The 72089-nt window shown below is 40.8% G+C and overlaps 1 protein-coding gene across 1 annotated transcript; it reads left to right on the top strand.

Annotated features, from left to right (window-relative positions):
* The first annotated feature begins 29160 nt into the window (after nt 1–29160).
* On the top strand, nt 29161–66914 carry rbm7 (RNA binding motif protein 7). The gene is given in 6 exon segments (XM_034168026.1): nt 29161–29275; nt 29278–29339; nt 52179–52341; nt 56414–56489; nt 63994–64093; nt 65997–66914. Coding segments are annotated over 6 exon segments (750 nt in total). The 5' UTR covers nt 29161–29247; the 3' UTR covers nt 66318–66914.
* The last annotated feature ends 5175 nt before the right edge of the window (nt 66915–72089 follow it).

Raw genomic sequence — 72089 nt, 5'->3', positions numbered from 1 at the left:
ATTAGCTAGCAGCTCGTGTAGCCGCGGCACTCTGATCGCTTCCTCCATCTTTTATGATGAAATAATGTGAATTCATGTGGAAATGATTGTTGTACAAAAGCTTCAGATAGCTGTCACTGAGACAGATGATGACTGGAGTGCAGTTTTAAGCAGAAATGAGGATTTAATCAGTGAACCGTGGTTAATGACGCATGCGCAGTGAAGGCAGGGCGAACTGAGATTTAGGGGCAACCGGTCGGTCGGCAACACCGGCGTCCTCTAGCTCAGTCTGAGAAACACACCCAACACAGGTAAGACACACCCTTACACAGGTAAGACCTTATATTTACACAGTGTAAATATAAGGTCTTACCTGTGTGTTTTAGTGAAGAAAAGTCGCTCTGCGGCACTTTGCGCCGTCAGATCAGTTAGCGGAGCAGACCCTTCTCCCCCACTGGTTCTCTGTCTTGGCGAAAAAGTCACACTGAGGGACTTCTTAAAAAAAAAAAAAAAAAAAAACCCTTAACAAGTAACTTCCATCATAAGGAATTAAAGCATTTCCAGACATCCTCTTCCAAAACAAGGGTGTCATGTGGTGATGAGTTTTCAGCTGTGATGATGAATCCAGGCAACAGGTCAGATTAAAAGACTGTGTAATGTACCGCCTTATAAACTGTTAGCTTCCGTTGCTATACTGATTAGCTGTATGTCTTCTTCTCCATTTTTTGTAGAAGCATTACAACGCTATATACAGACCTGGCATATGTACTACAGTATTTTCACACAGTTTCACTGAATCTGTGAGAATGGAGATATTTCTTGAATGGAGCACTTTTTGGAAAATGACAAAGAAAAAGATTGTATAGGGGAAGTTCAGTTTCAGTGTGGACAAGACTTAAAAACATGGGATGAAATTAAATTAAAATAATAAATGAGGAATTATTTTGTTGGGGGTTCTATGACTAATCCAGGGGGAGCTGTAGTGCCCCCTAGTGCCCCCCTCGCGTCGCCCATGAGGAATTGTAAAGACAGTAAGGAAAACAGAATAACAAATAGAGGTTGTCGTCGTGATTCATTCACATTTTTCAACAGTTTGAAAATTCTGATGAGGAGCCAGCTGCAGGAATGAAGTTGGACGACGGTTAAACAATGCCTTGAACAGTTATCATTAGGGGTGTAACGATACACAAAAATCACAGTTCCTCGGTTTTGAGGTTACGGTTCAGTTCATTTTCAGTTCAGTATGGGAACAAAATGCAAAACCTAAGTTTGCTTGTTGTTTAAACCAACAATTTATTGTAACATTATACAAACAGGGCAGCACGGTGGATTAGTGGTTAGCACTGTTGCCTCACAGCGAGAAGGTCATGGGTTCAATTCCCGCCTGTGGCCTTTCTGTGTGGAGTTTGCATGTTCTCCCCGTGTTTGCATGGGTTTCCTCCGAGTGCTCCGGTTTCCTCCCACATCCAAAGACATGCCGGTTAGGTGGATTGGAATCTTTAAATTATCCATAGGTGTGCGAGTGGGTGTGAATGTGTTTGTTTGTCTGTTTGTGGCCCTGCGACAGACTAGTGTCCTGTACCCTGCCTCTCGCTCTATGAATGCTGAGATAGGCTCCAAGCCCCACGACCCTTGATTGCACGAAGCTGTTGAAGATGAATGTGTGTGTATACAAACAGGAAAATAAAATAATTGCAAAGCGCTGCCTGGTAATAAGTTAAATAAAATGTTCTCAAATAAACAACAAATATGTCAACTGATGATGTAAGTTGATTTCCTAAAAGCTGCGCTCCTCATGCAGTGTGAATTCACACACACACACACACACACACACACACAGTGTAAATATAAGCTCTTACCTGTGTGTTTTAGTGAAGAAAAGTCACTCTGCGGCACTTTGCGCCATCAGATCAGTTAGCGGAGCAGAGCCTTCTCCCCCACCGGTTCTCAGTTTTGGAGCAACAAGTCGAAAAAGTCACAGCGCCTCAATAACGTCTCATTTACCAAAAGCTCCATGTGATCCTGGCTGCACATGCGATGAAATCTCAAGAAAAGTTCTAAAATTACTCAGTTCTCCATGTGGAGCAGGGACACCGTGCGCGCGCACTGGATGACGTGTGCATCAATATTTACGTGTAACACTTCAGGGAAAAAAAGCATTTCCGGTACGTATTTAGGTGAAAGTTAAAAAATCTTTCTAACATATTTCTGTTTAAATATCTCATATTACAACGTGGAGACCCGCGGCTTATAGACAAGTACAGCTTATTTATGTACAATTTCTTTTTTCTTTTTAAAATTGGTGGGTGCAGTAATATTCAGGTGCGTTCTATAGTCCAGAAATGACGGTAAACACGTGAACTCACCCATGCACAGCCCTGTACCGAACTGAACATCCCCTACCAAAACAGTCCAATCCAGGGTTTTCATGTATCCCATAATCCCCTGCACGCCAGAGAGTCACTGCAGTCAAAACAACATAGAGAATCCACATGATGACAATTGTAAATGAATATTATACTACAAAAATGTAATTTTTTTTATGCTTTTTGTCACATTAATAAGAGACTGCTGCATGATACCCTGAAAACTTGCTAAAACAATTATAACGAATAATCCATGTCTGCTACGTTTAATCTGCGTGGAATTTAATAAGCGCAAACCGAATTTCAGACATATTATATATATTAGTCTGGAACAAAGAAGACAAACTGTGTTGTAAAGAACAATAATCAAGACATTAAAGAGCAAACTTCACTTTCCCCCAAAATGACATGATCAGGAAGCAATTGTAGCTCACAGTAGCTCCCATTGAAAATAACAGAGAGACAGCCTGTGATTCTCATGTTTACATAAAATACACGCAATAATAATAATATATTCATGAGAGTTTTAGGCACAATATAAAAATAGTTTCATGTTGCGATGTTAATGGTGTTGTCCATGTGCAGCGGTTAAAGTGCAGCCCGATCAGAACGTCTCAATGCAGTTCTCAATGTTACTGAGATCTCGCAGCGCGGCGACCTCTCCGAGGTTTTGTGGGATTTGAAATCTGAAAAGGGTGGATACAAATACTTGTATCGTTACACCCTTAGTCAACGTAAGTCCAGATTTCTTGTTTCATTTTGGCTTTGGTGTCCTTCATTAGTGCCGTGTGACCAGAGCTTTAGATCCAGGCTTTTAATGACTTCCTGGTCTCAGCCAACAGAAGTGTACGTATGTGTATGTGGTGAAAGTGTTGAACTTGTACAGACATTGGCTTGTTTTGTCAGTGACATTCATGCCTCTGGATCCTCTGCCTTTGAGATTGAGACATGACTGGGAAGAGCTTATGGAGTCATGAGGTCACTGGACAGAGATATTTGGTGATGCTGATAGCCTTACTGGAGAACAAAAGTCCAAGAGAGGACTCATACAACCCCAATTCCAATGAAGTTGGGACATTGTGTAAAATGTAAATAAAAACAGAATACAATGATTTGCAATCCTCTTCCCCTTTATTCAATGAATACACCACAAGACAAGATATATTTAATGTTCAAACTCATAAACTTTATTGTTTTGTGCAAATATTTGCTCATTTTGAAATGGATGCCTGCAACACATTTCAAAAAAGTTGGGAAGGGGCAACAAAACACTGGGAAAATTGATGAATGTTCAAAGAACACCTGTTTGGAAATAGGTAAGTGTCATGATTGGGTATAAAAGGAGCATTCCCAAAAGGCTCAGCTGTTCACAAGCAAAGATGGGTTGAGGATCACCACTTTGTGAACAACTGCGTGAAAAAATAGTACAACAGTTTAAGATCAATGTTTCTCAACGTTCAATTGCAAGGAATTTAGGGATTCCATCATCTACAGTCCATAATCAGAAGATTCAGAAAATCTGGAGAACTTTCTACACGTAAGCGGCAAGGCTGAAAACCAACATTGAATGCCCATGACCTTCGATCCCTCAGGCGGCACTGCATTAAAAACCGACATCATTGTGTAAATGATCTTATTGCGTGGGCTGAGGAACACTTCAGAAAACCATTGTCAGTTAACACAGTTCGTCGCTACATCTACAAGTGCAATTAAAACTCTACCATGCAAAGCAAAAGCCATACATCAAGAATATCCAGAAATACCGCCACTTTCTCTGGGCTCGAGTTCATTTGAAATGGACAGACGGACCTCACCACTATCTGATTTGAAAACACCACTCAGGCAGAGGGGAAGACTCTCCAAAAGATCATAAAGACTGCACAGAGGATCACTGGAGTTGACCACACATCCACGGACACTCTCGACACACAGTTCTGCAAGAATAAAGCACGGCACGCTTTCAGGGGTGCTCAGCACCCAGTTGCCTTCTTGCTCAAGTACAAACACTCAACACACAGCCTGAACTACAGCAGACCAGACCGCACCATCACACATAAGGCACGCTTTCAGAGCAGCCTTCATCCAGTCATGGGCAGACTGACGGTAAAAGGTATAAAAGGAAAAAAACACATCTATCTAACCTGAAATGCACAATATTCTCAAAATGAAAGCTATTTTGTTAAACAGAGTTTGTATTTCACTGCAGTGCTCATATATCTCACTTTCACTTTGTTTATTCAATGTCTCCAAAGGAGCAATGAGCTGTACAGCAATGGGTATACAGAAAAAGTACAAAATGAAAAGAAAAGGAAAAACACACCAGATGTCTCAGATGTCATGTCAGAATCAGAATCGCATTTCATTTCAAATGTGCAAAATGGAAATGTACAATATCCTGAAAGGAGGACAACTCTGGTTTCGCAGTGTTCGTACCTCATCTCATTGTATTTTTATGAAGGAATTTTAAAAGCACATTACAGAGCTCTGTCCCATTAGTTTGTTGTTTCTTTACTATTTTATTCTGAGTCCTTCTCTAGTACTACTGACAGCTCTGTGCAAAAATTCACATGCACTTGTACTGCCTGTGCATGTGCAAATGGCAAATAAAATGTCTTAATCATAAAAAGAAAATAGTAAATTCAGTCCATTAATAAGACATGTAAATAAGATGGTGTAATTCTTGGACTGTTCACCTGATTTGTATGTAAACACCTTTTAATTCACATCATAGTCATAATGTGTGTTCACCTCCAACATGCTCCAGCAGGTATGAAAAGAGAACAAATTTTTCAAACTGTACAAACACATCCATTTTGCATTAGAACCCAAAAATGACAAATGGCGTTCACTATACTACAAGTGGTTGTGCTTGTCTATTCAATTCAGATCCAGGCTTTCAGGTCACTGGAACCAACTCACTGGAACCAACTAACTGCTCAATATAATTGCCATCAATCCGTCCTATCCAATAGCAGGTGGAAAGTCAAAGTGGGTGGGGGGGTGTCTGAGTGGCACTTAGAAAGCTACAGCCTATTAAACGTGCACTGGACATACCGAATGAGGAGCTGCTCAGTGACATCACACAGCCAAAAAAAGGATTGCTTAATTGAAGTTCAGACTCATTTTCATGTGTGGGTAATGATCCAGAATCACTTCATTCCATAAGATTTATGAAAATGCCCCTGAAACTGCCCGTTTCTGTGGAATGAGCTCCCTGCATCAATAAAACAGAGACTTTCAAGTCCAGACTTAAGATGCACTAATTTTCCCTTTTGTATGGCTAACATACTGACATAGTATGTTACTATGCTTTTTACTGTTTTAAATTCATTTATTACTAAACGGACCGTGCCGTGGCCTCACCTTTATCTAAGGGTCTGGATCTTTTAGTGCAGCTTAGGGTAGTGGCCGGCAGTCACCTTAGTATTTCTTCTGTTTTTCTTGTTGTTTAATGCTGACAAATTATACTGTATTTGTTGTCTTTCTGATGCCTGATTCTGTTTTTTTCTCTCTATTTGAGGTTCGACTCCATCCAGAGATGGGTGTGTTGTCTTCTTCTGCAACCCTCTCGTCCTGTGCACCAGCTACATTCCCTGTATATTCATTTTGTGAATTGTTTTGTAAATTGTGTCAGTAGCATGGCCCTAGCAGAGGGTCACCCCTTTGAGTCTGGTCTGCTTGAGGTTTGTTCCTCAAATCATCAAAGGGAGTTTTTTTCTTACCACTGTCACCTGTGTGCTTGCTCTGGGGGTTGGTAAGGTTAGACCTTACTTGTGTGAAGCACCTTGAGGCAACTTTGTTGTGATTTGGCGCTATATAAATGAATAAATTAAATTTAATTAAATTTAAATTAAAATCAATGATTGTTGAGGGGTGGTGGAGACTGTTTGCTGACGTTTGGAGCCGAAGTTGAGATTTTTTGAGAAAGTTGTTTCCACAGCAACCAGTGAGATGCCTCACAGGTCATGTGACTGCTGTGTGTGTATGTGTGTGTGTGTGGCCTTGTTATGGAAGCACTAATCAAAGAAAGAATTCATCGGTGTCTGACCAGAGAAGGACAGACGGTGGCCGGTGGCCTGTTTCTGAAGACCTGAATGGTCACTGCCTAGTGCCTACCATTATGTCCTTGAGCGTTGCTCTCATTTTGTCATGTTGTTGTCACTTTTCTTGCTTGATTAATGCAAACAGTGTCACCACGTCATAGAGACACTTACATCTCAGCCCTTAAAACAGGAAATGATAATCTCAGGATACAATATCATTTTTTTTTCAGGTTGTTTCAACCACCGTTTTATCTTTTGCCATGAATGTAGTGTGTGTGTGTGTGTTCTTTTGGCTTCTCCCTTTTGCTCAAGGTCACCACAGTAAATATGATATGGATCAGCATGTTAATTTGATAATCAATCAATCAATCAATCAAATTTTTTATATAGCGCCAAATCACAACAAACAGTTGTCCCAAGGCACTTTATATTGTAAGGCAAGGCCATACAATAATTATGTAAAACCCCAACGGTCAAAATGACCCCCTGTGAGCAAGCACTTGGCTACAGTGGGAAGGAAAAACTCCCTTTTAACAGGAAGAAACCTCCAGCAGAACCAGGGTCAGGGAGGGGCAGTCTTCTGCTGGGACTGGTTGGGGCTGAGGGAGAGAACCAGGAAAAAGACATGCTGTGGAGGGGAGCAGAGATCAATCACTAATGATTAAATGCAGAGTGGTGCATACAGAGCAAAAAGAGAAAGAAACAGTGCATCATGGGAACCCCCCAGCAGTTTACGTCTATAGCAGCATAACTAAGGGATGGTTCAGGGTCACCTGATCCAGCCCTAACTATAAGCTTTAGCAAAAGGAAAGTTTTAAGCCTAATCTTAAAGTAGAGAGGGTGTCTGTCTCCCTGATCTGAATTGGGAGCTGGTTCCACAGGAGAGGAGCCTGAAAGCTGAAGGCTCTGCCTCCCATTCTACTCTTACAAAACCCTAGGAACTACAAGTAAGCCTGCAGTCTGAGAGCGAAGCGCTCTATTGGGGTGATATGGTACTACGAGGTCCTAAGATAAGATGGGACCTGATTATTCAAAACCTTATAAGTAAGAAGAAGAATTTTAAATTCTATTCTAGAATTAACAGGAAGCCAATGAAGAGAGGCCAATATGGGTGAGATATGCTCTCTCCTTCTAGTCCCCCGTCAGATTTTAGAGATATTGCGTAAATGCAAAAAAGCAGTCCTACATATTTGTTTAATATGCGCTTTGAATGACATATCCTGATCAAAAATGACTCCAAGATTTCTCACAGTATTACTAGAGGTCAGGGTAATGCCATCCAGAGTAAGGATCTGGTTAGACACCATGTTTCTAAGATTTGTGGGGCCAAGTACAATAACTTCAGTTTTATCTGAGTTTAAAAGCAGGAAATTAGAGGTCATCCATGTCTTTATGTCTGTAAGACAATCCTGCAGTTTAGCTAATTGGTGTGTATCCTCTGGCTTCATGGATAGATAAAGCTGGGTATCATCTGCGTAACAATGAAAATTTAAGCAATACCGTCTAATAATACTGCCTAAGGGAAGCATGTATAAAGTGAATAAAATTGGTCCTAGCACAGAACCTTGTGGAACTCCATAATTAACTTTAGTCTGTGAAGACGATTCCCCATTTACATGAACAAATTGTAATCTATTAGACAAATATGATTCAAACCACCGCAGCGCAGTGCCTTTAATACCTATGGCATGCTCTAATCTCTGTAATAAAATTTTATGGTCAACAGTATCAAAAGCAGCACTGAGGTCCAACAGAACAAGGACAGAGACGAGTCCACTGTCCGAGGCCATAAGAAGATCATTTGTAACCTTCACTAATGCTGTTTCTGTACTATGATGAATTCTAAAACCTGACTGAAACTCTTCAAATAGACCATTCCTCTGCAGATGATCAGTTAGCTGTTTTACAACTACCCTTTCAAGAATTTTTGAGAGAAAAGGAAGGTTGGAGATTGGCCTATAATTAGCTAAGATAGCTGGGGTCAAGTGATGGCTTTTTAAGTAATGGGTTTAATTACTGCCACCTCTAAAAGCCTGTGGTACATAGCCAACTAACAAAGATAGATTGATCATATTTAAGATCGAAGCATAATAATGGTAGGGCTTCCTTGAGCAGCCTGGTAGGAATGGGGTCTACTAAACATGTTGATGGTTTGGATGAAGTAACTAATGAAAATAACTCAGACAGAACAATCGGAGAGAAAGAGTCTAACCAAATACCGGCATCACTGAAAGCAGCCAAAGATAACGATACGTCTTTGGGATGGTTATGAGTAATTTTTTCTCTAATAGTTAAAATTTTGTTAGCAAAGAAAGTCATGAGTCATTACTAGTTAAAGTTAATGGAATACTCAGCTCAAATAGCGCTCTGACTCTTTTTTCAGCCTGGCTACCAGTGCGGAAAAGAAACCTGGGGTTGTTCTTATTTTCTTCAATTAGTGATGAGTAGAAAGATGTCCTAGCTTTACGGAGGGCTTTTTATAGAGCAACAGACTCTTTTTCCAGGCTTAAGTGAAGATCTTCTAAATTAGTGAGACGCCATTTCCTCTCCAACTTACGGGTTATCTGCTTTAAGCTGCGAGTTTGTGAGTTATACCACGGAGTCAGGCACTTCTGATTTAAAGCTCTCTTTATCAGAGGAGCTACAGCATCCAAAGTTGTCTTCAATGAGGATGTAAAACTATGACGAGATACTCTATCTCCCTTACAGAGTTTAGGTAGCTACTCTGCCCTGTGTTGGTATATGGCATTAGAGAACATAAAGAAGGAATCATATCCTTAAAACCTAGTTACCAGCGCTCTTCTGAAAGACTTCTAGTGTAATGAACTTATTCCCACTGCTGGGTAGTCCATCAGAGTAAATGTAAATGTTATTAAGAAATGATCAGACAGAAGGGAGTTTTCAGGGAATACTGTTAAGTCTCTATTTCCATACCATAAGTCAGAACAAGATCTAAGATATGATTAAAGTGGTGGGTGGACTCATTTACTTTTTGAGCAAAGCCAATAGAGTCTAATAATAGATTAAATGCAGTGTTGAGGCTGTCATTCTCAGCATCTGTGTGGATGTTAAAATCGCCCACTATAATTATCTTATCTGAGCTAAGCACTAAGTCAGACAAAAGGTCTGAAAATTCACAGAGAAACTCACAGTAACGACCAGGTGGACGATAGATAATAACAAATGTAATGTAACTGATAATGTAACTATTACACCAAATGCTGTTCCTGATGGAAGCTTACATGACATGAAGAACAGGCACAGTTGGTCTTGAACTGGGAATCACTTTTCAAAGCAAGCGCACTAGCACAATTTAAGGTGATTTCCTGGAGGCAGCACAGTGGATTAGTGGTTAGCCCTGTTTCCTCACAGCAAGAAAGTCCCAGGTATGAATCTGGCTTGGTCCTTTCTGTGTGCAATTTGCATTTTCTCCCCTTGTTTGTGTGGTTTCCTTCCGGGAGCTCCAGCTTCATCACTTTTCCAAAGATATGCAGGTTAGGTGAATTGGAGACTCTGACTTGACCGCAGGTGTGAGTGGGTTTGTCTGTCTGTGTGTGTCAGCCCTGCGATAGACTGGCAGCTGTCCATGGTGTACCCTGCATTTCACCCACTGACTGCTGGGACAGGCTCTCATTCCCTGTGACATTTAACTGGAGTAAGTGGGTTTAGAAGTTGGGTGGATGATTTCCTGTATAGCAATTTGTACCAGACAGATTAAAATGCTAAAGTCTAAAGTTATTTGATAAATTAAATTGCAGTTATGCTCCAGTCAGGTTATGTTTGTGTTGATATTTAGTTATTTGCTGTTAGTTTTTTGGTCTTTCTGTTGTTTCCAAGATATCTCAAAAGGACATGAGCAGATTTCAGTGAAATGCAGTGGACAGATACACTGTAAACCCATAAAGTTAGCAGAACTCAAAAATACTGAGGTAATTAATTACCTCAGTATTTTTGAGTTCCTAAACTCAAAGATAGTTGTTCCCAGAACTTAAAAGTTTTGATTATATGCTACTTGTACCTCATGATTACAATTAAAGTATTCATTATGTAAAGGTATGTCCCTTCAGCTGCTCCCTTGCTTTTCACTCAGGGTCACCACAGTAGATCCAAGGTGGATCTGCATGTTGAGCTGACACACATTTTACATCGGATGCCCTTCCTGACTCAACTCCACATTACATAGAGAAATGCGGTAGGGGTGGGAACGAGGTACCATCTGCACCAAAACTAAGTGCACTAACCACTTGGCCACCACCCCTGCTAAAGTGTTTGCAGTCAGATCAATATTTCCATATATAATTACCTAAATCTTTTAAGTTGTGCATAAGTTATACTTTGAAGTTTTGCTTACTTAATATAGAATTAGTTTAAGTCAATCAAAAATTCTGAGTTTAATTTACTCAAAAAGCAAGACCATGTTACACAAACTTGAAATATTTAAGTAAGTCAAATGTTTTCTTAAACCTTTGCGTTTACACTGCTTAATCTTTTAAAATTAATTAGAACATTCGGATTTAGAGAGTAGGACATGGGCCAAAAAAGAGTTAATTAAATTTTGTCAGTGCTCTAGATCAAAGGCTAGAGCTTTTGATCTTTAAACTATAATCTTTGATCCTAATTCTTTTTATCAGGACCTGCCATTGACCTTTTTAATTGTGAATCCTTTTATGTTGACCACTGCGGTTTAATCCCCACAATGAAGCTCTCATTCTGATTGACCTTTGATCCTGATAACTCATCCTTATCCTTTTCTTTGATTCTGATCTTCATGATCACCAGATCAGAGCCTTCATTAACTATCCATCCATCCATTTTCTTCCGCTTTATCCGGAGTCGGGTCGCGGGGGCAGCAGCTCAAGCAAAGCCACCCAGACTTCCCGATCCACACACACCTCCCCCAGTTCCTCCGAGAGCGTGACCTGGGTCTTCCCCGGGGCCTCCTCCCAATGGGACGTGCCCGGAACACCTCTCCAGCGAGGCGTCCAGGGGGCATTCGGAAAAGATGCCCGAGCCACCTCAACTGACTCCTTTCAACGTGGAGGAGCAGCGGCTCGACTCCGAGCTCCTCCCGAGTGACCGAGCTCCTCACCCTATCTCTAAGGGAGCGCCCAGCCACCCTGCGGAGGAAACTCAAGTCACTTTACATATATTACACTACATATTACATATATATAGTACTTATATTTTAACCTGTCCATATTGTAAATATCAGAGTAACTTATCGTACATTTCACGCTGAAGTCATTTTATCTGATCACTCTCACATCCCGACAGTGTATATCATCCCGGCAGTGCAGCATTGAACTGAACAATGGTAGCCTTAGCTTTACCCGGCATTCAGTGCTTTTTTAGTTCTTGTTTTTAAGAGATGCTTGTTCGTTTTATTGCATGCCCTTCTGTCTACTCCTACTGTTCTATGCTGCGATGTGACACTGAAATTTCCCGATTGAGGGATGAATAAAGGCTTTTCTAATCTTATCTTATCTTATCTGATCTTAAACTCATCTCGGCCACTTGTACTCACGATCTTGTTCTTTCGGTCATGAGCCAAATCTCATGACCATAGGTGAGGATCGGAACATAGATCAATTGGTAAATCGAGAGCTTTGCCCCCCTACTCCGCTCTCTCTTCACCACGACGGTCCGATACAGTGACCGCATCACTGCAGATGCTGCACCGATCCATCTATCGATCTCACGCTCCATCCGTCCTTCACTCGTGAACATGACCCCAAGATACTTAAACTCCTCCACTTGAGGCAAGGACACTCCACCGACCTGAAGAGGGCAAAGCACCTTTTTCCGGTCGAGAACCATGGCCTCGGATTTGGAGGTGCTGATTTTAATCCCGGACGCTTCACTCTCGGCTGTGAACCGCCCCAGTGCACGCTGAAGGTCCTGATTTGATGAAGCCAACAGAACCACATCGTCCGCAAACAGCAGAGACGAGATTCTGTGGTTTCCAAACCAGACCCCCTCTACACCCTGGCTGCACCTAGAAATTCTGTCCATAAAAATAATGAACAGAACCGGTGACAAAGGGCAGCCCTGGCGGAGGCCAACGTGCACTGGAAACAGGTTTGACTTACTACCAGCAATGCGAACCAAGCTCCTGCTGCTGTCGTACAGGGACCGGATAGCCCTTAGCAAAGGACCCCGGACCCCGTACTCCTGGAGCACCCCCCACAGGGTGCCCCGAGGGACACGGTTGAACACCTTCTCCAGATCCACAAAACACATGTGGACTGGTTGGGTGAATGCCCATGAACCCTCGAACACCCGATGGAGCATGTAGAGCTGGTCCAGTGTGCCGTGACCAGGACGAAAACCACACTGCCCCTCCTGAATCCGAGGTTTGACCATCGGTCGCATTCTCCTCTCCAGTACTCTGGAACAGACCTTACCGGGGAGGCTGAGGAGTGTGATCCCCCTATAGTTGGAACACACCCTCCGGTCCCTCTTCTTAAACAGAGGGACCACCACCCCGGTCTGCCAATCCAGAGGTACTGTCCCCGATCGCCACGTGATGTTGCAGAGGTGTGTCAGCCAAGACATTCCCACAACATCCAGAGACTTAAGGTACTCAGGACGGATTTCATCCATCCCAAGAGCCTTGCCACCAAGGAGCTTTCTAACCACCTCGGTGACTTCGGCCTGGGTAATGGATGAGTCCGCCTCTGAGTCCCCAGTCTCTGCTTCCTCTTCGGAAGACGTGACGATGGGATTGAGGAGATTATTACTTAGAGATTATGACATATTACTTTCATTAACTAATGAAAGTAATAAGCCATCAGGCTCAGTATTCAGTAATTTGGATGAAATCTCAGAATCAAATATCAACTATCAAGATTAAAAAAAAAAACAACTAGTAAACAAGATTAATGCTAGCCAGTGAGGATGAAAGGTTAGGAATCAGGATCAAAGGTGGGTGAGCAGCCACTTCATACAGATACAGACCTTAATATGGAGTTGGTGTGGAAAAGGTATTTTTGAACTGTGTGCCAGTAAGTGGACAAAAGATTGGAATTTGGTTTATGGCTTAACTGAAGAGAAGAGATATGTGTTGTCTGAGGGCCCTTCTATGCAGATGAATGATGTACATCTTTGTGAATGGTTTAGTCTGTTGTATTCAATTTCAGAATGAAACAATATTGTTAGACTATATCAATTGCAATGAACAGTCATGGATACCTAATGGCGGTATCCAAGCAAAATGTTTTCTATTTCTCATCTAAATTGGTGACTTTAGGTTCAGGCATTGATTTCAGTTTAAGCTTTGAAAAATAGCACTTCATTTGAAAAGAAAAGCATCAGAGGACTAATGCAAACCCTGCATCAATGTTATCTGCCTCCTGGGATATGTTTGACTGTTCATGTTACCAATCAATCACAAATATTTTGCTGATCAATACAAAGACTAGATTATCTCTGTAGCCCTGTTGGTTGCAAAGATGTAGCAGGAAATGTGTTTTTTTGCACCAAGTTTTTGTTTACCTTGATCTTTGTCAAATTCAATGCTCAGATTAATCATCTTGACATAATCTGCCGAGATAATATTCCCACCAATGTTGGTGAAATTTCCGTCCACCTGTTTTATCATAATTTTGTTCACAAACAGACATAAACACACACAGGACCGATTGCAAAATACTGCTTTGAACCCTGCTCTAAAGCAGGCTTGAAATAGCATTGCAAGCTTCAAAGTATGCGTGAAAGTAGCCTAAAACATCATCTTCATTTTATTTATGTGAAAAAAAATAAAAAACAGAAGAAATATCCTTAAACTCAACAATTTCTTTCCCATCCTTCCATTTCCTCCAACAGCTGCCTGTCTCATAGATGATCTGAAAAACCAACATCATTGAATCAATGCTGCCATCTACTGCATGTTTTGTACTCTTTATGAGTGTACCCTTTCTTTTTTATCACAAGCACCTCGATTCAAAATGTCACAAAAAGTAAACTAGGCAACTTTAGAAATATTACACCTAATCAGATGAATCATTCAATCAATGTTTTTTTCCTCAATCAGTTCAGTCAACAGTTTCAGAAAATATTATGGCATTAATGTGTGTGAGGATTTTGCATGTTGTAACTTGACAATCACAGGGGGAGCATCAAAACACCACTTACAAGCTTCTTTCTCCTTGTAGATCTTAACTTGCATCAAGGAGGACAAACAATCAATATGCAGATTCATATGGAATTCACTGTTGTAACTCCAAGGGAACACGTGTCTCTGGTTCTAGACAATTCATAGGTGACACAAAATCACTTGACTCTGCAGCCAAAGTCTACAGATCCCTGACTGAACAAGTGGGAAAAACAAAATTTCTTCTTCTCCTTAGTGAGGACATGAATTCCCCATAAGTTCCATAAAATGATAAGGTGTACAGCCTTCAAGAATTTCATGTCAAACAGTAAATCCCTATCCTGCGGTCAGATTAGACAGAGGAAAAGTGAGAAGCTGCCATTCATTTTCAGAGTGGGCGTTTCACAGCGACAAGAGACAAGTGGTTGCTATGCCAACATAGGATGGGCTAAAATAGACAAGAAGTCTATTTTATGCAAACACTGAGCTGTGGGACATGGCGACTGCCACTCCGAGCGAAGGCAATGTGACGGCAGTGTGACGAACATTGGTTGGTTGCTCAAACGAAATAATAATACAATAACATGCTTTTGGAGGGCGGTCACCCAAAATGACTGATATTCACCCTCGTCTAACTCGGGCGAATATCGGTCATTTTGGGTGACTGGGCATGGACGGAGGGACTCTGAAAATGCATACCACACGACAACTGCATGTTATTTGCATTATTATCACTTACTGAGATACACAACACGTGGAATCACATTAACAATATTTAATGTCATTTCAAAACGCACAACATCCAGCAAACGCATACATAAAAAGTTGGCTCACTTTAGCTTTTGTCGTGTTAGTTGGTACCGCGCTGCTCTCAAAATTCGCCAGGGTGTCCTCATCAAGCTGGCTGTTTTGGCTGCTGTTCATTGTCGGACTATCCATGAGAAAAGCCCGCAGTAGTGGGCTATACCTGCCCGTTACTGCCGGCAGGTATAGCCAGGTAGCGTAAATGTAAATCTATGCTACCGGCCCAGCAACACCTCAGTAAGTGATAACAATGCAAGACAGCGGAATATATTCCCAGACAGCTGTATGTCTGTGTAAATCTAATATATTTGGCTTTTTTTTTTCTTCTTATATTTATAAAGTTTATCAAGAAATAAACACTTTTAAAACTAAAAAGCCTTTTTATGTAACCAGAAAAAAACCTCTGAGGTGATTCACAAGACATCTTACTGGACATTAGCAAGCTAACTACTGATATAGGATCATCGTGACACTGAAATAAATCCACCAAACTTTGGTTTCATAAAGCAGTCAAGCATGGAAGAAAAGCTCAGTGTGACCATGTTGGGTTCCCCAGTCCTTTATAATCTATCATCAAACCAGTAAGCACGAGCCAGCCATATCCTCAGAATGCCCATCAAGTGATAAAGGCCAACAGCTTGTTGCCCTGCTTTCAAGAGAAACCATTAAAGACATGCATGATGTGATCAGATTTCTTAAATCCGGTCAGATCTCCAGTACCTGTAATCTGTGTCACCTGGAGACATCTTGTGGTAGACTAGAAAATAAAACAATAGAGTCAGTAATTCTGGAGGATACAAAGCATGAATTAGTATTTCAGCATCACCCATAGACCAAAAAGGTGTAATTATTGCAATGCTGTCTAAATGAAAAAGGGTAGAGCCCCCAAAAAATTCATAACAAGAGCAATCAGATTTCTGACGTCTGCCAATCTGGATCCAGATTGGTAAATTTGGTGAGAATCTGTGTAGTTTTGATGTAATCCTTCAAAGCCTATATAAACTGAAATCTTGATCTAGAATATGGATCCAGATCCGGATGACTTTCAAAATGTAATGGATTCTTCCATGGCCTAATATCTATCTGTGGTGAACATTTTGTCAAAATCCATGCATTAGTTTTGACACAATCCTGCTAACAGACAAACACATAAATAAATAAATAAACACTGATGATTTTATTACGTCCTTGGCAGATGTAAAAAAAAAAAAAAAAAAAATCACTAAGATTTTTAAATCTCATCTAAGATCTAAATCTAATCTAATCTAAGATTTTTAAATCTTTCACCACAATGAATGGCTTCCTTCGGTCAGGGAGAACCCATGTTTCCTTTGCTTCAAATGTTGTTTGGACTCCGGTTTGAAGAAGTGGACTCAGGTCTCATCCGTGGTCATGAATCATCACATAAAGTTATGCAGCTCTGCCTCAAAAAGATGACGATTCTCCCTAGACATCTGGAACTTCCTACATTTTTGATAGGCCGTGTGAACCCTTGGGACCCATCATGTTGAAAGTTTCGTCATTCTCTCAAAACCAAAAGAACTTTCTCCTGGGAAATGCCTATAGTACTGCTATGTGAAACTCACTGTTCTGACTGCAAGGACCATATCATGAATCTTCTGGCTCATATCTGTAGAGGTGGCAATTCTGGGTCTTCCTGATCTTGCTCCATCTTTGACACTTGTTCTGCCCCTCTTGAATCCGACTGTCCAGCGTTTCAGTGTGGCATAAGATGGGGCATCCTCCTCTATTACCATGTCATTACCATGTCCTTATAGATCTCCTTCAGAGACATTCCCTTTTTCGTGAGATACTGAATCACAGCATGCCCATCAGCTTTGCAGTTTGTGTCTGCAACTTTCCACCCAGTGAATCAAAATTTCACACATCTTAAAATGTTAGTTCCTCAGAATGCAAAAGATGGACTTCACTCAACGAGTAGGTGCCTGGTGGAATAGTCTTCCTCAAGAAAACGACAAATTCATTTAAAAGCCGACTGGATGATTATTTCAAGGATCACCCGATAGTCTACAACTACGGGGCACTCGACTGTCCAGTCAACCCACATATGACGGTGGACCAGGTCTAAGAAGAGCGGCTTTCCGATAGGAATCCTTGTGGATTCCTTCCAAGCCGAAGAGGATATGTATGTATGTATGGAAAACCATGCGCTACTTTTACTGCGTCAGGCTCAAAATTTCTCAGTCACTGCTTGCATAACCATTGTGAGAGTAGTGCCTGAATGTATTCTCAGTAGAAAGTCAAATACATTTTCAGTAGGTGATGGAATCTGTCAGATCTAAGCAATTTTGATTGCTTTTGATGAAAATTTGTATTCAGTTATTCAAAAGTGACAACTTGTATCATATTTCATTTAGAAATCCATTTAAAATTATCTTTCCATGAAAACAGTGTGTGTGGGTGTGAATGTGTTTATTTATCTATGTGCGGCCCTGCTACAGACTGGAGTCCTATCCAGGGTGTACCCTGCCTCTCGCCCTATAACTGCTGGGATAGGTTCCCCCCCACCCCACCTCTTAATTGGAAGCAGGTATAGAAAATGGATGGATGAATGTTCATTAAAACAGTATTTGTTTTGCTACCACAGACATAAAAACAAACCTAAGTGTCTTAGTGAAAAAACCTTGCATTGTTTTGATACTGTTGATTGATTTCATTAAATGATTATTCTGTTTTTAGCTGCAAAGATGATGCACAAATTACATACAAATTACAAATTACGTGAGCAGCACAAATTATTGCCAAGTAATTGGATTTGTTTTTAATGTTATTCTTCTGATCCAAAACATCTTTAGGAATCAGAAATCGAGAAGTGTCATATTTATTCATTATTCTAACACTTTCTGGAAGCAGTAAAACGGATTTTCACAGATTCAGCATTTGTGTCTGTTTTTCTTTTCCTCATTTCCACACTCATTACTTTTGTTGGGTGCATCAACACTCTCATAGTGCTCCCATGATTTTAGAAAGGGGCAGCAAAATACATCAAGAAGATGGGATGACCGTATGGAGATGGGAGACCTAAAATAGAATCAGTGGCTTTAGTCATCAAGTATACAGCACAGATGTGACTTTATGGTTTAGGCTTTCTTTTTTTTCTTTTTTTTTTTACTGCTTCCCTTGCAAAGCTGCATGTTGTAGGAAACTGCCAATTCATCCAGAATTCCAAGTGTTAAGAGCCATGTTCAACAGCACATTTCCCAAAAGACATGGCAGCCAAGTGCTTAATTGTAGCTCTTTCTTCCACACGACTAAAATAAATATTTTAAAGACATTGTAAGGTTTAGATTTTTTTTTGCAATAGCACATAGTCCACTCATGGACTTTAATAGGGCAGTGTAATCTTGTTCGAACCCTGCGTGACATCGCGTGATTTGACCACTTATGGGGACATCCACTCCCGTTGTATATACACACAGCACAACTTCACATGAAAAATGGTGTACTATTGCGTTTTCAGCTACAATCACCGAAGCAGTCATGAAAAGTGCAGTTTTTTTGGTTCCCAGTGGAGAAGGGAAGACCAGAAGGCAAATGGGAGCGGTCGTGTCGGTAAGTGTTAGCCTACACAGCTAACCAGAGTAGCTACATTCTCTCACCTGCAAAACTGCCTCAACATGTTTGAGCTTCAGGTCATAAACAAACCACAACACATAACCACTTTCCACCACATTGTCATGTTTTCCTTGTATTTTCACTTTGTTTGCATGTAATTTGCCCAAAAACTCAAGGTCGCCGTGTTTCTGTCCCCGAAAGTAGACAAATTAGGTCATATGCAGGGTTGGGTAGGATTACTTTGAAATGTAATCCAAAAATAATCAGATTACAAGTAATTCAAATGTATGTACATACATACATGTAATCCACATGTATTCTTTCAGAGTAATCCTACCCAACCTTGGTCATATGCGTCATATTTTACCCCTTTAGTGCCCGCCCTCAAATGAGACTGCACTGTACAATTAATAAAACAAGTAAAATGACAGAAGAATATCAAAGAACAAGGAGAGATCAAATCAAAGGTAAAACATTACATTGAAAACGTAAAAACGTTGGAAGTAGGAAAAAGGAAACCCTACCTGGACAAACTAAACAGGATGGAAGCACATAGCATCATGATGGCAAGAAGAAGAATGCTGGCAGTAAAATGCAACTATAGGAATAATTATGCCAATGTATCCTGTACGTTCTGCAATGCTGAGGAGGAAACTCAAAAACATATACTAGAGGAATGCCAGCAAGTCAATAGGCAAGAATGCCCGAAAGTAACAACAGAGGATATCTTTGAAGAAGATACAACCAAATTAAGAGAAACTGCAAAAGCTCTTACACGGATCGAGGAAAAGCTAAAACACTAATGTGCTGCTCCCCCCTCAGAACGGTAGGGGAGCCCCCAGCAGACCTGGGAACGCACACACGAGAAGAAGAAGAAGAAGAAGCATGGCTTTGATATTGTCACTGATACAGTACAAACTGATAAACATACAAAATCCTCTCTATCTGGCTGATCTAATTACAGTTTTCCTCAGTTGCTAAAACACTAAACTCCATTCTCTGAACCAATTTCTCAGTGGCCTAAAGTCATTCTTGGAATCAAACACTCTTTTGTCCAAACATTAAACACTGTTCGGGTACTCAGACACAATTTGCAAAACTCATCTGCTCTTTTTTTTTCTTTTTGCTAAATCTTAAACACATTCTCAGTCACTAACCACATTTCACACCATCATACACTTGTGTTGCAAAATTGTAAACACAGGCAGCAAAATGTGAAGGACAACTCCAACACAGCTGTCAGCTTTTACACAAAAAACTCACAACGCAACACACACGTTTCTGATGTGATTAGACAAATTGTCTGTCATGATTAATGAGGTGGGCAAGGTGGTACAATCTCAGACTGCGTTAACTCTTGAACTTAAACACAAACTGGGATTCATCTTGAAGCAAATGTCTGCCCTGCAGAGGAATTGATGTTGGAGACCAGTGAATATTCCCAAATGGATCAAGCCTTGGTGAAGCATCTGGCTACCTCTTCATTTTGCCCTCCCCTACAGGCTGTGGTTGTCGTCAAGGCCACTCCAGACTCTACGCATACACGGACATAGACTGATATGAACTCATCTGCACACATGACATATGCTCCCCCCCACCCCGGACTCCGCTCTGCCACTTCCCCTGAGCTCGGCCATGTGGTGGAAATGCTGCTGCTGCCCCCACACACTCATTGCCTCAATTCGGATGACGGACTGTACGTTCAACTCATAATAATTGTGGATTAATTGCTCTGTTTTTGTTTGAGGTAACTGGGTGTGAAGATGAATTGCCCTTTTAGAGATCAATAAAGTTGTCTGAATCTTAAATCTTGAATAAAAGTAGGTTCAGAGTGCACAGGTGGCACATGTGCGTCCATCTACAGTGGACAGAAATACACAGAGGAAGAGTTCTTGTGAGAGGAAGGGGATGAGCGAGACCAAGACCAAGAACAATCATTGCCAATAGTATTGGGGAAACTATTGTATACCATGTCCTTGACCTCGGGATGAAAATGAAGGAACCAGGACAGATTTTCTGTGGCCAGCATCATCGGGACATTCAGAGAAGAAAACATGTCATTATTTCTTGCTGTACAACATTTGACAAACAGTACACTATACTGTAACTACTACAATGTTTATTACAATACTATTTTTATTGGCTGTATAGGTTTGTAAGTGCATTTTCCCTCTTTGCTTTGCATTTTGTATCACCAGTTATACAGCTTCATGATGAAGTGGTATAGAGGAGGATTTCCGTTAAAAAAGAAGACCTGAAAGTTTAGCTACAAATTGCCAAAAGGTACATCTGAGATGCAAGCCTAGATTTGATCTGTTTTGGTGAAAGAATATCCTTCTCCGCTCTACTCCACTATGAAGCTATGGGCCCCTTCACACATAACACGGTTGAGGCAGAATGGTGCACGAAGGAGGATTCGACTCTAACACCTCTTACAGCACTTGCCACATCAATTTGTGCACGGCACATGCACTCTATATTCACGTGCCGCTCGCACCGGAACCCATTCAAACGGCGGACAAGATGAGGTTACGCTGCCATCTGATCGTGTTTTCAGCATTCGCACGGCATGTCGTATGCAGGTTAGACATACGTATTGTGCCGCAGCCGAGGAGCTGCACAAATTCATCAGCCATGTCGAACCGTGATCAAATAGTACGAGCGAGGCACCCTTTACCAGCAGCCAAATGTCATTGAATGCTGGACAAATGGCCATTTGACCCACTCTCGACTGGAGTCGGCTGGAGTCCAGGTCCCAACCATGAACATCATGTATTTCTTTGAAATTGATGTAAATAAAGTCCAAGACACAGGGCCGCTGCTAAGGTTTTGGAGGCCCCAAGCATAACTGGTCAGGGAGCCCCCCCACCCCCATACAAGAGAACCCCCCCCACACACCCACACACACACACAAAAGTTCTACTCAAACCATTACTATTTATTAAAGCGTTTAAGTTTAGCGTTTAAAGCTACATCAAATCAGCAAAGCCAGCGCAACCTAGCTTAAGCAGCACCACTGAACATTAAGTAATCAAAACAATTTAAACCTTTAACACTTACTTACCAGCAAGGGATGCACGGGCATCATCTTTTTGTTTCTTTTTCCTCTGTTTTTCAGCTCCAGACTCCTGCTGTCGCTTCATTGTTTAATTGTGGCATAGTGGCAACTTGTCGTCTCGTGTCAGAATCGAATGTGGGCTAGCAGTGCTACTTCAGTTAGGCGCAGGGTTGCCAGACTGGGTGTTTTCCCATCCAATTGGTTTATTTAGGGTAAAAATATGGCACTAGACGAGTTTTTTGTATAGAATTGCCACACACATTTTAAAAATCAGTTCAAATTGCGCAGGATTTAGTGCCTCCATGCATTTTTGAGCATTTACTGGACTGGAAATCGTTACATCTGGCAACCCTGGTTAGGCGACACAGCGAACAGAGAAAGACGCAAACAGGGCTGTACCATTTCAGGAAATTGGGGCGGGGGTGGATGAGGGCTTTATATTAGGCAAAAAAACTGTTAATTTGCCCCAGTTAAGTAATGGGGTAGGGGCCTACACAATGTTTAAAGACAAAAACGATGGGCCTATTCATAAATAATTCATATTGATTTTGAAACGTAATAATCAGTGTTGCCACAGTTACTTTGATAAAGTAATCCAATTACTGATTACTGATTACTCCTTGAAAAAGTAACTTAGTTACTTTACTGATTACTCAATTGTAAAAGTAACTAAGTTAGATTACTAGTTACTTTTTTAGTTACTTTCCCCAGCTGCCGACAACAACCCTCTGCCACCTCAACATGACAATGATACCTGTTTTGCCAAAACTCACTTTATAGTCACCCTTTCTTGACTTCAATGAAAATAAATACTTGTTTTATAAAAAGTAAAATAATCTTTCTTGACCTCATATTTAACTGTTGACAGCACTGTAACAGTAAAACTTGCAATTTCTAACCTACATTGTTTATAAATGTAACTATTAAATTCTAACATTTTTCTAACATTTAAATTCTCTATAAACATTTTACTTGTCAAAATTATTATTATTTTAAGTAGTATTAGTAGTTGTAGTAAAAAAACGGCTTCAAAACTGGACCTTTAATCTAGGGGTGTTGTGGGGGAGGGGGGCACATCCTTGCCCCACGCACCCATTCGATCTGGATTCGCCCCTGCTTTGGTGTTTGAGCACAAAGAATGGATAACATTTATTTATGCAGAAAACATGACCAGATTTACAGGTAAGAAAGTTTTATTGCGTTTTCACATCATGTGGTCCTCAGAAAGAGAGTTTAGGTGCATTTGAGTGGAAAATAGTGTTAGTTGTTGGCACGTCGCGGAGGATCAGCAGTTTTTAACGAGACGATACGGAGCGGCTCAGCTCAGAATTCTAAATAAAGGAGAAAAAAGCATAAAAATGACTTTGTAAAGCTCAGTGCAGGTGTGCTGTTTTCACCGCGCATTAAGAGGTGAGGACGAGTCGTAGCTGATGAAAAGCTCACAGCTCGCTTAAAGTGGGCAGTTCAGTCGAACCCCGACCTCCTGCCCACGGACCAAGATTAATGTTGCTATCGACCCACAATGCAAAAATAATAGTAACGCACAGTGTCTTGGAGAAGTAACTTTAATCTGATTACTCATTTGGAAAGATTAACAAAAAAAGTGGTTGGATTAGAGTAACGCGTTACCAGCATCACTGGTAATAATTTCAACACATTTTTCAGTCAATTGGAGGCCCTGCAAACTAGTGCAACATGGTTGGTGCCCCACGCAGGCTGCGTAGTCTGCTTATGCCGAACGGCGGCGCTGCCAAGACATATTCAGTGGCAGCTTTACCCTCAGAGAGCCTTGTCCACAACTACCACAAAAGACTCCAAGCTGTCAGTGATGTTAAAGGGGCCAATACACTGTATTAAGAACAGGGGTATCATACCCCTGTTCTTAATCAAATCAATCATTAATCAAAAAGTTTACATACCCCGGGTATGTAAACTTTTGATCAGGGTCATTTAGGTAGTTTCTGTTGTAATTATGATTTAAAAAGAGAAAACACAGTTGTTTGACAATAAATGGCTTCACCCAACCACTAACTATGAGTGGAAAAAAAAGTTTTGTGTTTTCATTCATATTCTCTGAAAAATAGCCAAAAAAAAAACAAAAATTCTGCCTGGGTATGTAAACCTTTTAGCACAAATTAGGACCCCACAGCAGGCTGTGGAGCAGGTGATTGGAGAACCTGCAGGGCCTCATTTTAATGTGGTTGTAGAGTCCATTATCAAAGCGGGGAAACTAAAAAACCCAAAACCCAAACCTAATCTTAGGCACCTTATATCTACAACCCCAATTCCAATGAAGTTGGGACGTTGTGTAAAATGCAAATAAAAACAGATTACAATGATTTGCAAATCCTCTTCAACGCATATTCAATTGAATACACCACAATGACAAGCTATTTAATGTTCAAACTGATAAACTTTATTGTTTTTGTGCAAATATTTGCTCATTTTGAAATGGATGCCTGCAACACATTTCAAAAAACCTGGGACAGTGGTATGTTTACCACAGTGTTACATCACCTTTCCTTCTAACAACACTCAATAAGCATTTGGGAACTGAGGACACTAATTGTTCTCTAGTGGTTAAGACATTGGGCTTGAGACGAGAAGATCCTCGGTTCAAATCCGAGCCTGACTGGAAGATCACTAAGGGCCCTTGGGCAAGGTCTTTAATCCCCAAGTTGCTCCCGGTGTGTAGTGAGCGCCTTGTATGGCGCACCCTCACATCGAGGTGAATGTGAGGCATTAGTGTAAAGCACTTTGAGCGTCCAATGCAAATGGAAAAGCGCTATATAAATGCAATCCATTTACCATTTAATTGTTGTTGTTACCATTTAATTCTTTCCTATTCTTGCTTGATGTACGACTTCAGTTGTTCAACAGTCCGGGGTCTCCATTGTCGTATTTTGCGCTTCATAACACGCCACATTTTTAATGGGCAACAGGTCTGGACTGCAGGCAGGCCAGTCTAGTACCCATACTCTTTTACTACAAAGCCACGCTGTTGTAACACAAGCAGAATGTGGCTTGGCATTGTCTTGCTGAAATAAACAGGGACGTCCCTGAAAAAGACATTGCTTGGATGGTAGCATGTGTTGCTCCAAAACCTGGATGTACCTTTCAGCATCGATGGTGCCATCACAAATGTGTAAGTTGCCCATGTCATGGGCACTAACACACCCCCATACCATCACAGATGCTGGCTTTTGAACTTTGCGCTGGTAACAATCTGGATGGACTTTTTCCTCTGTTATCCAGAGGACACGACGTCCATGATTTCCAAAAAACAATTTGAAATGTGGACTCATCAGACCACAGCACACTTTTCCACTATACGTCTGTCCATTTCAAATGAGCTCGGGGCCAGAGAAGGCAGCGGCGTTTCTGGATGTTGTTGATGTATGGCTTTCGCTTTGCATGGTAGAGTTTTAACTTGCACTTGTAGATGTAGCGACGAACTGTGTTAACTGACAATGGTTTTCTGAAGTGTTCCTGAGCCCACGCAGTAAGATCCTTCACAGAATGATGTCAGTTTTTAATGCAGTGCCGCCTGAGGGAACGAAGGTCATGGACATTCATTGTTGGTGTTCGTCCTTGCTGCTTAAATGTAGAAAGTTCTCCAGATTCTCTGAATTTTCTGATTATATGATGGACTGTAGATGAAGGAATCCCTAAATTCCTTGCAATTGAATGTTGAGAAACATTGTTCTTAAACTGTTTGGTTATTTTTTCATGCAGTTGTTCACAAAGTGGTGATCCTCTCCCCATCTTTGCTTGTGAACGGCTGAGACTTTTGGGGATGCTCCTTTTATACCCAATCATGAGTGTCGTCAGTTCCCAAATACTTATTGAGTGTTGTTAGGATGAAAGGTGATGTAACACAGTGGTAAACATACCACTGTCCCAGCTTTTTTGAAATGTGTTGCAGGCATCCATTTCAAAATGAACAAATATTTGCACAAAAACAATACAGTTTATGAGTTTGAACATTAAATATCTTGTCTTTGTGGTGTATTCAATTGAATATAGGTTCAACAGGATTTGCAAATCATTGTATTCTGGTTTTATTTACATTTTACACAACGTCCCAACTTCATTGGAATTGGGGTTGTATTACTTTGGAACCACCCTGACTCCAAACTATCAAAATGCCAAAACTAGTAAAGGTCCATAGCTTGGGTCTCATTAATGCCATTATATAATAACATTTATCTGATTTTACATAAAGGCTGAGTGCATCCTTGTCATTTGACTGGTGCTTTGTATGTCACGTGACATGGATTATTCGTCCCATTTGTGTTGCATTGCAAATAGAGCACAATTTGGTTCCATTTAGAGTGCAAATTTGGTTCCATACATTTGGTACCATTGCACTCTGCACACACACACACGCACGCACATACACACGCGTGCACACGCATACATGCGGGCTCGCACATATGCACGCGCACATACATATGCGTGCACATACACACACACACAATGCGCGTGCACACACAAAACAAATCCACTGCACTGTAAGCCGTCTGATGTGATTTTTTTTTTTTTTACTGCATTGAGGAAATACATAGTCTTTTTTTTAAGTACACGTGCGCACAAGTGCTTTCCCGCTTGTGTGAGCACGCATCGCGTGCACACTCACCCAAGCCGTGCGGCGCTTAGGTTTACAGTGGGGGAAATAAGTATTTGATCCATTGCCAGTTTTTCAGGTTTTCCCACCTATAAAGAATGGAGATGTCTGTAATTTTAATCGTAAGTACACTTCAACTGTGAAAGACAGAATCTAAAAAAAAAAAAAATCCAGAAAGTCACATTGTATGATTTTTAAATAATTAATTTGCATTTTTTTGACCCCCTATCAACCAGCAAGAATTCTGGCTCTCACAGACCTGTTAATTTTTCTTTATGAAGCCCTCTTATTCTGCACTCTTTACCTGTATTAATTGCACCTGTTTGAACTTGTTACCTGTATAAAAGACACCTGTCCACACACTCAATCACACACACTCCAACCTATCCACCATGGCCAAGACAACAGAGCTGTCTTAGGACATCAGGGACAAAACTGTAGACCTGCACCAGGCTGGGACGGGCTACAAGACAACAGGCAAGCAGCTTGGTGAGAAGACAATAACTGTTATGATTATTTATTAGAAAGTGAAAGAAACACAAGATGACTGTCAATCTCCCTCGGTCTGGGATTCCATGTAAGATCTCACTTTGTGGGGTAAGGATGATTCTGAGAAAGCTCAGAACTACACAGGAGGACCTGGTCAATGACCTGAAGAGAGCTGGGACCACAGTCACAAAGATTACATTAGTAATACACAATGCCGTCATGGTTTAAAATCCTGCAGGGCAGCAAGGTCCCTCTACTCAAACCAGCACATGTCCAGGATTGTTTGAAGTTCACCAGTGATCATCTGGATGATCCAGAGGAGGCATGGGAGAAGGTCGTGTGATCAGATGAGACCAAAATAGAGCTTTTTGGAATCAACTCCACTTACCATGTTTAAAGGATGAGAACAACCCCAAGAAAACCATCCCAACTGTGAAGCATGGGGGTGAAGACATCATACTCTGGGGGTGCTCTTCTGCAAAGGGGACAGGACGACTGCACCGTATTGAAGGGAGGATGGATGAGGTTACGCATTGCGAGATTTTGGCAAACAACCTCCTTCCCTCAATAAGACCATTGAAGATGGGTCATGGCTGGGTCTTCCAGCATGACATTGACCCCAAACACACAGCCAGGGAAACTAAGGAGGGGCTCCATAAGAAGCATTTCAAGGTCCTGGAGTGGCCCAGCCAGTCTCCAGACCTGAACTCAATTGAAAATCTTTGGAGGGAGCTGAAACTCCGAACCTAAAAGATCTGGAGAAGATCTATATGGAGGGGTGGACCAAAATCCCTGTTGCAGTTTGTACAAACTTGGTCAAGAAGTACAGGAAATGTCTGAGCTCTGTAACTGCAAGCAAAGGTTTCTGTACCAATTGTTAAGGTCTGTCTTGTAGGGGATCAAATACTTATTTCATGCAATAAAATGCAAAATTATTCAAAAATCATAAAATGTGATTTTCTGGATTTTTTTTAGATTCTGTCTCTCACAGTTGAAGTGTACCTACGATAAAAAAATACAGACCTCTCCATTCTTTGTAGGTGAAAAAAACCTGCAAAATTGACAGTGGATCAAATACTTATTTCCCCCACTGTAAAACAAACATGGCGGAGTTTGTTTTGCTGACGGATGACGATTTGATGCACAGCATGGCGGACTTCATCATCAGAATTATTTTTGGACTCCTATTTAAAGTTCGTGTTGGATTGTTGATGTCAAAGCAGCAATGATACACCAAGCATTTCTGATGTTATGTTTTTCACTGCAGTGAGGAGGTACCAAAATGTAAGTCCCTTTTCTGTTTGTAAATTAATATAATATAAAATGACAAGGATCTATCTCAGCCGTTATACAAAACAAATAATGAATGTTTTTACATTCTTTCAATGGAACAAATATTTAATTCGGTGAAAGCTGGAACATTCCATTCAAGCAGGCGAAGCCAAGTTGAATGGCATGTTCCAGCTTTCACCTCATAAAATATATGTGCCATTGAACTCATAAACATTCATTATTTATACATTTACATTCTTCTTCTGCATTCACATATCAGACATAAAACCTTCCATTAACAGTTTTGTTTAAAAAAAAAATCCAAAGTTGTGTATTCTCAAAGACAGAAGATATGAAAGAAACTTCAAAGTTCACTGTTCAAAAAAAAGTTCAAAAGTTCATCTTCATTAAAAAAATCATCTATGAAATCGCCTCATTGCTCGACGCTGGTGACATCTTCTGTTCGAACACGTGAATGACAAGAAATAGAAACAAAATATTCTTACACATTAACCAGCAAAAACCACAAAAGCTTTTGTTGGTTAAAGAACGTATTTTGGAATACAGCACAACTTGTCAACTATTTTTTTATTGCTTGTTGTATTTGTTTTTGTAATAAAATGGTCACTGTGTCAGTAACACAATATACTAATAAATATTTTTTTCTTGCTGTAGTAATAATAATAATAATAATAATAATAATAATAATATAATAACAATAATAATAATATCGTTTCTGTTGCGATTGACGCGATAAAACCAAAGAAAAGGCTCGCTTGATGAAACAAGCCTCAGCGGAAGTTGCTCTGTTCGATACACGCATTGAAAGTTTGGCACTTGATTCGACACCAGCATCAGCAGCGGAGCGTTTGCGGCTTTCTCGGGCCTTCTGTTTTATCCGGCGAGCCCTTTTCAGCTTCAGAGGATTTAACTTTAAAATAATGGGTATCGAGCGTGAAGCGGATCTGACCCTTTTATTAGAAATTTGGATCCCAGAGTAACGGAGGAGCTTTTGTTCGAACTGTTTTTACAGGTACTGTTCTCATTGTGTGTATGTGTGGATAGCATATCAGCTAGCATGTATATTATTTTAATTTAAATTTGAGTTGGATGTGACTTGTACAGAATGGTTGTGGATACCAAAGTAAAATCATTGCCTCTACTTGTTCACATTTTGTGGGTAAGTGTGACAGAAAAATTGTGCTGTTTTAGTTTCGGTTAGCTTTGATTAGCTTTAACTACGGTGGGTGCCACGATTTACCCAGCCTGACTCCAAATATGAGTAAATTAAATACTTTATTTTTTTAATGGTTTTTTGTGGCGTATTGGAAATGTGCTTCTTACTCCAAACGGTACATGGACTTGTATCCAATTGTTTGGGGCGCCCCTGTGGAGTGAGGGGAAAAAAAAAATCAAGCAGGGTTCGTTTGATTTTTAGCATAGCTCCTCTCAGGCCACTATGGCCTGTAGAGGGGCGCTGGAATACGTCACTTCCTGCGAAGTGGCGAATCCGCGACTGGTCGCCCGCTGATAACACGCTCGGGCTTTATTGATTGTCTATTGAAATCAGCTGGTTTGGTTTTGTCTCTAACTTGCTTCTTACAGCCAACCAAGCCGGTTGTTAAGTGTGATGGCTCCAAACAAAAAAGGCGCGCTGTCATAAGCATTGAGAACCGCACTGAGACGCTCTGATCACGCTGCACTTAAACCCTTGCACGCGGACAACAGCATTAACATCGCAACATAAATCTCTTTGTATATTGTGCCTAAAACTCTTCTGGATATATTAACTGGGTTTTGCTCAGGTTGTTTCTCCGTTATTTTCAATGGGAGTTGCTGTGAACTGCGATCGTTTCCTGTTCATGTCGTTCGGGGGAAAGTGAAGTTTGCACTTTAACGTCCTGTTTATTGTAATAATTTTTTTATGAACAAACAGACGTATATTTTACCTGTGCATAATAAAATATAGAAATTAAAAGAAAAAAAGTTTTATTAAGTGTACCTTAGAAACAGACGAATGCGGTTAACGGAGGGAGGGAGGTTTGCGCACTCTGTAAACATAAACTAAACTTAAACTGTAGATCCTTTAAAGGATCATACAGACATAACTTTAATTGTGAACTTGCAGGTCTTTGGACCTGGAAACAGTTTTTTCACATGATACGTTATGTCAGAGCTTAACAACCGGATAGCCATCATTGCCTCGAACAGTGAGATTTATAGACCAAGCTGACCTGACATGAACCATTGTACATTAAACTGACTTTAATGACGATTCTCATCCCTGATCCCAAATTACATGTATTTGTCCTCTGGTGGCCATTTTTGGCCAATGAAAACATCACCGAGCTCAATACAAATACGTTCAAATGCAGTGAAGGCTGGGGGCCTATCAGAAAAGAGGACCATTCATACTGCCAACAGCTGTGTCCTGTCAATATGAAGTACCTGGGGAGAGACTAAACCCCGGGTGAAGTATGGGAGTTTCAACAAAAGCCATTCGGAGGATCAGAATCGGAATTTAATTTACTGGCAAATAAATTCTCACATACAAGGAATTTGATCTGGTGTCATTGATGCATAAACACAAATAAAAACAAAGAGTCCACAAACAGAATGCTGGTGTACGTTCCTGGGGAGTTCAGATGCTGGAGGATGAGGTGGAGGGCTGTGTTGACAGTGTTGTCTACCAGATGCAGATGAGGAGCAGAGATGGCCTTGAGGCATATGAAGACAAGGTGCTCAATTTCAATTTATTTTCCTTTATATAGCGCCAAATCACAACAGAGTTGCCTCAAAGCGCTTCACACAGGTTATGGTCTAACCTTACCAGCCCCCAGAGCAACAGTGGTAAGAAAAAAACTCCCTCTGAGGAAGAAACCTCAAGCAGACCAGACTCAAAGGGGTGACCCTCTGCTTGGGCCATGCTACAAACATAAATTACAGAAATAATTCACAGAACAATTCACGGACGAATATACAAGAATTGCTGTTGGTGCACAGGACAGGAGGGTCGCCAACAGAAACACAACTCCCATCTCTGGATGGAGCTGCACTTTAAACAGAGAAAAAACAGAATCAGGTATCAGAAAGACAAATACTGTATAATTTGCCAGCATTAATCAGCAAGAAAAACTAAGGTGATCGCTGGCCGCTAGCCCTAAGCTTCACTAAAAGAAGTTAAAGAAGTGAAGTTGAGGCTACGGCCCGCTCCAATTACTGATAACATGAATTAAGAGTAAAAAGCATAAAACAAAACTGTACCAGTATGCTAGCCATATGAAAGGGAAAATAAGTGCGTCTTAAGTCTGGACTTGAAAGTCTCCACAGAATCTGATTGTTTTATTGATGCAGGGAGATCATTCCACAGAACAGGGGCACGATAAGAGAAAGCTCTGTGACTCGCAGACTTCTTATTCACCCTAGGGACACAAAGTAGTCCTGCACCCTGAGTACGTAAAGCCCGAGCCGGTACGTAAGGTTTAATTAGGTCAGCTAGGTAGGGAGGTGCCAGTCCATGAATAATTTTATAGGTTAGTAGCAGAACCTTAAAATCTGATCTCACTGGGACAGGAAGCTAGTGAAGAGACGCCAAAATGGGTGTAATGTGGTCGAACTTTCTGCTTCGTGTCAAAAGTCTGGCTGCAGCATTTTGAACCAATTGGAGAGCCCTAATGCTAGACTGCGGTAAACCAGAAAATAGAACATTGCAGTAGTCCAATCTAGAAGAGATGAACACATGTATCAGGGTCTCAGCATCAGCCATAGACAGGATGGGACAAATCTTTGCTATATTTCGCAGGTGGACGAAAGCAGTCCTAGTAATATTTCTAATATGGAGGCCAAAGGACAACGAAGGTTCAAAAATTACCCCAAGGTTCCTCACTTTGTCAGTGTGATGTATGACACACGAGCCTAGGCTGAGTGTTAACTGGTCATATTGATGCTGATGTCTCACTAGACCAAGAACCATCATTTCAGTCTTATCAGAGTTTAAAAGTAGGAAGTTTCTAGACATCCAACTTCTCACTGCTGCAAGGCAATCTTCTAAGGATTTTATGTGAACGAGATTACCAGCAGTTATCGGCATATATAACTGAGTATCATCTGCATAGCAGTGAAAGGTAAGCCTAAAACGCCGCAATATGTGCCCAAGGGGTGCTATATAAAGGGAGAAAATCAGGGGGCCTAAGACAGACCCCTGAGGAACCCCAAATTTCATGTCACTAAGGTTAGAGGTAGTGTTGCTGTACAAAACACAGAACGACTGGTCAAGTATGACGTCAGCCATGCAAGGGCACTTCCAGTAATCCCAAAATGATTTTCCAGCCTATCAAGTAGAATATGATGATCCACTGTATCAAATGCAGCACTAACAGCAGCAGAACCGTAGTGGTGTCCGAGTAAGCAGAAGATCATTCACCATTTTAGTGAGAGCCGTCTCTGTGGAATGATATTTTCTAAAAGCAGACTGCAGTGGCTCAAAGAGATTATTCTCAGTAAGATAGTCTACAAGCTGTCGTGACACCACTTTTTTTCAGAATTTTAGAGCAAAATGATAGATTTGATATCGGCCGATAGTTTTTCAATACACTAGGGTCAAGATTAGGTTTCTTAAGTAATGGTTTAATCACTGCAGATTTGAAACGTTTAGGAACAGATCCAGAAGTTAAAGAAAGATTAATAATTTCCAGCACAGTCGGCCCAAGAGTGGGCCACTGGTCCTTAAACAGTTTTGTTGGTATAGGATCAAATAAACAGGTTGTGCTTTTTGTTGACATTACGAGTTTCGTCAGCATGTCTAGAGAGATACTATCAAATTCTGTAAATCTAGGTAATACCTTAGTAGTAGCGCCCACCTCAATAGCAGGGTGTAGTGGCTGGGTTAAGGCATGCTGGGATATGTTCAACCTGATGTCATCTGTTTTCTTCTCAAAGTAATCTAGGAAATCTTGTGCTGTAAAAGGAGAGCGAGCTACAGGTGGTTGTCCATGAATAAGTGTTGCCACCGTGTCGAACAAGAATTTTGAGTTATGCTTGTTTTTGTTGATCAAATCAGAGTAATAGGTCCGCTTTGTAGCCAATAATGCATGCTTATAGTCTAAGATAGCATCACGCCACGCAAGGTGGAATACTTGTAATTTTGAACGACGCCATTTCTGTTCTAAACCTCTTGCTTTATGCTTGAGGTCACGCAGGTAATCATTGAACCAAGGTGACTGCGATTTGGGGGAGCGCGGTTTCAACACAGGTGGTGCAATCATGTTGAGTGTCGTTTTGAGCACTGAGTTTAAACTATCTACATGTCTGTCTACTGACTGGGTATTTGTCAAAAGTGAGGCTAAGACATCAGGCAGTCTAGCTTCTAGTTCAGTCTTAGTTGAGGAGTTGATGCATCGCTGCAGTGATAAATAAGGTTGTTGTTCCACTAAACACGGCAGCGAAACTGTAAACTTAATAAGTGAGTGATCAGAGACCACATATGTAAGAGGCATGATGTCAATATTTGTGACAGCAATACCACGTGCGAGAACCAGATCCAGGGTATTTCCACTAATGTGCGTCGAATCCCGAATGTATTGCTGAAATCCCAATGCATCCACAATTTCCATAAATGATTTGCAGAGGGTATCAGAAGGCTTATTTATATGAACGTTAAAGTCACCATTGATCAGAATGTTATCTGCACTAGTTAAGTTAGAGATGAACGCACGCAGATTAACAGTTCGCTAGGGCTGCAACAAACGATTATTTGGGTAATCGATTAATCTGATGGGGTTTCGACACGATTAATCGGATTAGCGGGAAATTTTTTAAAAATGTGCCAGGGAAACAATTTTTCTCTCCTTCCATCACTTTATTTAACAGTAAGTCCCTTCGTCTGCTCCCTTGTTTGCACTCAGGGTCGCCACAACAAATCCAGGGTGGATCTGCATGTTGAATTGGCACAGGTTTTACACCGGATGCCCTTCCTGATGCAACTCCACATTACATGGAGAAATGTGGCGGGGGTGGGATTTGAACCCGGAACCTTCTGCACTGAAACCAAGCGCATTAACCACTTGGCCACCACCCCCTTCATCACTTTATTTAACAACAGAACATTATTTGAAAACTTAAAATACTTGAAAATCAACAAATTGTCAAATGTCCCTTAGCTGTTGAAATATAAAATAATAAAGAATAAAACAGGTTATAATAAAGAACAAAAATAATTTCAAATGGCATTGCTTTATCAAAGTGCTGAATTGCCATATAATATAAATATACATATTATACATATGTATAATATACATATAAATATTATAAAATACGTATATGGTGAAAAAGAGGTATTTTATTGCTGCAAATGAGCAATTAGCATAACCAGTTAACCATAAAATCTAAATCAAAAACTGTAGCCTGACTCATTATATGTGCAACATTCTCTGTATAACTTGTAAACTATGTGGTCATTTCACAGTGACACATGACTCATCCCACATCTCTCGCTTTCTCTTTCTCTCTCCTTCTCTCTCTCTTTTTCAGTTTCTCTCTCTCTGTCTCTCCCCTCTCTCTGTCTCTCTCTTTCTCCCTCTCTGTCTCTCTCTCTCTCTTTCTCCCTCTCCCTCTCTGTCTCTCTCTTTCTCCCTCTCTGTCTGTCTCTCTCTCTTTCTCCCTCTCCCTCTCTGTCTCTCTCTTTCTCCCTCTCTGTCTCTTTCTCCCTCTCCCCCCGCTCTCTCTCCCCCTCTCTCTCTCTCTCTCTCTCTCTCTCGCTCTCTCTCTCTCACACACACACCGTATTTGAGCAAACTTTGGAAACATGAAGACTTTCAACAGTAAAATAAAACCTATAAATGAATTTCTGGAGCTATACATCCAGAAGGAGCTTGTTTTATGTGGAGACTTTGACAGAGTTTTTTTCCTCTGCAGCGTCTGCGGGGGGGGGCACTTCTGCACAAACAGCCTGGCTGAATTTTTAAAAACTACCTGAGAGCACGGCAGAGTGTGACAGCGCTGTCAGAACACTGACGGCGCGGCGTCGTTGTTCCATTGTCTGGGGAGAACTCGGTGTTATCATGTTTTCCGATTGTCCGCTGCGTGGAGTGTGGCAGGAAAAACCGAAGACGCTTTCTCGCGAGGTGCGAGAAGAATTTGAGTGTGATTCTTAGACTACGGGCACTTATTATGTCCTTTGATCATATTGTATGAAAAACAGAAAAAAGGGGAAATTTCACACTTTTATAGTTATCTTTACAATGAAAGTGTGTTAAGAAATTTGTTCTAGTAGTCTATGATGACTTTTTCACCTTTTTTCAGCATCATTATATGCAAATATTGCCGTTTTGTGCTTGTCCCACACACATCTTCAATGATAAAAAATGAATGGTAAAGAAACATTTTTTTCTAATGTTTTAAAATATGTCTGAATAAAATATCAGTAAAATAATCAAAACATAATTGGGGTATTCAATGTCACACAACTGTTGTGATTTTTTAAAAATAAAATGTAGTTGTCCCACACTATTGCCGTAATTTCCACCACAACACTGTAATGTCCCTTTAAACAGTTTGTATGAAAGATTGTTTGGGTAGTTTCTATGGAGATAAACAGTGACATCAGAGCACGTGTATAGCGCCAAATCACAACAAACGGTTGCCCCAAGGCGCTTTATATTGTAAGGCAATGGTGTGGTGGAAATTACATTTACAAGGCCAATAGTGCCCGTAGTTAAAGAATCACCCTTGAACTTTTAAAGCAAGTAAAAAAAAAAGTGCCACTTGTCCGGTCGGACAACGATTTAGAGCTATTACTTGTCCGATCACATTTTACACTTGTCCCGGACAGTCGGACAGGCGTTAATGTCGATGGTAGGACTTTGACAACATTAATAAAAAACTGTCGGTGCTGTTACTGTTCTTTCTTTTTGTTTTTCTCTCCCTCTCTGCCCCTCACCTTGCTGCTCTGGGAGACGCGCAGACAGCCTGAGCCTCCTGTGCCATGCGAGGTCCGACTTGCAAATGTTGCAGTTAACAAACGTCTTTGTGTTGTTTAACGTAAAGTGCTCCCACACTTTTAAAGTCTTAACTGTCTTTCGTCTACTTGCATCTGCCATATTCTAACTGTGTAGTTCTACGAAACAGTGTCTGATCTGCTCTGTGCACTGGTCGCCGTCAGAAGCGGCCAGCAGCTTCTGGCGCCATAATCGCTCGACACAACGCATCGATGACACAGTGTGTTGCCAACGCCTGTTGTAATCGATTTTTATCGATTTTATCAATTCGTTGTTGCAGCCCTACAGTTCGCAGTGGCAAGTGTGATCGGGGTGCCACAACTGGGCACCAAGCCCTACGGGGCTTCCTCCGCCTCGCCACAGTCCGAAAACCGTCCTCCACAGCCGGCGTTTCTAGGCTGATGCTAATGGGCTTGCTAGCCGGCCCAGCACTAACCTCATCTGGAGTGCCCGTAACATCTAACTCCACTGCGCTAACAAGCTGCTCTAACTTATGGACACGGCTCTCTAAGAGAGCCACCCTATCTTCCAACATCACGTAGGAATTATGGAAGGTGTAAAGTAGGTAAAGTAGTGTACTTTGTGCACTAGGAAATTCAAGAGTATAGCCAAGCAAGCATAAGCTAACCAATAATGGATAAGCTAACCACTCCTAAGGCTCTCACAGACGCAAATAAATGAATTAAAGTTCACAGTAGTTACACTGAAAGAGTAGCAGAAGTATTAGAAATGTAGGAACAGTAAATATATATATACCACTCCTAAGATTAACACAACAGTAAAGTCCTAAGCTAAATTCACAACAGTTACACTAACAGTTAAGTAACAGACATATATAAAAAACAAAATGAAAAAAATTAAAACGAGGGTCCGAAGTCGCTAACGCAAGCTAACCGCTAGCGAAAATGCTAGCCGCTCCTAAGATTTACACAGGAGTAAAGTAATTACCTAAAATTCGCAGTAGTTCGACTGAAAACTAACAGAAGTATTAACCAGGTAAAAAGAACCAGCTATAAAAATAACGACTGGTGGGAAGGGAGGAGTCGACCTAGCTAGCGAATGCTAACTGCTAACGAATGCTAACTGCTAGCGAATTACAACAGGACTATAGTTAAATAACGTTCAAAGTAGATACAATTAATAACCAGAAGAGTGCTAAACAGAAATAAAAGAAATGTATACAACCGTGTGAAGTTCAGAATAGCATCACAACAACAAACAATCCGTCGGAAACAAGTTGCCAGATCTATGAGCCAGCGTCAGCAGTTCGAGCCCAGAACATAATTTTTGAGGCTCAAAGGGCTTCATCACCACAGAGGTCAGGGCGATAGGTCTGTAGTCATTAAGCCCTGAAGTTCTTTGTTTATTGGGGATGGGGATGATGGTGGAGGCTTTGAAGCATGCTAGCACCTGGCATGTCTCCAGTGAGGTGTTGAAGATGTCTGTGAATACCGGGGACAGTTGGTCTGCACAGTTCTTCGACATGGATGGGGAGACAGTGGGAGTTTCAGCATGTGCAGCAACGTAATTTTAATTTTATATGTGTCATCATACTGCTAAAAAAGTAGACAAAGAATATGGGATAATTCCTGCGCTAAAAAGAACAGTTTTCTATTTGTCAGTCCAGCCTCAAGCCACACAATCTTTTAAATCACTCGTTTTGGGTATATACACGTTTGTGTGAGAACTGAGTGATGTGCGTTTAGGACATAAACAAAAATATAGTGTCCTCCTCTTTCTTGAAAAGCAAACAATATGTATTCCTGGGTTGTTTTGAAAACAAGTGTCTATTTTTTAGGATTACTGTACTTTCGAGTTTTAGCAGTGAAATAAAAAGCTTATAAATTGCATTTCTTACTAACTTACACACACACACACACACACACACACATTATATATATATATATATATAATTGTGTGTGTGTGTGTATATATGTATACACACACAACCCCAGTTCCAATGAAGTTGGGACGTTATGTGAAATGCAAATAAAAACAGAATACAATGATTTGCAAATCCTCTTCAACCTATATTCGATTGAATACCTCACAAAGACAAGATGTTCAAACTGATAAACTTTATTGTTTTTGTGCAAATATTTACTCATTTTGAAATGGATGCCTGCAACACATTTCAAAAACGCTGGGACAAAAGACTGGGAAAGTTGATGAATGCTCAAAGAACACCTGTTTGGAACATTCTACAGGTGAACAGGTTAATTGGAAACAGTCATGACTGGGTATAAAAGGAGCATCCCCAAAAGTCTCAGTCATTCACAAGCAAAGATGGGGTGAGGATCACCACTTTGTGAACAGCTGTGTGAAAAAAAAAAAAAAAAATAGTCCAACAGTTCTCAACATTCAATTGCAAGGAATTTAGGGATTCCATCATCTACAGTCCATAATATAGTCAGAAGATTCAGAGAATCTGGACAACTTTCTACACGTAAACGGCAAGGCTGAAAACCAACATTGAATTCCTGTGACCTTCGATCCCTCAGGTGGCACTGCATTAAAAACCGACATTGTGTAAAGGATCTTACCGCGTGGGCTCAGGAACACTTCAGAAAACCATTGTCAGTTAACACAGTTCATCGCTACATCTACAAGTGCAAGTTAAAACTCTACCATGCAAAGTGAAAGCCATACATCAACAACATCCAGAAATGCTGCCCCCTTCTCTGGGACCGAGCTCATTTGAAATGGACAAACGCAAAGTGGAAAGTCTGCTGTGGTCTGATGAGTCCACATTTCAACTTGTTTGTGGAAATCATGGACATCGTGTCCTCTGGACAAAAGAGGAAAAAGACCATCCAGATTGTTACCAGCGCAAAGTTCAAAAACCAGCATCTGTGATGGTATGGGGGTGTGTTAGTGTCCATGGCATGGGCAACTTAAGGCGCTTTTCTCCTTCACAAAAGTAGCACTACTCGGCTCGACTCTGCTCGTTTTTTTTGCTTTTCCACTAGGGTTAGTACCCGCTTAGGAGCGGTTCCAAGCAAGCCGAGCCGATACTAAAATGTGACGTCAACAGGCTGCCGGCCGTTGATTGGTCACTGGACGAGTCATGAGCGCGCCGTCCGGGACGAAAATCAAAACCTGCCATTTTTAAATGGTTATAGCGGCCGTCCTTTCGTTTCACTGCGATTTTTTTTTTTTTTTTTTTTTTTTTTTTTTTTTTTTTTTTTTTTTTTTTTACTCGCACAAAACCACACCGTGGTCTGTGGATGAGTTGCGGACGTTTGTGTTTGGTGGTGGTGGAGGAAAGAATACAGAGAAGTGGATGAAGTGACCTGAAATGAGAGAATCTCCCAGTCTTTGGCCGCGCCCGGCTCACCGGACATTACAGCAACGCAGAGAACAGCTGAAAAAGCTTAAAAGTGATTACAGGACCACAACGACCGGTGTAGGTCGGCCCGTAAGGGCTGGAAACGGTTCGACCGCAGGAACGCTGTTTAAGGCCACCGACCGGCGAGCAACAGGAGGCAGGATGACCGCGACTCGGCTTTGTTAGAAGCGACGGATGGTAAGTGTTTTTGTGACTGTAGTCTGCTTGAAAGCAGTTTAACGTTACTTATCCCATTGGTGGGAAGCACACTTTAACAAACTAAGATTGCAAGTCTAAACTTGTGTTAAAGTAACATCGTTGTCTCATGTACGCGGACACAGTGAGCTAGCTGATTGCTAAAGCTAGCGCGCTAGCTAGCCCCGTGCTCCGTTGTAAAGTATTAACTTCTGACAGAAAAACACCTAAAGTCAGCATGACAACAAACGTGTACATTTGACTCATTTAGTGCCATTACGGTGATTTTTTTTTTTTTTTTTTTTTTTTTTTTTGACATGTTGCCATTTTGTGTTTTTGTTGAAGAATCCAGTTCCATAAGCGAGGAGGGTTCGAACACCAGCTTCAACATCTGTATCAACATCCAGCACTACACAGCAACGTGTCATCACAGGTAATGTGTCTCACATCATGTAACTTTCCCAAATACGATATATATACAGGGTGAGCCCCCCCCTTCACAAAAAAAACCCCCCCAAAAAAACAAATATTGTAATAAATCCCACAGAGGTCCAGCAAATTTTGCTGGACCTTTCCAAAGTTTCAGTTATCTTGGTCGCTTTGCATAAAAGTCATGTTCTTTCAAAATGATGCTCCAAATGGTCTGATTTGTTGGAGGATCATTTTGAAAGAACATAATTTTTATGCAAAGTGACCAAGATAACTGAAACTCTGGGGAATGATCATACAGAGACTGAAGGTTTTTCTTTTTTTTTTTTTTTTAAAGTTGCTTTCCCATTTCTACCTTCATTATTGTCCAGGCAAGAGAAAAAGGAGCCTGTTCCAGCAAGCGAATTTGTCCATCCTGAGTGATGTTGAGGCTGAAGCTGAACTGGGCCCAGTGTGATTGACACATCCGACTGATCCTTGAGGAAGCAACGGTGGTGGAAGCTGCATTCACGTATGGACTGTGTGTTTGGTATGGCAGCTGCACATCCTCAGAGAAGAAGGTGCTACATAGGGTCGTTAGGGCAGCAGAGAAGATCATAGGCTGCCCCCTCCCCACACTGGAAGACATTTACACGTCCAGATGCTGCAAGAAGGCAATAGATATTTCAAAGGACGTCTCACACCCTGGACATTGTCAGTTTCAGCTCATGCCATCAGGCAGGAGATACAGAATATTACAATCCAGAACAAACCGTCTAAAAAATAGTTTTTATCCAAAGGCAATCATGGCACTTAACTCTTCAAGGTGAAATAGTATGTTCAGTATGCAGTACATTTGGTGGCAGTCTTTTTCACCCATGCAACCTGTGACCGTACCATTCCTGTCCATAAACAGTGCAATTTGTTTTATATTTTTTCTTTTTAGATGTTTTATTCCTGTTCATAGTCAGTGCAATATGTTTTTTTTTAATTTTTTTTAATGTTTTTAAACTATTTATTACTCTTAACTCACGAGCCGAAGCACTTTCAATTTCGTTGTCAATGTTGGGTATTTTCTCCTCCAAACATTCTTAAAACCTTGATAAGACAAACAGAGTCAAGAAACACCAGTGAGACAGAAAGTCAAATTAATCTCGCGCGGAGTGCAGCCAGGCTGTACACCAAGGCTACACTAAAGTCTGGCCTGCGCTCCTGCTCTTTTATTTAGGACTTCCCTACATACATGGGCGGTACAGCTCCTAAGGGGAGGAGTGATAGCGCGTGAGCTGTTGCCGCAGAACCGCTGATTGCACAATACATTCAGGACTTTCAGAACCTTTTTAATCTTGGGCTCGATTAAGATGTGTTTAAGACATCTAACGATTAATCACACTTCTTCTGACACAAGGACTAATGTATCATAATCACACTGTGGTTGGAACATTCAATTCTCTATTCTTTATCTCACTGCTCCGCTTATGGCTGCATTCTGCCTGGGTCATCTTCACATGTCCTGAAAAAGAGCTTAGCGTGCACACAGAGATACCACAACTTGCAGAAGCACGTCATGTCACATATCTTAAGTAACCTTCACCCATCACATCAGTACAGTACACTTTATCAGAGCAGAGAGAACTACATTCTACCAGAGCAGAGAACACAAAACATGCATGATAAAATAAAACAGTGTATCTACAGAATAACTCCAACAGTGACTTTGTAAAAAGTAACAATGACAATAAAGACTAACTATCTAACTAATTTAATCAGGCATATCTTGGCATGCTTGGGCAACCTTGTGCACATGATGCGTGACCGGGCATGTGACCTGCGCCCCCAACCCAAACTACAGACACATGAAACTTTTGTATAGTTTGTGTTGCTTTTTTATTTTTTGTATTTGCTCTTTTTTGATGCAGTAAACAATTTGACTCGTGACTGTATCATAATTTGGCATTTCAGGCTGAGTCAACAGTAAAACATTTTGCCATTGATGTTTTGGTGCAATGAAGGTTCATTTCTAAGAATTTTTAATTTGGGTTTTTGCTGCTCCAGAAGACACTGCACACTACACCTGGCTGAATCTTTACAAAATGCTGGAATAACCATGTCTAAACTGAGATTTTACCAAATGGTATTTAACATAAACAAAAAAGTTTAGTCACTTCAGTGAAGGCACCATTACATCAAGGAATTTTGAACAACCAGTTTTACTGTCTGTTACATTTATGACCCCATTAAATGTAAAACTTATTTTACTACTGGATTATGCTTAAACAGCTTTTCAAACTGTTAGCCTTTAAATCAGTAAACCTTGGTAACATTTACAAATCAAACTGATGTTACACAAAAGTGGAGACATTTTAGCAAAAACTACAAAAATTTATTCAGAATTCATAGTGAAACATAACATGTATAACATGATGATGACAAAGGTGTCCCATTCCGTGGCATAAACCTTTGTAGTGGTGACTCTGAGAAAACCATCTGAAACACACACACACAACATACATATTTTAATTAGTGCTGTCAGGTTATTAAAAAAATAATGCAATTGATTACAGGGTTTGTGATTAATCTAAATGACTCATTTAATCGCAGGTATATTAAAAAAAACTCAGATCTGTTATTTTTTTGTTACATATCAAGGAGGTATTAAACAAGCTGTAAATTGATCTTAAATTGGGAGAACTGTCTAAGTGTAATTTGGATGAGTTAAATGCAGTCAAATTTCATTGTATGCATGTGTACAGTGACAAAGGCTATATTATAAAGAATGTCTATAAAAACAGAATTGTGGGAGTTTGGAGGCTGATTCTTTCTGCACAATATGACTCCTTTAATAATTATCTTATTAGATTTCATATTTTAAATTTGTCCATTGAACATTAAAATCTGGATGAAAAACGTTTTTAATGTGTTTTAAGCCTGTTCGAGTTCAGTGACGACATTAATTAACGGTCATTAAAACTGAATCAACATTTTGTGCGTGAACGTCAGTAAACGCACAAACTCCCACATTTGAGATTTAACAGTAAGTTATCAAAACAAGTTACTTTGGTTAAAAAAAAAAAAGTACTGACATTAACACGTTTATTGCTCTCAGAAACGCGTCTTTATTTACAGATCAAGTCACTGACGTCAAAACAAAACGGAGCAAAGTGTGACTGAAGGCGTGATAGGTATTGTAATTAACAGTGGTTTCAAAAGTACACACATTTGTTACTTAAGTAGAAGTATAGATACTGCAGTTTAAGAACACTCTGGTAAAAGTTGAAGTATCAACTTGACCTCTTTACTCAAGTAAAAGTGAAAAAGTATGTGCTCCAAAACCTACTTAAAGTATAAAAGTATAAAGTAACCTTAAAAAAAAAAGAAAAAAAAAAAAAAGGTAGATGCCACTATATGAATTGAAAGCTTAATTTAAAAACTGATTCGTTCTACATGTGGCCCAAGACCCAAAACCCCAAATTACTCCCCAACACCACCTGCACGAAAATGTTTCAATTCTAGAAGCTCTGAAATGCAATCTGGGACTGTTCCAGACAATAAACTGCAGTGAGTGCAGCATCCATTTAGTGAAGGAAAAAAAAAACAACTTTCCTTATTCAGATTCATTCCAGTAGTATTCTGCTCTTACTAGGATGCAGCAGTTTTCTAGTTTGGCAGATAGTTCTGGAGGAAGTCACTGAAGAAATTAACACATTGACAATATGGTTTGACCGAAACAAACAGTCATTAAACTTAAATAAAACAGGGATGAAATGGAGGTGTAAGAGTCACTAGGTGTTCACAGGAAACATTTATTTATTTCTGTATGTATGTATGTTCATTGTTAGTTGCTTTTATATTTTATTTTCTGTTGTGTTTCTATTCAGGTTCTTTTTGTCTCTTTCTCTGAAATTGTATATAATAATTATCATTAGATTATTAATATATAAACAAAAATAAATTTAAGAAATATTACAATTTGAAAACAAATGCACCCGAACGTGAAGACAGCTGGAACTGCTTCATGCTAACTTTTAACATTGAAAATGCCATAGACATGCTAACACGTTAGCGTCGCTCCCGTTTTTAAGTTATAAAATACATCTATCAACTGTTTCAGAAGACCATAACAGGTCGGTTTAACATAGAAAAGGTAAATAATACAGAAGTATGCTCTTTAGGGTTTTAGCGGGGGAAAATTAAGCGAAAGAAAGAAAGAATAAACGAAACAATAGATCGAAGCATTGCTTCAATCTGTGAACCACTGCTTCGATTGGTTCAAAATCCATTCCTTTATCTTCATTGATCCATGTTTCTGATAATAGCAATTATGTTAAATATTTTTTTTAAATTGACTTAAATATTCTTTAATGTTGTTAAAGTTTGCATACGGACTTCTGCTGTTGAAATGGATTATTGATAATTTGTTATCCGTTTTAATGATCCGATTAAACTGTTCATCTGTATAATAGCAACAACTGTCATTAATATTTGAGAAGAAATTATTGTCCGGGTCTATATCGTGCTCCAAGTCCAGTACATTGTGGTCTGTGTATTTAAATGTTCTCAGTTCTAGTTTTCCATGATCAGCAATCCTGTGAGTTATATCCTTCTTGTCTCCAGATGTAGATGATGTAGTAGATGAATAGGTTCCTCTGGTCTGTGTCATGGTGTTGTGATGTGTTTGTGTCCTCATACCTTATTGGTCGTATTTGTCCAGTTCCTCGATGTTCCTGATTACCATAACCTTCGCTTGTTCTGGTGTTCCGTTCAGTTTGATGAATGTTTTGCAGTTGGATGTCCATGTCTGTTGAATTTTTCCCTGCTTTTTTAAGAGACGAGCTTTCCTGGCGATGTCTGCGTTTCTTTTGGTCAGATGTTCATTGATGAATACGTTTGTTCCTTTGAGTTTCTGTCCCTGTTTTAACAATGCCATTTTATGTTTTCTGTTGACAAACCTCATTATAACAGCTCACTTGTCTCCATCCTCTCTCCTGGGCAGGGGGTGGCACGCTTCAATGTTATTACAGTCCATTTGAATACCTTTAGATTGCAGGAAGTCAGCCACCTGTTGTTCCACTGAGCTGGCCTCCTGCTCACTGGCCTCCCCTCCGCTGTCTTCTGACACCTCCCGTGCGTAGGATCGAGGTTTAATATGATTTCCTGTAATAATAACGTCGTTCATCCTTGTGTACTGTTCCAACTCCGCAACACGGTTGGTTCTCCAGGTGCACCAGACGCCGGTCTTTCTCGGCATTCTGAATCCGGAGAGCCTTCACTTCTTCCACCAGCTCCATAATGGATTTCTGCTGCATTTTAACAACAGAGATTTCCTCAGACAAAAAGTCCAGGGACTTCTTGATATCGTCTCCCTCCTCCGCCGTCAGTGCCTTCTTCGGACCCATGGTCAGATAAATCCGTGCTGGCACCTCGGTAAAGCCACGCCGGTGGAACTGCGCTGGCGCCTCGGGCTTCAGGTGGAGCCGCGCCGGTGGATGTGCACTGGCGCCTCGGTGAAGCCGCGCCGGTGGAACTGCGCTGACACCTCGGGCTTCCGGTGGATGTGCGCTGAGGCGTCAGCGCACATCCACCGGTGCTGAGGCTGTTTGTTTTAAAAATGTAAGGAGTAGAAAGTACAGATACTTGTGTGAAAATGTAATAAGTAGAAGTCAGAAGTAGGCAGAAAAATAAGTAATGGAGTAAAGTATAGATACCTAAAAAGTGTACTTAAGTACAATAACGAAGTATTTGTACTTCGTTACTTGACACCTCTGGTAATTAATCTAAATTAACGCTTTGACAGCCACAATTTTACTAGTTAATAGCGACAGCCTGCAGTTATTACTTATTTACGAGCTACTTAGGAAGCTAACGATTAGCTTACCGTCATGCTTTGCCTCTTTGTCTCTTTAGCAGCTTGTATCTTCTCGTTTTCATCTTCATATTGTTGTATAAATTCCCAAAGTCTTCTGTACTTCTCAAGCGTCTTGCCGCCAGCAACTTTCTCTTAAAAACTCACACAGCAGTAAACACACGGAGTCCACCATTGTTTATGTTTGTGTCGTATATAAAACAATGTCACTGCAGTTTGCTCTGCTGACCCCGCCCACGTTGAAGAGGTACAATTTGCAGTAGAAAAGGACGTGCTTGGAACCAAACCGAGTAGAGCTGAGTAGAGTAGAGCCGAGTAGTGCTGGAGCTTTGTAGTAGAAAAGCGCCTTTACACATCTGTGATGGCACCATTGAAGCTGAAAGGTACATCCAGGTTTTGGAGCAACACATGCTGCCATCCAAGCAATGTGTTTTTTTTTTTGTTTTTTTTTTGTTTTGTTTTCAGGGACGTCCCTGCTTATTTTAGCAAGACAATGCCAAGCCACATTCTGCACGTGTTAGAACAGCCTGGCTTCATAGTGAAAGAGTGCGGGTACTAGACTGGTCTGCCTGCAGTTAGTGTCCTCAGTTCCCAAATGCTTATTGAGTGTTGTCAGAAGGAAAGATAATGTAACACAGTGGTAAACATACATCCATTTCTAAATGAGCAAATGTTTGCACAAAAACAAAGTTTGTAAGTTTGAACATTAAGTATCTTGTCTTTGTGGTGTATTCAATTGAATATAGGTTGAAGAGGATTTGCAAATCATTTTCTGTTTTTATTTACATTTAACGCAACGTCCCAACTTGGAATTGGGGTTGTATTAAAATATCCGAGTGGCCTCTCTATGCATGCGTGTTTATGGCTTTGATGACGCAAAAACCAGGGAGAGCTGCCATTTGCCATTTGGTATGCTTAGTTATTTTGGGTCAAGGATGAACGCTGCAAAAATGGAAATTTGATTGGACCAGTGTTTTTGGAGAAATTAGCCGTTTTAGCTAACTAGTAAACAATGGACGTCCTGCAATGCACCATGGGAGTTCTGGGTTTTGGGGGTTTAAATGTTAATGTGGTTCATGTTAATTTAACAGTGTTGTTAGTGTTATTGATTTATTGTGTTAAGTCTCATCTTGCCGATACCATGAGTGAAAACAGTAGTGTGTTTGATGTTGTTAATCCCCAAAATCTGAATCAGCTGCAAATCATGAATTATCTGCAAACTGTTAATTGCAAAACGTAAATACTGAAAAAAAATCTCACAAAACGTGAACGGGGGTCTAGCAAAACATGAATATCATATATATATATATATATATATATATATATATATATATATATTTATATTGCACTCAGTTTGGAAAAATGTGTAAAAATTTATTTTTAGTGAATTTTATTGCTCATTTTATGACTTATTTTAATGATTTAAAAAGTCACTAAAATTAAAATTTTTGCACATTTTTCCAAACAGTGCTGTAGTATAACCAGCAGGACCCCACTGATTGAAAATTTTGTCACTACGCCATATAACATTGACACTCTAGAAAATTTAAACAATAAATTCTCCAGAGTTTTTCACATTGATATTTTTACCTGTCTTTGCCACGCAATTGCCCATGCGTGTATCCCCGTCGAGGTGAGCTCCCTGTCATCGAATAATAATATTCTGCTTTAAAGACAGCGTGGACATACAAGTCTTTACTTATTTAAATTAAGACACTTAAGATATTTATTACTGTATTTTCATAGAAAGACAAAACTTGTCTGTTTTCTTTGGTGGGGGAGCTCAACTCGAGGCCTGAGGTGTAAAGTCTGGGGTAGAGAGAGATGCACTTGCATGGTGGAGCTCATCTCGACAACACACCAGTGTTCTGTTGTGTTGAGCTCCCTGGAGAGGAGCACGTTTACATGACTATAATAATCAGATCATAACTCTAATAATCTGATCTCTCACGTTTGCACGCACTACAGTTAGGGCTGTCACGATTAGGAATTTCTGGAGACGATTAATTGTCAGACAAATAATTGCGATTGACGAATATATTGTCTATTTTTTTTTCTCCTTTTTTTTACCTTTATATTCTACTATCATAGTGCAAGGCTACGCAACTCTGGAAGAAAGTTTGGCTTCTTATTAGAAGTGGAGAAACTGGGAATAGTGCAACATTTTTATCTTAATTTTACATACAGTCCCAACTTTTTCTGATTTGTGGTTGTCTCTGTTGCATTTCTGAAATTGTTTCTCCTCATCAGTTACGTTTTGTGCTTGAACACTACATTAAGCTCAAGACTGAACAAATAAATACCTTTGGAAAATAACAGCTGTTTAAAGTTCAGAGTTCTCACCTTCTTTTTATTATCTGTGCGTCTGAACATCACCACAGCTTCTCCACGTCAGGGTTTTTTTTTTTTTTTTTTTTTTGCTCAGTTCATTCTTACATTCTTATTTTTTAAATATATTTTTAAAGATATTTGACTGTTTATTTCATCTCATGATCTCATAAATTCAGTATACAACGCGCACATGGTGTGAACAGGGCGGTAACGGCAGAATCACATCGGGAGAGAAAGTTCAGAGAGAAGTAAAAGCAGCTCCACGTTTTGGTTTTGTTTTTTTAACATGTTCACTCGGGTTAAAATCCTTTGCTCCGTGCTCGCTGCATGCACTGATGGTTCTCAGCAGACTAACGTGTCATGCCTCCATTCAGGAATCTCCCTCCCACACCCCCTCCCTCGAAGTCTGCATGTTGACTCCGCGCGCGCACACAGAGAGACACACACACCGACAGCTTCTTCGGTAAACTCTGCGTTTTAGATGGCTTTGAAGAAGACGGTCAGTGTTTTAATCGGCCGTCTTATCCAAATGGCAGGACAGATCGCTCCTCAGCCTTTATGTTATTGTCCTGCCTTAAGACGAGAGCAAAACGGAGTGAGCGAGGCTGCAGCACAATGACGTCAGATTCTGAGTCGTTTTATGCTTTGTGGATAAAATAAATAATTCACGGTAATCACAAATATGAAAAATAATCGCGAATATGAAAAATAATCGCGATTGGCGAATATTGTAATAATTGTGACTGCCCTAACTACAGTCATCCGATAATCAGAAAAACCTGGTTTACATGATTTCATTTCATAAGTTGGATTTCTTTCGAAGGGGAGAAAACAGAAGCGGCAGGTCTTGGGGAAAAAAAGCTTAGACCACCTTACAGAGAAAAGACTGCACTCTTTCTCTCCCACCAAGAAATGAATTGGCTCTTTCAAATGCTGAAACACATGCCAGTGTAAAAGAATTAAATAAATCTGATTAATAGTATCCATGTTTATGTACATGTTGGGCCAGGGGCTGAAGTTTTATCTCTTGAATGCCAGCTGGCACACACACTCTGAGTACATGTACCGTTTTGAGTAAAGAGCGCATTTCCAAAATGCCACAAGAAACAACCAAAAATAAATAAAAGTGCTTAATTTACTCATATTTGGAGTCATTTGAGGTCAGTCTGAGTCAATCGTTGCACCTGTGTACAGTAGGGCTGCCACAAATGATAGTCGACTAATCAGATTTTACGTTAATTACGGCTTTTCGTACCAGCATGCAGCTGTTATTTGTTGCTATTGTTTATTATATCATTTAATGAATTACTTATTTTTAGATGTGCCACAAACGACTATTTTGATAGTCGACTCGTTGGATCATACGTAAACTGCAGCTTATCGCATTTTATCGATATTGATACCATTATCGATTCCGCTTATCAATCCGATTCCTTATCAGTACCTCTTGTGAATTTTCTGTGTGCTGCAGGTAGGCTTTACAGGTTTTTTTATGTCAACATTTTGAGTCTCCAAGTAAATAAATATGAAATTGGTCACTGGATCCTTGATCTCTGGACATAGACTGAAAAAAATCAGAAGTTTTTGTCAAAAGCATTTCCTTTCAGACATTAACACCATGGATGTCACTCCATACATCTGAGCTGAGCTCAGCCGGCTGCTCGAGTCTGCAGGTCTGCAGCCATACAGTCTTTGGCTGCTGCATGTCAGACAGGACGTCTAATTTTGGGAGGGAAAAAAAAATTGTTCGATTGCAGTTTACTGTTTGTAATACAACGTGTGGAAAGAGGTGTAATTTGATTTAAACGGCGATTCACTTTGAAGTTATTAATTCTGAGCGGACTCTATCTTTCTAACTCTACTCAGCGGAGCAGCGTTTGGAGCAGTGGAAAGGAGGATGATTCTAATTTTTTCTCACAACAAGAAAGGAGTCCCAGTTAGTCACTTTAATCCGCACAAAAGTGACTCATGATTGACATACTTTAATGGCTTTAAGAGGGGATGAGAAGCGGAGTTGCCGCTTTTGAATAGGAGTGAAGCAAAGATCCAATGAAGCAGCGGATTGAAGCACTGCTTCATTGGTTCATGGTTCAAAGCAAATGATTCTGTCGACCAGCTAATTTAGTAGTTGACGCTTTCAGTGGTCGTGACTAGTTGTGGCAACCCTATTTATTTTTTGCTATGTGCTGTTGTTGGCAATATTGTTTTAATACATTCATGACAATAAAGCAAATTGAAATTGGTCATGATGCAAGCAACTTAAATATCATTATCATGTAAAGGATGTTCTCTTATGTTACACAGCTGTATAATTGGTTCTTGTGCTGATTCATACATTTTTGAATATTAAGTACTGCAAGGCATAAAGAATATTATTGTTTGGAGCTAGATCAAAATATATGTGGAAATATATAAAGCATAGACTTATTTAAATTTATCAATAATGAAACAGTATTTCATCAATAAAATGAAAATGCAATGTTTGATTGTTACAAAATCTTGGCTACCCCAGTATGTAGGTATTGTAGGAGCATGATACATGTACGAGAAGAACTGCATCTCACAATTTATGTTTTAGTGTTAGCTATTTTATGGGATATGAAAAGATTTGATTTTCCAATGTATTGCCATAATTTCTGTCCTGACATATCAATATTAAACTGACAGAAATAATTTGGAAATATCTGGAAATGACCATACTATATGACAAAGTTATTGCGAGCAAAATCTTTAAGGGCTGTGTGCTACCAGTAAAAATTATTAGAGTTTTATGAAATTGTACATGATGTGTTTTTATGTTAGGTACAACAAATTTAGAGGGTGAGACTTGAAGTTTTTTGAAAAAAAAATTGACCATTTTTATGGACCACCTTATTGTGGTGAAATGAGATCGTCTCATATCAGTCACCAACGTGTTCAAGATTGCTTCGGTCAGGATATTTGCTTGCTGAGGTGTGCATATTGTTGGCCTGGTAACAGAGTCATCCATTGAAGAGGAACATATTTTTTTTAGTACTGTAACGTAGCGTTATAAAATATAAGCATTATCACATTTCCTGTTCAAACATGATATTGCTGTTATAACATTACAGCAAACACAAAACGTGCTAAGGCCAATGCATCATATATGTTGACATTTACAGCTATCAAAAGTAAGTAGGTCACTATAGACGTTAATGTTAATGGCTAACTAGCCAATTAGCTTATGGAGATGACTGTCCCTCTTCATCAGCATCATCCACAATGTGCTTCCTTCTCAGATGCTCCTGCATTGCCGTTGTACTGCCGTTTGGCATTGCACGTTTTTTTTCTCTTGAATTTGGTTGAAATGTAGGGATGGAACGATAATCGGCCTCATCCGATAATTCCTCTGGATGCTGTGTTGGGATAGACCGATAATTGGCCAGGGTCAATAATCGGCCGATGCTGATAATCAGTCTATAACCGGCCAAGCTGATTATCAGTCTATCCCTATTACAATGTTCCCCTACTTTTGAGCTCCATTTTAGCATAACGTTTCCAGTGACATCACAGCTGACCCAGATTACCACTACTGCGCATGTACGTCAAGTAGAGAAAGGCAGCAGAAGGTACAACAGCAGCTTTGACAGAAAAACGAAGCTTAAAAAAAAATAAACGATGACTTTGATTATTAAATTAGTCGCCAACGATTTTGATCGTCGACGTAATCATGACTAGTTGACTAATTGTGGTAGCCCTAGTGTAAAGTTGATATGCTTATTTGTTTTACAGGCGGGACCTGTCATCAGAACTAAAATCCCAAAGCATGTGGATGGGAAGCAGAAAACATTTGGTTTTGTGGTGTATAAAAATGAAGAGTCTGTGCCGTATGCCAAGGAGTTACTGAGTGGGACGAGGCTGTTTGGAAGATCGATCGATGTGCAATTCAGAACAGGTGAGCTGGTTTCATACACTGAACAAAAATATAAATGCAACACTTTTGTTTTTGCTCCCATTTTTCATGAGATAAACTCAAACATCTAAAACATTTTCTATATACACATATAGACCTATTTCTCTCAAATATTGTTAACAAATCTGCCTAAATCGGTGTCCGTGAGCACTTCTCCTTTGCCAAGATAATCCATCCGACCTCACAGATGTGGGATATCAAGATGCTGATTATACAGCATGATTATTGCACAGGTGTGCCTTAGGCTGGCCACAATAAAAGGCCACTCTGAAATGTTCAGTTTTGTCACACAGCACAATGTCACACATGTGACATTAAAAAATGGGAGCAAAAACAAAAGTGTTGCATTTATATTTTTGTTCAGTGCAGTTTGCTAAATTACTTGTTCAACTTGTGCTTGAATAAATACAACCAATTTGTATCTAAAACCATAACATTTACAATGAAATGCACTGGGCGTGTGTGCACTTAGTGTATATGGTTTTGATTTTGTTAGTAGCTATTCATACGTAGTGAACTATATTGGTACATCGTATCTTTGTTATTGGTCAATATAGGTTACGTGATCAAGAAGCTACGTACCTGTACATGTATTTGCTATTGATACATAGATTCCTAAACTACATTAACCATAACCATAATAAGGTTGCGCTATGTATGAGCATTATTAATATGGCTATGCATGAATAGTCACTTCCTTTTGATTTTACTTAAGTTGTTATGAATCTGTGTAGTTTGAATGAGAGTGTGACCCTTCTGGCAGGCTTCAACTAAGGTATTTTAATAATTGTTTCATTAAGGGATTTTCTTGATTAGTTATTTTGGTCCATATATGCAATATTTTGTCAATTCCATATTAATTTTACTGCCAGATAGAAGTAAAGTAGCTCATAAAATAAGCCAGAAAGTATTCACATTTAAGAAGGTGACATCAAATAAACTGGATTCCTAAAAAATAAATTGCACAAAACGGTTCATCGATTATCAAAATAGTTGTGTAATAGTAAATTTAACAGACAAGTAAATTGCTCATAAAGGCAAGGAACACAACTGTTAAATTGATTTTTGTCTGTCCACCAATCTTATTTTCATCAAAAGTTAAGGCAGTGACTGTCCGTATGTAGCCGTATTTGTACGTAGAATTTCTCTGATTGATCAATATATGTTACAATGAAATGCACAGGATGGGTGTGTGCACTCAGTGTGTATGATTTTGATTTCGTTAGTACGTAGTAAACTTTATTGGTACGTAGTATCTTTGTCATTGGTCAATATAGGTTTCGTGATCAAGAAGCTACGTACCTGTACATGTATTTGCTACTGGTACATAGATTCCTAAACTACGTTAACCACAACCCCTAACCATACCAAGGCTGCATTATGTATCAGTAGAATTTGGAATTATTAATATAGCTACAGTGTGGAAAACAAGTATTTGACCCCCTGTCAGTTTTGCAAAGAATGGTGAGGTCTGTAATTTTTATCGTAGGTACACTTCAACTGTGAGAGAGAGAATAAAAAAAAAAAATCTAGAATATCGCATTGTATGATTTTTAAATCATTAATTTGCTCCAGATAAATGCATCTGGATAAATGCTCTGGATGCATAAAATAAGTATTTGACCCCCTAGAAAAAACAGCGCTTAACAATTGGTACAGAAACATTTGTCTGCCATTACAGAGGTCAGATGTTTCCTGTAGTTCTTCACCAAGTTTTCACACACTGCAACAGGGATTTTGGTCCACTCCTCCATACAGATCTTCTCTAGATCTTTCAGGTTTGGAGTTTCAGCTCCCTCCAAAGATTTTCTATTGAGTTCAGGTCTGGAGACTGGCCAGGCCACTCCAGGACCTTGAAATGTTTCTTACAGAGCCCCTCCTTAGTTGCCCTGGCTGTGTGTTTGGGGTCAATGTCATGCTGGAAGACCCAGTCATGACCCATATTCAGTGCTCTTACTGAGGGAAGGAGGTTGTTTGCCAAAATCTCGCAATACATGACCCCATCCAGCCTCCTCAATATGGTGCAGTCGTCCTGTCCCCTTTGCAGAAGAGCACCCCCAGAGTATGATGTTTCCACCCCCATGCTTCACGGTTGGGATGGTTTTCTTGGGGTTGTTCTCATCCTTTAAACATGGTAAGTGGAGCTGATTCCAAAAACCTCTATTTTGGTCACTGGTGAACTTCAAACGGGCCTGGACATGTGCTGGCTTGAGCAGGGGGACCTTGCTGCCCTGCAGGACTTTAAACCATGACAGCATTATGTGTTACTAATGTAATCTTTGTGACTGTGGTCACAGCTCTCTTCAGGTCATTGACCAGGTCCTCCTGTGTAGTTCTGAGCTTTCTCAGAATCATCCTTACCCCACAAAGTGAGATCTTGCATGGAATCCCAGACCGAGGGAGATTGACAGTCATCTTGTGTTTCTTCTACTTTCTAATAAATAATCATAACAGTTGTTGTCTTCTACCAAGTTGCTTGCCTGTTGTCCTGTAGTCCATCCCAGCCTTGTGCAGGTCTACAGTTTTGTCCCTGGTGTCCTTAGACCGCTCTTTGGTCTTGGCTATGGTGGAGAGGTTGGAGTGTGATTGATTGTGTGAACAGGTGTCTTTTATACAGGTAACAAGTTCAAACAGGTGCAGTTAATACAGGTAAAGAGTGCAGAATAAGAGGGCTTCTTAAAGAAAGATTAACAGGTCTGTGTGAGCCAGAATTCTTGCTGGTTGGTAGGTGTTCAAATACTTATTTGCAGCAGTAACATACAAATAAATTATTTAAAAAATCATACATTGTGATTTCTGGATTTTTTTTTTTTTTTTTTTTAGATTATGTCTCTCACAGTAGACATGCACCTAAGATGAAAATTTCAGACCCCTCCATGATTTCTAAGTGGGAGTACTTGCAAAATCGCAGGGTGTTCAATACTTATTCAGTACTTATTTCAGTGCTTATTTTCCTCACTGTATCAGCTCGTAAATTACAGTGGCTTGCAAAAGTATTTGGCCCTTTGGTATTTCATGCATTTTAATTTATTTATGCCATTTCATACACAAAAAGTAAATCAAGTTACTCAGTATAAAAATTTGGAAAATTATGTTTCTTAAACTCAATCTGAAAACAAATCTATACAACTTGATATAAATTAATAGAAAATACAAAAGCCAAGATGATGGGTTGCATAAGTAATCAGCCCCTTTGGTATAATACCTGTAAATAATCAGCTTTATTGCCAGGTTTCTTCAGACAAGTCAGGGGATGGATACATGAAAATTTTCAAGTCACTGAATATGTCTTGGACTTTATTTACTGCAATTAATGAAGAAATACAAACAGTGTGGCACTCTATGGTAAATTTGTATGGAGTAGACAGTTCTCAAAAAGTGAGTGAGTCTGCGAGAAGAGAAGAGTGAGGAAAGACACCCAGACAACCCAGAAGAAGTTATAGACTTCTGTGGGTGTGATTGAAGAAATTGTGCACAGTGCAAGTTTTGCATTTTGCATCACCAGTTATACAGCTTCATGATGAAGTGGCACAGAGGAGATGTGAGCGAAAATTCGTTATACAGAATCTGTTATGTACAGTTTTAATTACATGGAAAACCATACAAAAGCATTTGGACTTTTGCATTTGTCTGGTGACAGCGAATATCCAGTTTATACAATGACTGTTTAGGCAAGTTTTACTGCTGTTTGATTGTTGCAAGGAGGCAAATTGTATTAAGATTATTATTAGCCAGTAATTTATTTGTTATATTTCAGGCTCATTAAAGTGGAAGTTTTCGCTGCAATCTTGTGTGTGTGTGTTTGCTTTATTGTAACTGTACTCTTGACATTGAAAGCAACTACTCTTTTTCATTGAATTTTTGTTTTTTTAAATCATTGGCTAATTGTTGCAGCTCTACAATGCTGCTTGTTGTATGACGTATTCTTTTACAGTTAGGATTGAAGAATTTATCTCTAACAGTGACTTGCTCTAAATGTACAAAATTATTATGAATCCATGGTAGGTGACCTTTTTTTCCCCCGCTCTTTCTTATTCGCTTTGTGCCTTCACAGATAGCAGATATTGCAGCAGTCCCAGGAATGCGCAGAATTCATCTTCCATAAACACCACTAACCCCAGTGTCCAAAGGTATTGTTATCATAAATACTTTGCCAAACACCACATTGCCAAAAAGTAGCACTTTTAAACGTGATGAAGCTCTGTCAAGCAACATCGCAGGCATATTTAGTGTGTTTGTGTGTTTGTACTGATTTGAGAGTCAACACACCTGTCAGCAGTTCCACATGTTCAATACAATTCATCATAAGCACATTTCAATCATTAATCAAACCGTATAATATTGTATCATTTCAAAACCATCATAAATCAGTTGAACACCCATCAAAGCATAGGCCTACACATTTTCATTCATTTGACATTATGATAAAACCCTTAAACACATTATGGCACAAGTATACACTCTATTCACCTTTATTCATTCCATACAACACCTAGTTCTTTTAAACTGGCATGGTGTACATACTTCTAAACTTTTGTTACTTTTTGAAAATAATGACCACAAAACCTTTTATTCAGTTTGGTAACTTTTAGCATTGTTAGCATGCAAAGCTGAGTAAAGTAGCATATATTTTAATTTATTCTTTACAGTGTGTGTATGTACATGTGCGCATCTTGAAGCATTAGGTGCATTGTTACCACTTCCTAGTGTGTGCCATGGAGACTGCCATTTCTTAACGTGCATGGTGATGCTCCTTTAGTGAGCCAATCATGTCATTGTCTGCCCAGTTCCTTGGTCCAGTCTGGAACAGTTTTTTTTTTTTTTAAGTGCTGTGGTATCATTGTACTGTATGGCTGTACACTATTCAGCAGCAGCCACATCTGATTTCCTGCCCCGGATTTCATTTCTCTTTTTTGGGAGTTTGTTGTTTTTGTTATTTTTAATTTAAGTAGTAGCAGCTTGCCAAAAAAAGAAGCCTTTTCTGAAGCGGTAAGGTTAAAGGTTAAAAATAATATTCCAATGCAAGATTTCTGAAGGCAGCATGATGTTTGTTGTTTGGTTGAACAGAATAATATGGCATCAGATCAGCATCAAAACCACACTTGGGTAAAAAATGCATTCGAGCATATTATATTATTTCACATGCTTAGATATTAACTGCTTGTGCGCAAATTATGTCTGTGCGTGTGAGGAAACTGCTCCTTGAGCGAGGGAAACGGTGCTGCGAGAGACGGCCAGCACCCTCCAGAAGTTTATTTCTGCACGCGTGCAGGAGATTTCTACTCTCTCGCTAGAAACTTATGGCACTGTGGGGGAGGAAACCAGATCAGCACTAGCTCTTCTGTGATTGGTCATCTCTGGAGAGACAGGTTTGATTGACAGCCCTCCTCTCTGATACAGAAGTCAGTCGTACACAACAGCGTTAAGCGATTATCGCCTCGTTTCTGCTTAAAACTTCACTCCCGTCATCATCTATCACAGCGACGGATCTCTGAAGCTTCTGTACAACAGCCGTTTCCACATAAATTCAGTATTATTTATTAATAAATTACAGAAAGTCCTAAAATCACCTGAGTTAATTAAACCCGGTGCATCTGAGTCTGACACTCTACACTCAAAACAAAACCAAAGGGAATAAATAATGTGATTATTAATCATCAGATGGCAAAGTAAAACCTCTTAAATCACCTGCAAACCATTATGCCACCACCTCCCTGAAGAAGACAACAGTGTTTCCTTTTTTGTTTAAGTAAGCAGTTAATAATTGTCTCACTAATTCGCCCAAAAGAGATTATATTATTAAAGATTTTGGAAAGGAGGAAATACAAAAGATTAGATGTAAATATTTAACATTTCCAGTCTCACCAATAATGAAAGAACTCAAATTTAAAACTATTAACAAGATTTATCCAACTAAGGAGTTTTTAATGGATGTAGGTAACTGTGGCTTTTGTCAGACTAGAACTGAAGACCTGCTGGACCATCTTTTTTGTGTGTGTGAAACAGTGCAGTCCCTCCTGTGGGTTCACCACCTACAGAGGGGGCCATGGGGGTCGGGTGCAGAGAGGATTGGGTGGCGGTCGAGGGCGGGTGGCCCAGCGGCCCGGTCCATGCTCACAGCCCCTGGCTGTTGGGACGTGGAATGTCACCTCGCTAGGGGGGAAGGAGCCTGAGCTTGTGCGGGAGGTTGAGAGATACCGACTAGAGATAGTCAGTCAGGCTCACCTCCACGCACAGCTTGGGCTCTGGTACCCAACTCCTGGAGAGGGGCTGGACGCTTCATTTTTCTGGCGTCGCCCACGGGGAGAGGCGGAGAGCTGGGGTCGCATTGCTTATTGCTCCCCAGCTCAGTCGTCAAGTGTTGGAGTTCACTCCGATGAACGAGAGGGTCGCGTCCCTACGCCTTCGGGTCGGGGACAGGTCTCTCACCGTTGTCTCGGCCTACGGGCCGAGCAGCAGTGCAGAGTACCCGACCTTCCTGGAGTCCCTGGGAGGGGTACTAGATAGCGCTCCGACTGGGGACTCCATTGTTCTCCTGGGGGATTTCAACGCCCACGTGGGTAGCGACAGTGAGACCTGGAGGGGGGTGATCAGGAAGCACGGCCTCCCCGATCTGAACCCGAGTGGTGTTCAGTTGTTGGACTTCTGTGCTAGTCACAGATTGTCCATCACGAACACCATGTTCGAGCACAAGGGTGTCCATAAGTGCACGTGAGCCGGAGGTCGATGATCAACTTTGTAGTCGTATCGTCTGACCTTCGGCCACGTGTCTCGGACACTCGAGTGAAGAGAGGGGCAGAGCTGTCGACTGATCACCACCTGGTGGTGAGTTGGATCCGCTGGGAGGGTAGGAAGCCGGTAAGACCTTGCAGGCCCAAACGTATTGTGAGGGTCTGCTGGGAACGACTGGCGGAACCCTCTGTCAGCGAGGTCTTCAACTCCCACCTCCAGGAGAGCTTCTCCCAGATCCCGGGGGAGGTTGGAGACGTGGAGTCCGAGTGGACCATGTTCTCCACCTCCATTGTCGATGTGGCTGCTCGTAGCTGTGGTCGCAAGGTCTCTGGTGCCTGTCGCGGCAGCAATCCCCGAACCCGGTGGTGGACACCGGAAGTAAGGCATGCCATCAAGCTGAAGGAGTAGTCCTACTTATCTTTGTTGGTAAGTGGGACCCCAGAGGCAGCTGACAGGTACCGGCAGGCCAAGCGTGCCGCAGCCCGTGTGGTCGCAGAGGCAAAAAACTCGGGTCTGGGAGGAGTTCGGGGAGGCTATGGAGGAGGACTATCGGTCTGCCTCGAAGAGATTCTGGCAAACCGTCCGACGCCTCAGGAGGCGGAAGCAGCTCTCCACCAGCACTGTTTACGGTGCGGGTGGGGAGCTGTTGACCTTGACTGGGGATGTTGTCGGGCTGTGGAAAGAGTACTTCGAGGATCTCCTCAATCCCATCGTCACGTATTCCGAAGAGGAAGCAGAGACTGGGGACTCGGAGGTGGACTCATCCATTACCCAGGCTGAAGTCACCGAGGTGGTTAGAAAGCTCCTCGGTGGCAAGGCTCCTGGGGTGGATGAAATCCGTCCTGAGTACCTTAAGTCTCTGGATGTTGTGGGGCTGTCTTGGTTGACACGCCTTTGCAACATCGCCTGGCGATCGAGACAGTGCCTCTGGATTGGCAGACCGGGGTGGTGGTCCTTCTGTTTAAGAAGGGGGACCGGAGGGTGTGTTCCAACTATAGGGGGATCACACTACTCAGCCTCCCCGATAAGGTCTATTCCAGAGTACTGGAGAGGAGAATTCGACCGATGGTTGAACCTCGGATTCAGGAGGAGCAGTGTGGTTTTCGTCCTGGTCGCGGCACACTGGACCAGCTCTACACGCTCCATTGGGTGCTCGAGGGTTCATGGGAGTTTGCCCAACCAGTCCACATGTGTTTTGTGGATCTGGAGAAGGCATTCGACCGTGTCCCTCGGCGCACCGTGTGGGGAGTGCTGCGGGAGTACGGGGTCCGGGGTCCTTTGCTAAGGGCTATCCGGTCCCTGTACGACAGCAGCAGGAGCTTGGTTCGCATTGCCGGTTGTAAGTCAAATCTGTTTCCAGTGCACATTGGCCTCCGCCAGGGCTGCCCTTTGTCACCAGTTCTGTTCATTATTTTTATGGACAGAATTTCTAGGCGCAGCCAGGGTGTAGAGGGGGTCTTGTTTGGGAACCACAGAATCTTGTCTCTGCTGTTTGCGGACAATGTGGTTCTGTTGGCTTCGTCAAATCAGGACCTTCAGCGTGCACTGGGGCGGTTTGCAGCCGAGTGCGAAGCGTCCGGGATGAAAATCAGCACCTTGAAATCCGAGACCATGGTTCTCGACCGGAAAAAGGTGCTTTGCCCTCTTCAGGTCGGTGGAGTGTCCTTGCCTCAAGTGGAGGAGTTTAAGTATCTCGGGGTCTTGTTCACGAGTGAGGGACGGATGGAGCGTGAGATTGATAGACGGATCGGTGCAGCATCTACAGTGATGCGGTCGCTGTATCGGACCGTCGTGGTGAAGAGAGAGCTGAGTAGGGGGGCAAAGCTCTCGATTTACCGATCGATCTACGTTCCGATCCTCACCTATGGTCATGATATTTGGCTCATGACCGAAAGAACGAGATCGCGTGTACAAGCGGCCGAGATGAGTTTCCTCCGCAGGGTGGCTGGGCACTCCCTTAGAGATAGGGTGAGGAGCTCGGAGTTGAGCCGCTGCTCCTCCACGTCGAAAGGAGTCAGTTGAGGTGGTTTGGGCATCTTTTCCGGATGCCCCCTGGACGCCTCGCTGGAGAGGTATTCCGGGCACGTCCCACTGGGAGGAGGCCCTGGGGAAGACCCAGGACACGCTGGAGGGACTACATCTCTCGGCTGGCTTGGGAACGCCTTGGGGTTCCCCCGGAAGAGCTGGAGCAAGTGTGTGTGGATCGGGAGGTCTGGGCGGCTTTGCTTGAGCTGCTGCCCCCGCGACCCGACTCCGGATAAAGCGGAAGAAAATGGATGGATGGATGAAACAGTGCAAAGCTTTTGGTTTGACCTTCAACAATGGATTGTCTCTAAAGGAATTTGGATTGGCAATCTAACCATTATGGAGATCTATGGTGACCCTGAGTGCAAACAAGGGAGCAGCCGAAGGGACTTACGGGATCAGAAGTGAAAAAATGTCTATCGGTGCATCTGTACTACAGATAGGGAACGTGAAAGATCCCCGCACTGCTGTGCAATTCATTGACGCCACACTATGTAAAATAATAATTTCGTAGCTGATGGTGCATTTGCTCTCAGAACTTGGCTGATGAAAGTATCAAGGTCACGTGTGTGAGTCAAGGGGTGGTGTGAAACCCCCTGGTGCAATGAAAGTGAGAGGCGTACAGTCATAATCCCACAGATGGTAGCTTATCACCATTGGCTCCTCGGCCAAGTACATACACCAAATTCTGAAGAAATTCACATTTTGCAACTTGTGTTTTGCGAGGCCTGTGTTCATGTTTTGAGAGATTTTTTTCAGTATTCACATTTTGCAATTCACGGTTTGCATATAATTCATGTTTTGGGGGTTAACAGGCTGTAACATAAAATGTGGAAATAGTGTAGTGCTGTGAATACTTTCTGGATGAACAGTCCAAATCAATTTTATTTTACGTATGTTTTTGTAAGCACATGCAAGTTTTTTTTAGACAAATCTTTTCAACAGAAAAATCTTTCAAACTCTTGTCTTCACACATAGTATTCGGCATTCTTATGACATTAATCTTTTATTTTTTACCTTTGATCCTGTATGAACCAAATGTTATCTTTGATCCTGATCTGCAGGTGGTAAAGTTTAACAGATGATGATACTGCCGCTGAACTCATCTTGCTTATTGTCCCTCACAGTAAAAGTATTTTAATGCAAATGTAGTGACAGCAAAAGAAAAAAAAATGCCTGCGGTGAAAGGTATGATTGGTGAATGTATCGAATTTAAAAGCACTTAATTGATGTTAACTATTGGTTAAAGTGTTTTTTTATTATTATTTATTTATTTATCATACCGATAACCAGTTGTTTTTTTTTGTTGTTTTTTTTTTTTATCAGAAAGTTGTTGTGGGTGTCAAGGAGCTTCTGTCACATACGAGGTCTATTAGAAAAAAAACGACCGTTTTATTTTTTAAAAAACTATGTGGATTTGATTCATATGTTTTTACGTCAGCCAAGCTTGAACCTTCGTGCGCATGCGTGAGTTTTTCCACGCCTGTCGGTGATGTCATTCGCCTGTGAGCACGCCTTGTGGGAGGAGTGGTCCAGCCCCCTCGTCGGATTTTCATTGTCTGAGAAGTTGCTGAGAGACTGGCGCTGTGCTTCATCAAAATTTTTTCAAAAACTGTGAGGCACATCCGAGTGGACACCATTCGAAAAATTAAGCTGGTTTTCGGTGAAAATTTTAACGACTGAGAGATTTTGGATTGTTTCTATCGCTGTAAGGACTTCCCACGGAGCGGGACGTCGCGCAGCGCTCCGAGACGACATCGTCATCCTGTTTCAAGGTGAAAACCTCCAAATTTAAGCCTCTGTTGACCCAGGACATTGTGAGAGAACAGAGAACTTTCAGAAGAGGTTGGAATCAGCAGTTTATCCGGACATTCCACTGTTAAAGGAGATTTTTTTTAATGAAAGACGTGTGGACGGATTGGCGCTTCGGCTCGCAGCCGGCGCCGCACGCCCGCCACAGGAAACACACCTCCGTGTTGATAACCATTTGTAAAATCCAGGCGGCTTTTGGTGGCTTTCAGTTGAGTGAGTATCCGAGAAATTGTTTAACAGCAGGGCATGTTCCAACTTGTCCTTAAGGCTTCCAACGGAGGTGTCTTTCCTGTGGTGGGCGCACGGCGCCGGCTGCGAGCCGATGCGCCAATCTGTCCGCACGTCTTTCATTAAAAAAATCTCCTTTAACAGTGGAATGTCCGGATAAACTGCTGATTCCGACCTCTTCTGAAAGTTCTCTGTTCTCTCACGACGTCCTGGGTCAACAAAGGCTTAAATTTGGAGGTTTTCAGTTTGAAACAGGATGACGACGTCGCCTTGGAGCGCTGCGTGACGTCTTGCTCCGTGGGAAGTCCTTACAGCGATAGAAACAATCCAGAATCTCTCATCAACCGTTAAAATTTTCACTGAAAACCAGCTTAATTTGTCGAATGGTGTCCACTTGGATGTGCCTCACAGTTTTGGAAAAAAATTTGATGAAGCACAGCGCCAGTCTCTCAGCAGCTTCTAAGACAAAGGAGTTCCGACGAGGGGGCTGGACCACTCCTCCCACAAGGCGTGCTCACAGGCGAATGACGTCACCGACAGGCGTGAAAAAACTCTTGCATGCCCACGAGGGTTCAAGCTTGGCTGATGTAATCACACGTGATTCAAATCCATATGTTTTTTAAAAAATAATAAGGTTGGTTACTTTTCTAATAGACCTCGTATGTAACAAAAAGACTTTGATAAATCCTGGAGTGGATCCAGTTTTTTGGGGGGGTGGGGGTTGTGAGAATCTAGCACTCAGGTGAACACACAGCATCAAAAATCCATGGTAAACACTGTTGGCATCATGTGCAAAATGTTGTTCTTAATTTTGAAATATTTTACTTTTTTGTCCAGTCCACACAGGCCACCATTGCAGTTGAACTCACCGTATGCTGCACCATCTGAAAGGCTGAGTACATTTCCATCTGCTGATGAACTGCAGAAACATATCTTGGTGATTTTCTTGATCCTTTTTATTACAGCACTGCATAGTCATGGTAGTGGTGCAGCTTAGCTAAAATTTCCATAACAATTGTGCATTTTGTATTAAAAGCATACAATTTGGTACACATATACTGTAGCCAAAGGTATTCCAAATAAAATTGGATATTGGTCATGAATTTTCAATATTCATGACTGCCTAATATCCAGTTTTATTTTGAATACTTATGGCTATACGAGGTCTGTCAATAAAGTATAGGTCTTTTTTTATTTTTTTCAAAAACAATATGGATTTCATTCATATGTTTTTACGTCAGACATGCTTGAACCCTCATGCGCATGTGTGAGTTTTTCCACGCCTGTCGGTAACGTCATTTGCCTGTGAGCACTCCTTGTGGGAGGAGTCGTCCAGCCCCTCGTCGGAAATCCTTTGTCTGAGAAGTTGCTGAGAGACTGGCGCTTTGTTTGATCAAAATTTTTTCTAAACCTGTGAGACACATCGAAGTAGACACGGTTCGAAAAATTCAGCTGGTTTTCCGTGAAAATTTTAACGGCTGATGAGAGATTTTGAGGTGATACTGTCGCTTTAAGGACTTCCCATGGAGTGAGACGTTGCACAGCGGTCCCAGGCGCTGTCGTCAGCCTGTTTGAGGAGGAGACTTTTTTAATGAAAGACGTGCGGGCGGATTGCAGCGTCGGCTCGCAGCCGCCGCGACACTCCACCACAGGAAAAACACCATCGTTGGAAGCCTTAAGGACAAGTTGGAACATGTCCAGCTGTTAAACAATTTCTCATATACTCACTCCACTAAAAGCCATCAAAAGCCGCCTGGATTTTACAAATGGTTATCAACACGGAGGTGTTTTTCCTGTGCCGCCGCACCGCGCCGGCTGCGTCCCGACGCATGGACCCGTCCGCACGTCTTTCATTAAAAAAATCCTTTAACAGTGGAATATCCGGATAAAATGCTGAAACCGACTTCTTCTGAAACTTCTCTGTTCTCTCACGACGTCCTGGATCAATAGAGCCTGAAATGTGGAGGTTTTCAGCTTGAAACAGGCTGACGACGGCGCCTGGGACCGCTGCACGACGTCTCGCTCCATGGGAAGTCCTTAAAGCGACAGTATCACCTCAAAATCTCTCATCAGCCGTTAAAATTTTCACGGAAAACCAGCTTAATTTTTCGAACCATGTCCACTTCGATGTGTCTCACAGGTTTAGAAAAAATTTTGATCAAAGAAAGCGCCAGTCTCTCAGCAACTTCTCAGACAAAGGAATTCCGACGAGGGGCTGGACGACTCCTCCCACAAGGAGTGCTCACAGGCGAATGACGTCACCGACAGGCGTGGAAAAACTCACGCATGCGCACGAGGGTTCAAGCATGTCGGACGTAAAAACATATGAATGAAATCCATATAGTTTTTGAAAAAAATAAAAAGGACCTATACTTTATGGACAGCCCTCGTATGTGTGCCAAAGTTCATTTTTTTATAAAAATAAAAAAAGCACAATTATTTTGCCTATGATATAGACCAGAGGTGGGCATCGAGGGCCGAGACACTGCAGGTTTTCCATGCAACCATTCACCTCAGCAGGTGGGTTGCTGATGAGCTTCTCCTCTGAACATAAACACCTGATCATTAATGAAATCACCTGCTGAGGTGACTGGTTGCATGGAAAAACCTGCAGTGTCTCGGCCCTTTATGGCACATGATTGCCCACCCCTGATATAGACCTTAGTCCTTAGATGTAAAATTATTGTGAACTTCTTTGTATGCTTTCCCAATTTTTAAATGTTCTGTGGAAAAAAGGTTACCAGGTGTCAGTAATTTAAACAGCATGATTCCCCCCCCCCCATTGTGACCTGTGTGAGGCACATGTTCTATTTGTCTTTTCTGTCCATCTCCCCTGGCAGATGGACAACATGAGGCAGATTGCGATGCAGCAGCTTCAGCAGATAAACGGGGCTTTTGCCAAGCCTCCACAGAGGCACCATGAGAACGTCGGTTTAGGTGGAACAAGGCAACACAATAGTGGCTCTAATCGGCAGCATCCCTACTCGGTGAGCAACAGAGGCCAAAGATATGACCAGGTGGCCCCCCATCACCACCTTCAGGGCCACAGCCATCACCACCACAGTGACAGGAAGGACTTCCGTCACCATAACAAAGGTGACAATAGACATGACAGGGGAAACAACCGTGGCTACAATGATGATCGCTGGAGACAATACTAAAAAAAAAAATAATCGAAAACGGAAAAACACCTTTTTTTTTATATATATATATAATTTGTCTACTTCGATTTTAAGAAATGCAAAACATACATACTCAGGTTGTTTTGTATGTGATTCAAAGTTTGAAGATGTTACTAGGGCCTTAAAGGCACTGTTTTTACTTTTACGGTGTTTTTAAATTTGTATATTGTTGTCATGTGACATTTTTGTCACAGAATGTGCAGATCCATTTTTTGGGGCAGACTGTAGGGTTTTGCCCAAAAGTATCAGCATAGTTTTTGAAAGATGAAAAGAAATGACATGTATATAAAAAGAAACTTCATTTGGGATGTCATAAACTTTTTATGTTTAAAAAAAAAAAATGTAAATGGTGCTCCCAGAGCTACAGTCTTCTTGTAATATTGTAGGGGGAAAAACAACTATTACTGAGGTAAAGTTTCCACCAGCATAATTTTTTCAGCATTGAGCACCGTCTTATTGTTTGTTGATCTCATTCTGTATATAAGAAAAAAAAAATGGCCTTTTTTGTATTCTGACTCTCTAATACGAACGATTTTAAAATCAATATTTTGAGTCTTATAAAACTCTTTCATTTTATTGTTGCAATGTCATCAGTTCTTTGCAAGTTTTATCACCAGCTTTGATCCAGAGTTCGAGCCCTGGCATTTTGGGTCATGGTGGATGCTATTTCCAGCTTTGTGTGTTTTGAGACCAAGCTGACTGTTGTATTTTGTTGCTACATGAACACATGCCTTACACCTATAAATGGCCCCCGTGTAACTAATATGCTTGTACAGGGGGTTATGAAGTATTCTACAGGTGGCGCCACACACATCCTTTATTGAATCAATTAAGAAAGTAAATATAACTGCGCCACACGAGACGATCCTTTCTATTTAGGATGCTTTCAAGCCTTTGCGTGGATTTGCCAGGGATGCCGAGGTTTATACTTGTTTCTTGTCCACCGGTAAAATAGTTCAGCACTTCTAATAAGAACGTTCTTATTTAGGCATGCCAACTGGATATTTTTGTTTTTAATTTGTCTTGTATTCTGTCCTGAAATTAGTGTCTCTTTGATCTCTTACATCTCTGTTGCAACTGCCATGTCTCTGTATGGACGGGCTCAAGACAACGTGATTACATTTGTTAATGTCTGTGTTGAGGTTATAATCTACCCTTCCGAAAGCGCTTATACAACCCCTGGCAAAAATTATGGAATCACCGGCCTCAGAGGATGTTCATTCAGTTGTTTAATTTTGTAGAAAAAAAGCAGATGACAGACATGACACAAAACTAAAGTCATTTCAAATGGCAACTTTCTGGCTTTAAGAAACACTATAAGAAATCAAGAAAAAAAGATTGTGGCAGTCAGTAACGGTTACTTTTTTAGACCAAGCAGAGGAAGAAATATGGAATCACTCAATTCTGAGGAAAAAATTATGGAATCACCCTGTAAATTTTCATCCCCAAAACTAACACCTGCATCATATCAGATCTGCTCGTTAGTCTGCATCTAAAAAGGAGTGAACATACCTTGGAGAGCTGTTGCACCAAGTGGACTGACATGAATCATGGCTCCAACACAAGAGATGTCAATTGAAACAAAGGAGAGGATTATCAAACTCTTAAAAGAGAGTAAATCATCACGCAATGTTGCAAAAGATGTTGGTTGTTCACAGTCAGCTGTGTCTAAACTCTGGACCAAATACAAACATGGGAAGGTTGTTAAAGGCAAACATACTGGTAGACCAAGGAAGACATCAAAGCGTCAAGACAGAAAACTTAAAGCAATATGTCTCAAAAATCGAAAAATGTACAACAAAACAAATGAGGAACGAATGGGAGGAAACTGGAGTCAACGTCTGTGACCGAACTGTAAGAAACCGCCTAAAGGAAATGGGATTTACATACAGAAAAGCTAAACGAAAGGCATCATTAACACCTAAACAGAAAAAAACAAGGTTACAATGGGCTAAGGAAAAGCAATTGTGGACTGGATGACTGGATGAAAGTCGTATTCAGTGATGAATCTCGAATCTGCATTGGACAAGGTGATGATGCTGGAACTTTTGTTTGGTGCCTTTCCAATGAGATTTATAAAGATGACTGCCTGAAGAGAACATGTAAATTTCCACAGTCATTGATGATATGGGGCTGCATGTCAGGTAAAGGCACTGGGGAGATGGCTGTCATTACATCATCAATAAATGCACAAGTTTATGTTGATATTTTGGACAATTGAAAGGATGTTTGGGGATGATGAAATCATTTTTCAAGATGATAATGCATCTTGCCATAGAGCAAAAACTTGCAAAAAGACACATAGGGTCAATGTCATGGCATAGGGTCAATGTCAATGAGCAGATCTGATTTGATGCAGGTGTTAATTTGGGGGATGAAATTTTACAGGGTGATTCCATAATTCTTTCCTCAGAATTGAGTGATTCCATATTTTTTTCCTCTGCTTGGTCTAAAAAAAGTAACCGTTACTGACTGCCACAATCTTTTTTTTCTTGATTTCTTATAGTGTTTCTTAAAGCCAGAAAGTTGCCATTTGAAATGACTTTAGTTTTGTGTCATGTCTATGATCTGCTTTTTTTCTACAAAATTAAACAACTGAATGAACATCCTCCGAGGCCGATGATTCCATAATTTTTGCCAGGGGTTGTAGTCCACAAATGGCATTCCCTGCACTGTATTGACAATAACCCCCAATAAGTCTCCAGTGTACATGTATTTGCACCCTCTGCACTAAGCCCTGTGTTGCTGTGTCAGATTGTCCTGATTCCTCTAATAGAGAATGTCGTAACTAGGAAGCCCCTTATTAATGTTCTGCTGGGACATAACTCTGGTAATTGGTTGATCTGCTTGGCGTCTCCAACCCTGGAGTGCGTGGATTATGAGCCCACTCAGTAGCCGCTGCTGTGCGGACTTGCATACAAGTGTGTCTCTTGAAATGATCCACTTACCAGACCCCCACCCTTCCACCCATGTAGTAGTGCAAAGTGCAAATCACAAGATCTGCAGCACCACTTCTTTGGTGTTCATTGGTTCCACCAGCAGCAGGGATGCTGGAAGTAAGTCAGACTTTGAGTCGCTCAGAGAAAATCTAGGCTAACTGGATATGATGTCATTAAATGCTGTACAGCATTCATGATATTTGTGTTACCAGTATTTTACACCATCTTTAGAACATTTTGCACTATAACAAATGGCAAACTGTGGCACCAGCTTGCTGTATGTCAAAGCGTTATAGTACAACAAGCAGTTCATAATAGAAATGTGACCAAGTTCTGCCACCAGGCGATAAGTTCATTGATGTGGCTGTTAGCTTTTGCACACCTGAATGATCTAATTGGCTTATGGTAGAATAAGAAGTTATGGTAGAATAAAAAGAGATGGAAAATGCAGGTTGGGGGGCCCAAGAACCATGGTTGGGCATCACAGAAAATGCACTGATTGTTCAAAGAATTAATTCAAATAGTAAAAAAAAAAAATGCCTAATATGATCCTATTATGAAAACTAGTAAGAGGTTTTTGTTTTTCCATAGTTTGGTTTTTGGGTTAGGGTTAGTAAAAAAAAAAAAAAATGCTTATTGAAAATGATGGTTTTTAGAGTAACCTGCGATGCACTGAATACCCTGACTGTGTGCAGTGTGAAAGGCCCATAATTGATGAACATTTAAACTTTATAGCTCCTTGCCAGGAGGGGTGCAGTAACCCCCTCAGCATCCCTGCTTCCAGCCTTCTGCAAGGTTACATAATCGGTCACCTTGATATGACATATTAGCAGAATGCATTATTTGCTTGCAAATAAACTTGGGCTCATTGATGGCAGCTGCATGCTATTTAGGTAAAATAGCACATGGCTGGGTTTAGTTGCCTGTGCAATGATAGTTCAGTGATTGGATTATTGCCATTTAGCAAAGACCCTAAAACTAAAAAGACCCATTGTCAGTTTGAAAATAGTCAAAGGCATGTGTTAGGTATTTTTACCTGGATTCAACAAAGTTTTAAAAATAAATCTTCCTTGTAGTTGTGTGAGATTTAAAGCCACAACATTGGTACGGACGGACCAGCTGTGACTTCTGTGATGGCAGGATTGCATTACTGCTTTTTGCCTTACTGTAGAACAGACAGTTGAATACATTTAACTTGGGAATTGCATATTTGGTTGCTTACTGTGGACCATAATTACAGGCTTCCTGCAGATCCATACAGTCTTAAAAGGTATTGTATTTATCTAATAATAAGTCCTTAATGGCTATTAAAAGTCTTAAATCAGTCATTCAGTTGTAATAAAAATGCTAAGAAATAGGACGTACGATTTTAATAATTTCTTCAGACATTACAATTAAAAGTATAAAATAATATTTTTTTTTTTCTGTAATTTACTGAAAGCTTGTCATGCTACATGGTTTAAACCAGGAACCATGTTCTATGTTACAATAAATATTTGGCAAACTTGTCCCTAATCCTCATATTGCCCCCACCCCACAATTTTGTTTTGTTGGTCTTAAATTTCATTCTGACTGACATTAAAAAGTTTTAATTTTCAATTTCAATTTATTTTCCTTTATATAGCGCCAAATCACAACAGAGTTGCCTCAAGGCGCTTCACACAGGTAAGGTCTAACCTTACCAACCCCCAGCTCAACAATGGTAAGGAAAAACTCCCTCTAAGGAAGAAACCTCAAGCAGACCAGACTCAAAGGGGTGACCCTCTGCTTGGGCCATGCTACAAACATAAATTACAGATACAATTCACGGACGAATATACAAGAATTGCTGTTGGTGCACAGGACAGGAGGGTCGCCAACACGAATACAACTCCCATCTCTGGATGGAGCTGCATCTTAAACAGAGAAAACAGAATCAGGCATCAGAAAGACAAAAATAATGTATAATTTGCCAGCATTAATCAACAAGAAAAACAGAAGAAATACTAAATTTAGTCTTAAAAATAGCGTTCCTGAAACTGTAGGTGCTCTGCAAATAGCATTGCCCTCACAGCTGTTAGATTGTGAAATATAGCTGTTTTTATTAAGGATCATTGTATGTCTGGTACAATATATCCCCCACGTTTACAAAAAAAAAAATGTTTTTTGTTTTTTTTGATAAAGCTCTCAAAAAGAACATTTCTAGCCCTGATATCTTAGGACATGAACTCAACACTAAATATTTTAAACATTTTCTTTAATACGTTGAAAAAAAACCTGGTTGGAGTCAAACAATGCATTATTTTGGCTTTTAATATTTCAAATTCTGCTATAAAGACTGCCTTGCACACTTTTCCATCTGATATATGTGCTCAAAGTACTTTACAGTGATACCTCACATCCACCCATCCATTGGCAATTAAGGACCTTGCTCAATGGCAACTCGAGTTGCCTTTCTGATGGAGAATTGCACCGATGATTCTTTGGTCACAAGGCAGCCTCTCTCTGGTATCACAAACGAGCCTGTTGCGAGGGCTACATGATAACATAATTTTCAAGACAGAAACAGCGATTATGACTTCAATCTCTTTCCCATTGCTAAAGTGTTGAGCAGTCTGAAATGAACCTTTATGGCTGCACTGTGTAGGTTTTTCTGCCATCTAGTGGTGAGGTTGTATATTGCATTATGCTGCCACCCATACCTTTTTTTTCCTCTTCCCATTTCATTTGGTGATGGGCCTTCATGCTCTGTTGCCTTCTCTTGTGACAAGCAATATGTCTGATCCCTCACAAAAATGAGGGTTCTCAAACATATTATCCTGCTGCAGTCACA

Source organism: Thalassophryne amazonica, chromosome 4, assembly GCF_902500255.1.
Source record: "Thalassophryne amazonica chromosome 4, fThaAma1.1, whole genome shotgun sequence".
NCBI classification, from domain to species: Eukaryota; Metazoa; Chordata; class Actinopteri; order Batrachoidiformes; family Batrachoididae; genus Thalassophryne; species Thalassophryne amazonica.
The sequence above is the reverse complement of the archived record's forward strand: the minus strand, read 5'-3'. Positions and strand labels throughout refer to the sequence as shown.